The sequence below is a fragment of the Capricornis sumatraensis genome, chromosome 23 (assembly GCF_032405125.1).
Source record: "Capricornis sumatraensis isolate serow.1 chromosome 23, serow.2, whole genome shotgun sequence".
NCBI lineage: Eukaryota > Metazoa > Chordata > Mammalia > Artiodactyla > Bovidae > Capricornis > Capricornis sumatraensis.
The window spans coordinates 3,476,922-3,549,010 of record NC_091091.1 but is presented as its reverse complement, the minus strand read 5'-3'; positions in this window follow the sequence as shown (position 1 = coordinate 3,549,010).

The following is a 72,089-nucleotide window of genomic DNA, read 5'->3' as shown; positions in this document are numbered from 1 at the left end:
GAAATACCAATAACCTCAGATATGCAGATGACACCACCATAATGGCAGAAAGTGAAGAGGAACTAAAAAGCCCCTTGATGAAAGTAAAAGAGAAGAGTGAAAAAGATGACTTAAAGCTCAACATTCAGAAAATGAAGATAATGACATCTGGTTCCGTCACTCCATGGGAAATAGATGGGGAAACAGTGGAAACAGTGTCACACTTTATTTTCTAGGCTCCAAAATCACTGTAGATGGTGATTGCAGCCATGAAACTAAAAGACACTTACTCCTTGGAAGAAAAGTTATGACCAACCTAGATAGCATATTCAAAAGCAGAGACATTACTTTGCCGAATAAGGTCCGTCTAGTCAAGGCTATGATTTTTCCAGTGGTCATGTATGGATGTGAGAGTTGTACTGTGAAGGGTGAGCGTGGGAGAATTGATGCTTTTGAACTGTGGTGTTGGAGAAGACTCTTGAGAGTTCCTTGGACTGTAAAGAGATTCAACCAGTCCATTCTGAAGGAGATCAACCCTGGGATTTCTTTGGAAGGAATGATGCTAAAGCTGAAACTCCAATACTTTGGCCACCTCATGCGAAGAGTTGACTCATGGGAAAGACTTTGATGCTGGGAGGGATTGGAGGCAGGAGGAGAAGGGGACAACAGAGGATGAGATGGCTGGATGGCATCACTGACTCGATTGACACAGCTCTGAGTGAACTCTGGGAGTTGGTGATGGACAGGGAGGCCTGGTGTGCTGCGATTTATGGTGTCGCAAAGAGTCAGACACGACTGAGCGACTGAAATGAACTGATATTGCTATTTATTTTTCAGTTCAGTTCAGTTCAATTGCTCAGTCGTGTCAGACATTTGACAACCCCATGAATTGCAGCACGCCAGGCCTCCCTGTCCATCACCAACTCCCGGAGTTCACTCAGACTCACGTCCATCGAGTCAGTGATGCCATACAGCTATCTCATCCTCTGTCGTCCCTCTTCTCCTCCTGCACCCAATCCGTCCCAGCATCAGAGACTGTTCCAATGAGTCAACTCTTCGCATGAGGTGGCCAAAGTACTGGAGTTTCAGCTTTAGCATCATTCCTTCCAAAGAAATCCCAGGGCTGATCTCCTTCAGAATCGACTCGTTGGATCTCCTTGCAGTCCAAGGGACTCTCAAGAGTCTTCTCCAGCACCGCAGTTCGAAAGCATCAATTCGTCGGCACTCAGCCTTCTTCACAATCCAACTCTCACATCCATACATGACCACTGGAAAACCATAGCCTTGACTAGAAGGACCTTTGTTGGTAAAGTAATGTCTCTGCTTTTCATAACTCTATCTAGGTTAGTCATAACTTTTCTTCCAAGGAGTAAACGTCTTTAAATTTCATGAGTGCAGTCACCATATACAGTGATTTTGGAGCCCCAAAAAATAAAGTCTGACATTGTTTCCGCTGTTTCCCCATCTATTTCCCATGAAATTATGGGACCGGATGCCATGATCTTCATTTTCTGAATGTTGAGATTTAAGCCAAGTTTTTCACTCTCCTCTTTCATTTTCATCAAGAGGCTTTTTAGTTCCTCTTCACTTTCTGCCATAACGGTGGTGTCATCTGCATATCTGAGGTTATTGATATTTCTCCTGGCAATCTTTATTCCAGTTTGTGCTTCTTCCAGCCCAGTGTTTCTCATGATGTACTCTGCATATAAGTTAAATAAGTAGGGTGACAATAACAGCTTTGATGTACTCCTTTTCCTATTTGGAACCAGTCTGTTGTTCCATGTCCGGTTCTAACTGTTGCTTCCTGACCTACATATAGCTTTCTCAAGAGGCATATCAGGTCATCTGGTATTCCATCTCTTTCAGAATTTTCCACAGTTTATTGTGGTCCACACAGTCAAAGGCTTTGGCATAGTCAATAAAGCAGAAATAAATGTTTTTCTTGGAACTCTCTCACTTTTTCCACGATCCATTGGATGTTGGCAATTTGATCTCTGGTTCCTCTGCCTTCTCTAAAACCAGCTTGAATATCTGGAAGTTCATGGTTCATGTATTGCTGAAGCCCTGCTTGGAGAATTTTGAGCATTACTTTATTAGCGTGTGAGATGAGTGCAATTGTGGGGTGTTTGAGCATTTTTTGTCATTGCCTTTCTTTGGGATTAGAATGAAAACTGACCTTTTTCAGCCCTGTGGCCACTGCTGAGTTTTCCAAGTTTGCTGGCATATTGAGTGTAGCACTTTCACAGCATCATCTTTCAGCATATGAAATAGCTCAACTGGAATTCCATCACCTTTACTAGCTTTGTTCTGACAGATGTGGTCCACAGGAGAAGGGAATGACAAACCATTTCAGTATTCTTGCCTTGAGAACCTCATGAACAGTATGAAAAGGCGAAATGATAGGATACTGAAAGAGGAACTCCCCAGGTCGGTAGGTGCCCAATATGCTGCTGGAGATTAGTGGAGAAATAACTCTGGAAAGAATGAAGGGATGGAGCCAAAGCAAAAACAATACCCACTTGTGGATGTGACTGGTGATAGAAGCAACGTCCAAGGCTGTAAAGAGCAATATTGCATAGGAACCTGGAATGTCAGATCCATGAATCAAGTCAAACTGGAAGCGGTCAAACAAAAGATGGCAAGAGTGAACGTCAACATTCTAGGAATCAGTGAACTAAAGTGGACTGGAATGGGTGAATTTAACTCAGATGACCATTATATCTACTACTGCGGGCAGGAATCCCTTAGAGGAAATGGAGTAGCCATCATGGTCAACAAAAGAGTCTGAAATGCAGTACTTGGATGCTATCTCATAAATGACAGAATGATCTCTGCTTATTTCCAAGGCAAACCATTCAATATCACAGTAATCCAAGTCTATGACCCAACCAGTAATGCTGAAGAAGCTGAAGTTGAACGGTTCTATGAAGACCTACAAGACTTTTTAGAACTAACACCCCCAAAAGATGTCTTTTTCATTATAGGGGACTGGAATGCAAAAGTAGGAAATCAAGAAACACCTGGAGTAACAGACAAATTTGGCCTTGGAATATGGAATGAAGGAGAGCAAAAACTAATAGGGTTTTGCCAAGAAAATGCACTGGTCATAGCAAACACCCTCTTCCAACAACACAAGAGAAGACACATGGACATCACCAGATGGTCAACACTGAAATCAAATTGATTATATTCGTTGCAGCTAAAGATGGAGAAGCTCTACATAGTCAATAAAAACAAGACCAGGAGCTGACTGTGGCTCAAATCATGAACTCTTTAATGTGAAATTCAGACTTAAATTGAAGAAAGTAGGGTAAACCACTAGACCATTCAGGTATGACCTAAGTCAAATCCCTTATGATTATACAGTGGAAGTGAGAAATAGATCTAAGGGCCTAGGTCTGATAGAGTGCCCGATGAACTATGGAATGAAATTTGCAACATTGTACTGAGACAAGGATCAAGACCATCCCCATGGAAAAGAAATCCAAAAAAGCAAAATGGCTTTTTCAGGAGGCCTTAGAAATAGCTGTGAAAAGAAGAGAAGTGAAAAGCAAAGGAGAAAAGGAAAGATACAAGCATCTGAATGCAGAGTTTCAAAGAATAGCAAGAAAAGAAAAGAAAGCCTTCCTCAGCGATCAATGCAAAGAAATAAAGGGAAAGAGCAGAATAGGAAAGACTAGAGATCTCTTCAAGAAAATTAGAGATACCAAGGGAACATTTCATGCAAAGATGGGCTCGATAAAGGACAGAAATGATATGGACCTAACAGAAGCAGAAGATATTAAGAAGAGGTGGCAAGAATACACAGAAGAACTGCACAAAAAATATCTTCAAGATCAAGATAATCACGATGGTGTGATCACTCCCCTAGAGCCAGACATCCTGGAATGTGAAGTGGGCCTTAGAAAGCATCACTACGAACAAAGATTATATATATATATATAATTTAAGAATGATTTATTGTTAAAAATGTTAACTATCTTATGAGCCTTTAGGGAGTCATTACCTTTTTGCTGGTGGAGACTTGACTTCATGTTAGTGACTGCAGACTGATGAAGAGATTTGTTGCTGAATTTGGGGTGTCTGTGATAATTTCTTAAAATACAAAAGTAATAAAGTATGATGTCAGTTGATTCTTCCTTTCATGAACATTTTCTCTGTTAACGTGCAATGCTATTTGATAGCATTTTATTCACAGTAGAAATTCTTTCAAAATTGCAGTCACTCCCTCACACCCTGCCACTATTTCATCAATTAAGGTTGTGTACCATTTTAAATCCTTTGCTGCAATTTTTAACAATCGTTGCAGTACCTTTACCAGGAGTAGTTTCCATCTCAATAAACTACTTCCTTTGTTCACCTATAAGAAACAATTTTTCATCTGTTAAAGTTTCATCATGAAATTGCAGCAATTCAGTCACATCTTCAGGCTCCTCGTATAGGTTCTCTTGCTATTTCCACCACATCTGCAGTTACTTCCCACACTGAAGTCTTGAATCTATCAAATTCATCCATGAGGATTGGAAAATACCTTTTCCTGTTAATGCTGATATTTTGACATTTTCTTATGTATCACATGATGTTCTTAATCACCTTTAGAATGGTGAATCTTTTCTGGAAAGTGTTCAGTTTTTTTTGTGCAGATCTAATAGATGGGAAAAGAGAGACTTTATTTTGGGGAGTTCCAAATTCACTGCAGATGGTGACTGCAGCCATGAAATTAAAAGATGCTTGCTTCTTGGAAGAAAAGCTATGACCAACCTAGACAGCATATTAAAAAGCAGAGACATTACTGCTGGCGACGGAATGAAACACCAACACTGCAGAGTGGTTTGAATCTTTGTATTTTAACCCTCGCTTCTTACAGCTGCTTTATTTTATATCCCTGGCACAACAACCTACGGGGCAAATTGCCAAGCACTATGATTCAGAGACTATACAGTGCGCAGGCACAGGGCGAGATAACCTTTACCTTGACTTATTTACTGCAGCTAAGACTTTGTTTTGGGGAACTTTCTTATCAACTTAGAATCCGTTTTGTCCCTGGGGCTGCTCCTTTTGTGGAATCAGAGAAACATTCTTGTGTGCAAGAAATGTTCTTTTCCCATGGGAACAAACAGAGGGTCTTAGCTGAACATCTCGTTTGCAAGAATGTTCAGCCCTGGTTGAGAGTCTCGTTTGCAAGCGCTTCTCAACCTTCCTTATACCTTGTTCCCTACACATTACTTTACCAAAAAAGGTCTGTCTAGTCAAAGCTGTGGTTTTTCCAGTAATCATGTATGAATGTGAGAGTTGAACTATAAAGAAAGCTGAACACTGACGAATTGATACTTTTGAACTGTGGTGTTGAAGACTTTTGAGGGTCCCTTGGACTACAAGGAGATTACGTCAATCCTAAAGGAAATCAGTCCTGAATATTCATTGAAGGACTGATGCTGAAGTTGAAGCTCCAATACTTTGGCCACCTAATGCGAGGACTGGACTCATTGGAAAAGACCCTAATGCTGAGAAAGATTGAAGGCGGGAAGAGAAGGGCATGACAGAGGATGAGATGGTTGGATGGCATCGCTGAGATGATGGACATGAGTTTGAGTAGACTCCGGTAGTTGGTGATGGACAGGGAAGCCTGGCATACTGAAGTCCATGGTGTTGCAAAGAGTCGGACATGACTGAGCGACTGAACTCAACTGATCTGATGAATCACTAATCTAGCTGCATCCTGACAAATGTATTTTTTAAATAATAAGACTTGAAAGTAAAAATTACTCCTTAATCTATGAGCTGCAGAATTAACATTGTTGTCTGACAAGTTATGAAAACAACTTTATTCTCATTTTACACCTCCATCAGAGCTCTTGAGTGAACAGGTGCATTGAATAAACAGTACTATTTTGAAAGGATTTATTTTTCCTAAGCATTAAGCTAAACAGTGGACTTAAAATACTCATTGAACCATGTTGTCAATAGATGTACTGTCACCCAGGCCTTGTTGTTCCATTTCTAGATCACACACAGAATAGATTTAGCATAATTCTTAAGAGGCCTAGAATTTTCAGAATGGTAAGTAGGCATTGGCTTCAATTTAAAGTCACCAACTGCTTAAGTCCCTCACAATTTGTAAGTCAGCTTAACTTTTTCTTAAATTATTTTATTTATTTATTAATTATTATTATTATTATTATTTTTTACCTTACAATATTGTATTGGTTTTGCCATGCATCAACATGAATCTGCCACTGGTGTACACATGTTCCCAATCATGAACACACCTCCCACCTCCCCCCCCCCCCCACACACAGCTTAACTTTTGAAGATTTGAGATCAGCCACTGACTTCTCCTCTCTAGTTATGATAGTCCTGTATGACATCTTCTTCCAATAAAAGATTGTTTTATCTACATTGAAACACTTTGTTTCGTGTAGCTACCTTTGTTAATATCTTAGCAAAATCTTCTGGATAATTTGCTGCAACTTTTACATCAGCACTTGCTACTTCAGCTTGCACTTTGGTATTATGGAGATGCCTTAAACCTCATGAAATAATGTCTGCTAATTTCAAACTTCCCTTCTTCAGCTTCCTCACTTCTGTCAGCCTTCATATGATTAAAGGAAGGCGGGGTCTTGCTCTGGGCTAGGCTTCGGCTTAAGGATCTATAGTGGTTGGTTTGATCTTCGAACCAGACCACTAGAGCTTTCTCCATATCAGATACTGTTCAAATAGCACAATAATTTTTAAGGCTTCTAGATCATTATAAACTATGATTATAATAATCATCATAATTTACTTTGAATTTTTTTTAAACTTCATATTCAACTTCTAAGACCAAAAAGAATTAAAGGTGATTACACATGAATAATATCAGATGTTAATACTAATCAGTAAAATTATAGAAGAAGAAGAAAAAAAAAAACTCTCCTCTATTTTTGAGTCACTCCAATTCAGATGCTGAGGGATCCAGAACAGTTTCATGGCCCCTTCCAGTATGTAAATAATGAGAAATATACCAGGAATAAGAGAATAAGCCCAAGACAAGCTCGAGGACAAGCTATAGACTTGTAAGGAATTTATGCTTCAAAATCACTGAAGCAGTCACTATTCAGGCCCACTCAAAATCTATCTGCTCACTCTGGTTGTTGTGTACAGGACTCTCTCATCTACAAATTAGAGCTAATGATGTTGCCATGGAAAATACATTTGAATGATACTATGAAATGCAAAGCATCATTATGCTATTGCACATGGTTCACTGCTCTGTTTACTGGTCTATACAGTGTCAAAAACAGTTTTCTTCATTCTGCTGGTAAATGAAAAATAAATATGTTGGCATTATCATTCTCTATCACTTTTGTGGATGTCACATTTAACTGAGTCAACACTTTGTCATTTGATCTATTTAAATCATTTATCAAACATGTGACCAATGTTATAGAAACCGCTTGTATTTTGAGATTCTCTTACAAAAGAGACAATTAAATAGGCAAATACTGTTTTGCTTTTGCTCTTTTAATATTTGGTTTTGCTCTTACTTAAAAGAATGTATGTTTTGTTATTTTCTGAGTTTTATTAACATATAATATCTTTCATGTGTTTCTTTTGTTTGTTGTTGTTTAGTCACTAAGTTGTGTCCAATGGTGTTGTGACCTCATGAACTGTAGACCACCAGGCTCCTTTGTCCATGGGGTCTCCCAGGCAAGAACACTGGAGTGGGTTGCCATTTCCTTCTCCAGGGGTTCTTTCTGGCCCAGGGATTGAACCCACATCTCCTGCATTGACAGATTCTTTACCACTGAGTCACCAGGGAAACGCTTCTTTCAAGTTTATTGTTCAGTTGCTAAGTCATGTCTGACTCTTTGTGACCCCATGGACTGTAGTTGCCAGGCTTCCCTGTCCTTCACCATCTTCCTGAGTTTACTCAAACTTATATCCATTGAGCTGATCATGCCATCCAACCGTCTCATCCTCTGTTATCCCTTTCTCCTTCTGCCTTCAATCTTTTCCAGCATCAGGGTTTTTTCCAATGAGTCCATTCCTCGCATCAGGTGGCCAAAATATTGAAGCTTAGCTTCATCATCAGTCATTTCAATGAATATTCAGGGTTGACTTCCTTTTGGATTGACTGCTTTGATCTCCTTGCTGTCGAAGAGACTCTCAAGAGTCTTCTCCAGTACAGTAGTTTGAGCATCATTTTTTCAGTGCTCAGACTTCTTTATGGTCAAGTTTAGCTCATCATAAATGTGTAAGTTTGGGAAATGTGATTTATTCTTCTCCACACATGCCTCATTTCTTTTTTCTAAATCAAAACTTACCTTCAAATGTTTCCCTCCTTGATTGTGTACCTTAAACAAGTCAGGTCCATTGACATACATTGTTGGTGAGGTAACTACAATCAATATAAATTCATACAGAACCTCCATAAGTTACAAACAACCTACTCTTATGTTCAGTTCTTTTTCCTTACTTCTGACTTTTATTTTCTACTGTTCTTGAAGTTGGTCATCATACTTTTGTCTTCTTGAATTCTTTCGACTTATCAACTGACCTTGGTTTTCCCAGACTGACACTCAATATTCTCAAAAATATTTTTTTTCTCACTCTCTGCCTTTACTTAGCAAAATTTCCTCTCCTAAATTTAAATATAAGAACATAAACCATAGGATAACTCCCACAGCTTAGCACACTTCCCCATGCATTTAGAGGAAGATGGAAGAATTTAAACAACACTTAGCCTCAGATATCCTGTTTCCGTATATTTCCATACACGAACCTGTCACTTTATTCTCCTAAGTTTTTCCCTACTGATTTGTTCTATCAAGCCTCTGCTCCTCGGAGGAGGCCGTTTCCATACAATTGTCCTCTCTGGATTCTGATAACCATACTAGCCCATGTCCTAAGTCACTGTAAATAATTCCTACTGCTAGAACTTGTCCTGTACTATATCCTGTGGTTTCTCTAAATAAGCCTTTAGTGACTCTACTACAACTGCCTAAATTTAGGGTGCTATTTACTTTCAGGGTACTACAACTTTAAACATCTTCCATATCATGATAAAATAATTTCATAAGAGTGTAAACATAAGTGTAACATTTTTTCCAAAATAAATAAATTATTAAATAAATATTTAATAAGGGGCAATAGAGAATAGATGGTTTGATGGCATCACTGACTCAATGGACATGGTTTTGAGTAAAATCTGGGACATAGTGAAGGGTAGCATAGTCTGGCATGCTGCTGTCCAGGGGGTCTCAAAGAATTGGACATGACAGCTATTGAACAACAACAAAATGGATATAAACTTAGCATATGATTTTATATTACTAAATGAGCCTCTCATAAATGAAAAAGATAGCCAAATAATTTTAGTACTGTTTTTTGACATTATATTACAACCTTTAGAGACACCACAAATTCATAGGTATTATATCACTAGTGATATCTTGCTGTTTAAGAATTTAAAAAATATTTATATATATACATATATATATGTGTATATATATGTGTATATATATATATATATATATATAAACTTTAATAGTATGGTAAAAATCTAGTTAATAAAATATATAGTTTAAAAATGCTGTTCCTGAAAGTATGCATCTTTATACACAGTAGGAATAAGCAAAAAAGCCACACAAGGTAATTGTATTATATAAAGATAATATAATGATAATTTGTATTAAAACAGAAAAAATAGCAATTGAAATGACAACAAACTCAAGTCAACTGTCATAACTCAGTGAAAACAGAACACTGAAGCCAAAAATGTAGAGGCTGTAAATAAATTCATAAGTAGAGGTCTAACAACATGTTATAGCAACCAGATTTATTACTAAGCAAGTACCACTAGACTTCTAATCAGAAAGAAAATATCATTTATTCATGTCATATTTTAATTATCCTTACTAATTCACTTACTAACTTACCATAAATAGCTTTGAAATATGTTTCAGTGAAATTCTATACTGGAACATGTTATTCATTAAAAATTAGAGGTATGACCTAGTGTTATGCATTTTCATGAATTAGTTTCTTATACTAAACAGGTGATTTTCATATACCAACTTTTTAAAATCACTGAATCATTATTTTATTTCTAATTTGATGCATTTTATATTTAATATAGTGAGCTTTCATCATATGCATCACATTAATAATATTCATTAGTCTTATAAAAAGTTAGCTTTAAGGTCAATATAATGAGAACCAGTGTTTTTGATGCTAGTTAATTTAGTGAGAACCCTCAATAGTCTTAGCAAAACCCACTCATTTTTTAATTAAAATGGTGAAATTAGCCTGATTTTTTTTAGACAAAAATACACTCAACATGTTGTATTCAGTATACAGCCAAAGAGCATATCATGAAATCACTGCCATATGCAAATCATTGTGTCTTATATTACACTCAAACACAGAGAGAGAGAGAGAATTAGTGTCCCTGTGTGGACCTGAGGTAAACCAATTAAAACTAAGACAACTGGCAGACATAATTTTAGGAAATTATATAAAATATCCCTTTCAAGATAAACTCAGAGAGAGAAAGAGCATGAAAGGAATGAGGGGACAGCTTGAGGGTGAAGAGAGGAATAGAGAGAGAGAGAAACAAGAAGTTTGAAATCTAAACATTTATAATATCCTGTCTGTTTTTTCCTTTCTTAAGCTAACATAGTAACTAATTCATAAATGTGGAGGAGGCCTGTTAGAGGGGATCTTATTCGAGAAACACAATCCAAATGTAATATACAAATTTTTCAGTGAGACTCCTGATCCTGTTTTGTGCAACTAATAGATCTCATTATTTTATTCTCAAAGTGGATGAACACCAGATTCTCCAGTTGCCTAAATAAAACCTCAAAAGTTTAAATTCATATACCATATACTAAGCAGATGAGGATAAGGGTAGAGGTAGGAGTGGGAGACTAATTGTGCCAAGTCTCTTCAGTCATGTCTGACTCTTTGCAATCCTATAGACTGTAGCCCCTCAGGCTCCTCTGTCCATGGGATTCTCAAGGCAAGAATACTAGAGTGGTTTGCCATTTTCTACTCAAGGGATCTTCCTGACCCGGGGATTGAATTCATGACTCTTAAGTCTCCTGCACTGGCAGGCGGGTTCTTTACAACTAATGCCATCTTTAGTTTTTTTTAATTTCTGTATGTTCTAATTATTTACTGCTGTATAGTAATCCCCCACCAAAAAACTATGACTTTCAAATGATAGGCATTTTATCTGAACTTTATTTTTTCAAATATCCTTGACAGTCATTTTTTGTGAGGCTGCATTCAGCTAATAGGTGTATTAGGGGCTGAGCTCTGCTGAGTCTCTTAGATGGCTGAGCTCCCTCCTCTTTTCATTGTAGCCCTAGAACCTAATTTTCTCATGAAATCTCTCTTCATTTTGTATCTCCAGTAAGGTATCTGAGGGCAAAAATGTATGCTTTAGGCCTTATTTTCTCTTAAGCAAAACCTGGACAGTTGATTTCCCTATATCCTATGAGTTCAAACAATGCATAGACCCAGTCCAACTTCAATGGGAGGAGATAAATAGATCACGAGTGCTAAGATATATGATTCATTGGGAGCATCAGTGTAATATACTTCCAAACTAATTAGTTAGATACGAAATTTTACAAATAAGCTCCAAATGTGAAAATATTTTGGCTTAACATATGACTTAACATTTTAACACAGCCAACTCAAGATAAAAGAACACAATGTTATTAGGAAACCATATATGTATCCAATATCATCATCTGTTAATGAACTTAAGTAGTGATCAGAGGGAAGGTAGAAGATATTAACTTCAATGCCTGAATTCATTTCCAATTCAATTTTAAAATTAGGCATCTATATGACTATCAGTATTTAATAACACTTCAAACTTAACTTCATGCATCTGAATTGACACACTCTTCTTAATAGAAAAGTAACTAAATTTACTATGTATATTACTATAATAATATTCCTATACTCAAAATGCACATGGTAATTAAAATCATTACAGTACTGTAGTTCACTAACATAGCTATCAATGAAACAAAATAAAGGAATAGAAAACTTAGGCAGGAGGTCCTTTAATTTGTTTAACTCAGTGACAAATGTGGAATTTTGTCAGAAGTCAAATAGCAAAATCATATTTTTTCTTTACAGATATAAAATAATTAACTCATGCATTGCTGATATTCCTTTCCCTATAAAAGAAATGGTCATTTTCCTCTTAAATTGTTTTGATGTCAACTAGCTTTATATGTGGTGGACTTTACATTCTAACACATGAAACCTAAGGCAAGTCATGTGCATCAGTCAATTTCTCGAGAAAAATCATCTGGACTATGAAGCCTCAAGCTTCTTGGATAGATCTGACAAGAGTAATCTCTAAGAACAAAGTTAGAAACAGATTGAACAGGCCAGTGAAGTAATTCCTAACTAAATAGTGAGAGGGAGAGAAATATTGTTCTTAGTCAGAGGAATTTCACTTGGAATCCAGACAGCGGCATGGTCAGGTAAAGGGGCAAAAAAGAGGTCCATCAGTGCTGTTTGGGACCTGGTCTTGCATTATTCCAACACCTGTTGAAGAACTTCTGTTCCCTTTTAAGCTTGACACACTGCAATTCAAACCACCTATTGCCTAGCTCTCCATGCTTAACCTGACTTTCTACATTTAAAGAGCCAAACTCTCCTATGAGTTTTCCCTTTTAATATTTTTGGCTCTAACATTAATCCCAGCAAGTGACAAAACCTAGGAAGGCCACTGTATAGTCCTGTGTGCCCTGTGTGTCCTGCACATCCTGGTGACTTATGACAGAGAGTCCTCATTTCTACTAGAGATTTTTAAGATGAAATAATGCAGTATATAGTAAGATCAGGAAATTTCATTAGGGGAGAGAGTGAAAAATAAATCTCCTTTTATAAAATCTTCAGGGATCTCTGTGTATACAATTGCTTACTAGTCTGAGAGACTAGATTCCTGGCCTCTGATGATGATTGATGTCTCTTAATCAATCAATTGGGCTTCCCAGGTGGTGCTAGTGGTGAAGAACCCACCTGCCAATGTGAGAGACATGAGACCAGGGTTTGATCCCTGGTTTGGAAGATCTCCTGGAGGAGGGCATGATAATTCTTGCTTGGAGAATCCCATAAACAGAGAAGCCTGGTGGGCTACAGTCCTTAGGTTCACAGAGTTAGACACTACTGAAGTGACTTAGCATGTACAATCAATCAATCAATGCTGAATAATGGCAGAAGAAGTGAAAAAGAGCTGTTTGGTCCAAGTTTTATTCTCTGTTTATTTCCTTACCAAGCACCATAATCCCATTGCACATATAAATGGGTCTTATTGATGGATTACTTCTAAGAAAGACCAAAAAAGAAAAAAAAAAAAAAGACAAAGTAACTTAGTAACTTAAAGTCTGTTAGCTAAGGTTTTCAGTCTCAAATAGATCAATAAGCTCCCAAGCCTTAGGAATAACTGTAGTAATGAAAATGTACACAGTGTTCATCATCATATAATCAATACAGTAAATAAACTGTTTGGCACATTTGTTTCTGCCTGTTTCCCTTTTACCTACTCTAATTCCACCAAAGGTCCAATTTCAGCCAGCTCAATCACTGATCTTCTTTTCTTTCTCTCTCCTACTTCCCATGTTCTGAATCAGTCATTGAATAAATATGTTAAAGGTAAATATAGATATGTAACACTTGTAGATGATAAAAGAGAAATGTAGGCAGTCATCCCATTGTATCGTTGGGGACTGGTTTCAGGAGCCCCTTAGTATTAAAATAAACAGATACTCAAGTACCTAATATAAAGTGGCAGAGTACAATTGGCCTTCCTTATCCATTAATGCAGAACTCACAGTCAAGGGGCGACTCTCTCTCTCTCTCTCTCTCTCTCTCTATCTATCCATCTATATATATATACGCACACACACACAGATAGATAAAAATACATACATACAGAATTGTGATCTCCTATCTGAGATTTGTTACTCAAAGTAGTGTGGAAACAATTATAGTTTATACAAATCTTGTCTCTCTCCTCACCAAAATATTAAACATAGGAATTTTCTACCCTTTCATGCAAGGAAGTAATGAGATGAGAGATTTTGCTTCTCTCCACATTTGTTTTTGAATTCTTCCACAAGAGAGAAGGGATAATCTGTTTGGTTGATTCCTAATCAACATAAATGGATAGGTCACCATGCTGTGAATCAGAACTCATTTGGAGCACTTTCTCTTTTTTTCTGACTGCTCTTATACTTCCTGCTTCCTGCTGCCACCTAAGGCAGACTGTCTCTCTTCATGCTTCTAGTGAGATATGCGAAATGAATTGCCATTCTCTATTTACCTGGTCCTATTTCTCTCATTCTTTCTCATGCATATCCAAATATGTCTTCCCAAAGATTTAAGAACGGGAAAGAGAGAACAGGAAAAATTTAGTCTCAACTATAAAATGTGAATTTTAATTTAACCTTAAGAGTTATCATTGCAATATTAAACATTTGATCAACCAGCATTTCATTATGCTTTGCTTAGCTATGTTGAAGGAGTTTGGTTTCCTACAGTAAAGGTGAAGGAGTGAGAATTTAAGCCTTAACAATGATGACTTCAGTTAAATTTTGTTATCTTCAAGTCAAATAGAGTAAAATAACAATAGAATAATTAAAAGATGACAATAAAGAGATGGATGTGTGACTGATAGTCTAGGTTGCATTCCCAGCAAGCATTGCTCCACTTATAGATTTCCAGTTGCATCCAACTTATATTAGTTACCCATTTGATTCCATTCAAAACTTCAGAAGGAGAGGACACACCAGTTAGAGCACTCCAGTGTCCTGGCCAAGTGTGACATTTCCAGAGTAGTCATGAGTCTAAGCTGTTGTAAAAAGAATGAATAAGAGAACTTTTAGTGGGAATACTGATATGAAGGCATTTGTGTCTAAGAGCTTATAGTAATCATCTTGTAATCACAAGCAGAGCCCTCTTTTGAATCAAGCTGGATTGCAGAGGCTGAGGAGAGGGACATAAAGTAACTGAGCTCTTAGAAACATTATTAAATTGTTGGATTATACCAAATATACCTTTGGGTTTTTTGTATATGTTTCCTCTGTATTATTATATACATTGTTTAACCTGGTCTGGGTCAGTTTTTTCTATTATCTTAACCAATACTGTGGAATTGATATGTTTTCAGAGAAGAATGCTTATTGTTCTTCAGATAAGATGAAAACAATATCTCTGATATAGTTGAGTTAGAATCTTTGTCTTTTCTCCAGATATCACCCTCTACTCATTCAGATTTATATTGCTATATTGAGAACTGAAAATGTATTATGTTTTTACATAATCTGGCCACAGATAATTGGTCCTGGAGAGAGTTCCTGACCAAAGGCAAACTATTTGAGTCATTTTTTTTCTTCTTCCTAACCGGAAATTAAGAAAGTTAGTGGTAATGGAAGCCAAGAGTTATGCACCTCAAGAACTCTTTATTACTACTTTTCCTGCCATGTATATGAATGTGCTTAGTAGTACAACGAAGTGAAACTGATACAAAGATGAGTGCAAAGCTGAGAGTAGAATTAGAGTCCTGGCAGAATCAAGCCAATGTTTTCACTGATCCCTGGGGTCTGGTGACATCCTTACTCTTCCCAGTGATGGGAGTAAATGATCCTCACTATGGAACTAAGTTTCCATCATTTGAAACCACACATACATTGTAAATTATTTAAATGATAATTTTACTCATAGTTCTTCATTTCAAATCACAGAAGTGTGATATCTAAAATTTAGATTACAAACTCCTTTCCTTTTTAATACAAAAATTTAAATCACAATTTTATATATCTATATAGTATTTTAATCTTCACATTTGGGAAAACAAATATAAGTACTTAAAGTAAATATTCCACGAGAAACATTGGGCTGGAGGAAGTACAAGCTGCAATCAAGATTGCTGGGGGAAATATCAAGAATCTCAGATATGCAGATGACACCACCCTTATGGCAGAAAGTGAAAAAGAACTAAAGAGCCTCTTGATGAAAGTGAAAGAGGAGAGTGGAAAACTAAGATCATGGCATCTGGTCCCATCACTTCATGGCAAATAGATGGGGAAACAGTGGCTGACTTTATTTTTGGGGGCTCCAAAATCACTGTAGATGGTGACTGCAGCCATGAAATTAAAAGATACTTACTCCTTGGAAAGAAAGTTATGACCAACCTAGATAGCATATTCAAAAGCAGACACATTACTTTGCCGACTAAGGTCCATCTAGTCAAGGCTATGGTTTTTCAGTGGTCATGTATGGATGTGAGAGTTGGAGTATAAAGAAAGCTGAGGACAGAAGAATTGATGCTTTTGAACTGTGGCGTTGAAGACTCTTGAGAGTCCCTTGGACTGCAAGGAGATCCAACCAGTCCATCCTAAAGAAGATCAGTCCTGGGTGTTCATTCAAAGACATGATGTTTAAGCTGCAACTCCAATACTTTGGCTTCCTGATGCGAAGAGCTGTCTCATTTGAAAAGACCCTGATACTGGGAAAGATTGAGGGCAGGAGGAGAAGATGACAACAAAGGATGAGATGATAGGATGGCATCACCGACTCAATGGGCATGGGTTTGGACTCTGGGAGTTGCTGATGGACAGGGAGGTCTGGCGTGCTGCAGTTCATGGGGTCACAAAGAGTTGGACATGACTGAGTGACTAAACTGAACTGAACTGAAAGTGGATATTCCAGTGATCTAATTTTTTTTCAAGATTTTAAAACCAGTGATAAAGCACTCAAAAGATGTTATTTATAAAGTCTGCAGAAAACTCTGAAGTGAACTACAGAGTTTTGTGGGTACAGTTAAGACCTTCAATTACTATTCTATACATTAACATCAAGTACTTACCAAGCATCAGGTAAAGCCTTTTTCATAAAGCCATGTATATTTAAGAATGTTTTGCTGAAAGCATTACAACAAAAGCATGAATAGTTTGATCAAAATCACAGAGCACTAAGTTAACTACTTGGAAAAAAGGAAAGTTTGGAGAATGGATATTTATTTACCTAATTCAGTTTCAACTTCCTTTTCCAGACTAAAAATAAAATGTGAAAGTAACATCTAATGAACAGTGAACTATCAAGTGTGGCAAGTGATTCTTATTCTTTCTTTTTACTTGAATATAGTAGTTCATCACATATTATGGCTCCCCCCCCCCCCACCCCGGCCCCAGCCCAAAAGAAAAACTGCTGAGTGCTTTTTCTCAGAGATGGAAATGACAACCCACAGCATTCTTGCTTGGAGGATCCTGTGGATAGAGAAGCCTCCTGGGTTGCCGTCTATGGGGTCGCACAAAGTCGGACAAGACTGAAGCAACTTAGCATGGGTGCATGCATTGGAGAGGGAAATGGCAACCCATTCCAGTATTCTTTCCTGGAGAATCCTGTGGACAGAAGAGCCTGGTGGGCTGCCATCTATGGGGTCGCACAGAGTCGGACACGACTGAAGCAACTTCGCTGCAGCAGCAGCAGCAACAGCAGCAGCACGCTCGTTGGCCAAATATTTTTAACATAGCATGCACCTTCTTTACCTCTTGGTTTATTTGCTCACACTGAGTTGGTGTTTTAATAGAATGAATTTTCAATAAATAATTTACAATAAAAAGCATAAACAATGCAATAATAAAAATAATCCTAGGATTCGGTTCAGTTCAGTTCAGTTCAGTCGCTCAGTCGTGTCCAACTCTTTGCGACCCCATGAATCGCAGCATGCCAGGCTTCCCTGTCCATCACCATCTCCCGGAGTTCACTCAGACTCACGTCCTTCTAGTCCATGATCCCATCCAGCCATCTCATCCTCGGTCGTCCCCTTCTCCTCCTGCCCCCAATCCCTCCCAGCATCAGACTTTTTTCCAGTGAGACAACTCTTCGCATGAGGTGGCCAAAATACTGGAGCTTCAGCTTTAACATCGTTCCTTCCAAAGAAATCCCAGGGTTGATCTCCTTCAGAATGGACTGGTTGGATCTCCTTGCAGTTCAAGGGACTCTCAAGAGTCTTCTCCAACACCACAGTACAAAAACATCAATTCTTTGGCGCTCAGCCTTCTTCACAGTCCAACTCTCACATCCATACATGACCACAGGAAAAACCATAGCCTTGACGAGACGGACCTTAGTTGGCAAAGTAATGTGTCTGCTTTTGAATATACTATCTAGGTTGGTCATAACTTTTTTTCCAAGGAGTAAGCATCTTTTAATTTCATGGTTGCAGTAAATATATATAATGTATAGAAAGTTTATTTCTCACAGAAAATGCTTAATATTATAAGAATTTGTAGGATGAACAATCTGACCTTAAAATAAAAGTTTAATCCTAGTAACTATGCAATTTGAAAACTGAAGTCAACATAATTTCCTGTCTTTATGTTGGATAACACTCAGACTGGTCATGCTTTCCTGCTGCTGGTGCTAAGTCACTTCAGTCGTGTCTGACTCTGTGCAACCCCATAGACGACAGCCCACCAGGCTCCCCCCGTCCCTGGGACTCTCCAGGCAAGAATTCTGGAGTGGGTTACCGTTTCCTTCTCCAATGCATGAAAGTAAAAAGTGAAAGTGAAGTCGCTCAATTGTGTCCGACTTCAGGAACCCATGGACTGCAGACTACCAGGCTCCTCCATCTATGGTATTTTCCAGGCAAGAGTACTGAAGTGGGTTGCCATTGCCTTCTCCTATTTATATGTCAGATAATATTGAGAAAAAGCAAAATCACTTTTGTTACTTTACTCAGAAAATACTTGCTCCTGAAAGATAAGACAGTGAATCAACTGAAATAGCTTACTTATCCAGACTAATTGGTTGTTTATCAAGAATTGCTTCAAAATATTTGCTCACTATGCCAACTAATGCAAAGCTATTTGCTATAATTACACAATCCTAGCCAATTCTCTTTCTTGAAACACTTTCCTTAAAATCACTAAAGTCTGGCTCTGAAATTTTATAAATATCCTTCTTTGATGTTACCCTTCTAGGAGGCTACTAAGCTTCTATCCAGATAATATCACCCTACTGAAGTAATGCAATAAGACTAATACAGTTAATTTCAGTCATTCAATTGTGTGTTTTTTTTTTCTTCTTTTTTTTTTTTGGTAGTTGTAGAGTGGTGGTGTTTTTCTTTTGGTCTATCTGTCTTTCTTTGTGTCTGTCTGTATTTTTGTTGGACTTTTGAGGCATTGCAGGTTGACAAACATGGAGCTTTCACTGATATTCAATACAAAGTCCTTGTTGCCATGGTTTAAATTTTTCAAGACAATTTAAAAAATGTGTGTCCATATAAAAATGTAGCTTAGTAGTTCTTTGACTTCCTGCATTCTACTTTTGTCTTATGTAGAAGGAGAGAGGGGGTGTGTGGGAAAGGTTTTATTTAAAGTAGTAATTATTGTGAGAGGCTTCTCCAAAGAGGGCTTCCCTGGTTTGCTCAGTCATAAAGAATCTGCCTGCACTGCAAAAGACCCAGGTTTGATCCCTGGGTCAGCAAGATCCCCTGGAGAAGGGAATGGCAACCCACTCCAGGATTCTTGCCTGGAGAGTTCCATGGACAGAGGAGCTTGGAGGGATACGTTCTATGGGGTTGCAAAGAGTTGGACACGATTGAGCAACTAGCTCTGACTGACAGATCCCCAAGGAGGGATAGAAAAAAGGGGTTACAGAACTGTTGTTACTACTGTTCTTCCAGAAATTTAGATAAACTTGAATGCCTTTAGAATTGCTTCAAAAAGAAGAATATTTTTTTAACTTCTCAGATTTTGGATTTTATTAATAATTATTATTTATTTCCTTAATTCTATTGCATCAATAAAATGAAAATGGATATAGTTAAAAATCTTCTCCCTAAGTCTACTCTACAAGTTAACTTTCAGATATTGAAATAGTTATAGGGTTACTACATTAGAAGAATTCTTATCTATAAAAGGGTGGTTTCTAATTACCTTTCTATGGGCCAATTGACCTAACACAATACTGTATTTTGTTACAAAATATTTAGCAGTTTGAAAATTTTCTTAAAACATTAAAAGTCTTGGTTGTTTTAAATATTCTGCCTGTGCCTCAGCAGATGTGGTAGGCAAGTGCTCTAGCCCCTATAGCTCCATGAGGATTGACAGGCATGAAAAGTTCATACAGGAGATGCTCCTTGAATGCCAGATGTTTGTGACCAGGTCAGAAACAACTGGAGAGACAATTCAAGAGACAACAAAGTCAGGAGAAGAGTAAACAATAAGGTTTATCTCCTATACAAGGCCAATCTTTTGAGAGTGGGGGCAATAGCTATCTTATGCAATAAATAGAAACAAACACAGAGAGTCAAACCAAGTGAAGAAACTGAGGAGTATTTATTATGACAAAATATTATTTATGTGAAAATAAAAGAATAGCATAAAATCCCAGAAATGAAAATAAGTAATTAACCTGATAGAGGGTTAAAATTTATGGTCATAAAAAGGGTTGAACTTGGGAAAAGAATAGATCATCACAGAGACAACTTTATCAAAGAGATAGAAAATATAAGAATGCACAACAGAAGTCAAAGAGCTGAAGAATACAATAACTAAATTGAAGAATCCAGCGTAGGAGTTCAGTAGCAGACCAGATGAAGAAAAAAAGAACAGGTGGTTTGGAAGACAGGGCAGTTGAAATCATCCAAATAGAGCAGCAAAAAGAAAAAAAAATAAGTTAAGTGATGATTGCTTAAGGGACCCTATTTGAAAATAAACAGGATAACCTTCACATATAAGTGTCTCAAACGAGAAGAGTGAGAGAAAGGGGCAAAAACTTATTTGCAGAAATAAATGGCTGAAAACTTTTCTGAACTGAGGAAGAAAGCAGATATCCAGATCTAGGAAGCAATGAGAGTTCCAACCAAGATGAAACCAAAAAAACTCACATCAAAACAGATTATAATTAAAATAACAGAATTTGAAAATAAAGAGAGAATCTAAGAGCAGCAAGAATAAAGCAATTTGTTAAATAAAAGGGATACCTCATAAGACTCTCAGAATATTTCTCATCATAAACGTCACAGGCCATAAAGGGAGGGGTGCTAAAGCTGAAACTCCACTTCATGCAAAGAGTTGACTCATTGGAAAAGACTCTGATGCTGGGAGAGATTGCAGGCAGAAGGAGCAGGGGATGACAGAGGATGAGATGGCGGGATGGCATCACTGACTTGATGGACATGAGTCTGAGTGAACTCCGGGGGTTGGTGATGGACAGGGAGGCCTGGCATGCTGCAATTTTATGGGATCGTAAAGAGTCAGACACGACTGAACTGAACTGAATGGTATATTTTAAGTGCTGAAAGAAACAAATATATTGTAAGGAAGAATACTCTCCCTGGTAATGTTATAACTAAAAATTGAAGAAAAGATAAACAGCTTTCCAGTCAAACAAAAAATAAAACAGTTCATCACCACCAGACTAACATTATAAGCAATGTTAGAAAAATTTCTTTAACTTGAAAAGAAAATGCACCAATTTAAAACAAGAAAACATATAAAAGTAAAAATCTCATTGGTAAAAGCAAATATATGGTAAAGGTAGTGAATTGATCACTTACAAAGCTAGTATAAAGCTTAAGCCACAAAAAGTAATTAAGAGAACTAAACCACAAGAATTAGTTCAAGGGACACACACACAAAGATGTAAAATTTTATAAAGAAAACAAAATATGTGTTTGTTGAGGGAGAGGGCAAAAATGCGGAGTTTTAAAATGCACTCAAGCATAACTTGCCATCAACTGAAGATAGATTGTTATGTGAAAACTTCATGGGAACTAGGAAGCAGACACTTATAGTGGATACACAAAAGATAAAGAGAAAAGAATAAAACTTATCCAAGAGTAAAACTACAGTATTTTCATCAAACTACAAGTGGAGATAGCAAAATAAAGTAACAGAGAAAATGCAAAGTAGCCAGAAAATAATTAGCAAAGTAGCAATAAATTCAAACCTATCAACAATAATTTAAATGCAAATGGAATAAATTATTCAATCAGAAGACAGAGAGTGGCTAAATATGTACAAAATAAAGCCCACATATATGTTGCTATGAGTCTTACTTCACTTCAAATCAAAAAACGTGCACAGACTGAAAATGTTGAGTGGGGAAAAGATATTCATTGAAAATGAAAAAGAAAAACAAAAAAGTATGGTGCAAATACTTGCATAAAACAAACAGATTTTAAAACGAAGACTGCAACAAGAGACAAAGAAGGACACTACATAATGATAATGGCAATCAATTCAACAAAAAGAAGCAACATTTGGAAATATATATATATATATATATATATCCCCCCCAAATAGACTTGCCAAAGTATATAAAGCAAATATTAGCAAACATAAAGGGAGATGTTGACAAAAACACAAAAGTAGTTAAGTATACTAATACCCACTTGCATCAGTGAACAAATGATCCAGACAGAAAGTCAAGAAGGAAACATCAGTCTTTAACCAGATGGACTAAATAGAAATATATAGAGCATTCCATCCCAAAGCAGCACAATGAGCATTCTTCTCAAGTGTACAAGGAACATTCTCCAAGATAGAACTCATTGTAAATCAAGTATCAATAAATTTAAAGAGATTGAAATATCAGTCATATTTTCTGACCACAATGGTATGAAACTAGAAATCAGTTACAAGAAGAAAACTGTAAAAATGACAAATATGTGGAGGTTAAACAACATACACCTGAACAACCAATGAGTCACCAAAGAACAAAAGTAAACATCCATTTATGATAAAAACTCTCCAGAAAGCAAGACTAGAAGGAACATACTTCAACATAATAAAAGCTATATATGATAAACCCAGAGCAAACATTATCCTCAATGGTGAAAAATTGCAAGCATCTTCCCTAAAGTCAGGAATAGGACAAGGGTGCCCACTTTCACCACTACTATTCAACATAGTTTTGGGAGTTTTGGCCACAGCAGTCAGAGGAGGAAAAGAAATAAAAGGAATCCATTTTGGAAAAGAAGCAGTAAAACTCTCACTGTCACTCTCAGATGACATGATCCTCAGGATGGGGAACACATGTATGCCTGTGGCTAATTCATGTTGATGTATGGCAAACCAATACAATATTGTGAAGTAATTAGCCTTCAATTAAAATAAATAAATTTATATTTAAAAAAAGAAAACCCTAATGACTCCACCAGAAAATTACTAGAGCTAATCAATGAATATAGTAAAATTTCATATAAAATCAACTCACAGAAATCCCTTGCATTTCTATACACTAATAATGAGAAAATAGAAATTAAGGAAACAATTCCATTCACCATTGCAATAAAAATAATAAAATAATTAGGAATATATCTACCTAAAGAAACAAAAGACCAATATATAAAAAACTATAAAACACTGGTGAAAGAAATCAAAGAGGACACTAATGGGTGGAGAAATATACCGTGTTCATGGATCGGAAGAAACAACACAGTGAAAATAAATATACTACCCAAAGCAATCTATAGATTCAATGCAATCCCTATCAAACTACCAATGGTATTTTCCCCAGAACTAGAACAAATACTTCCACAATTTATATGGAAATAAAAAAACCCTCAAAGAGCCAAAGCAATCTTGAGAAAGAAGAATGGAACTGGAGGAATCAACCTGCCTGACTTCAGGCTCTACTACAAACCCAGTCATCAAGACAGTATGGTTCTGGCACAAAGATAGAAATATAGATCAATGGAACAAAATAGAAAGCCCAGAGATAAATCCACGCACCTATGGACACCTTATCTTTGACAAAGAGGCAAGAATATATAATGGAGAAAAGACAATCTCTTTAACAAGTGGTGCTGGGAAAACTGGTCAACCACTTGTAAAAGAATGAAACTAGAACACTTTCTAACACCATACACAAAATAAACTCAAAATGGATTAAAGATCTAAATGGAAGGCCAGAAACTATAAAACTCCTAGAGAAGAATATAGGCAAAACACTCTCCGACATAAATCACAGCAGGATCCTCTATGACCTACCTCCCAGATTATTGGAAATAAAAGCAAAAATAAACAAGTGGGACTTAATTAATATGAAAAGCTTCTGCACAACAAAGGAAACTATAAACAAGGTGAAAAGACAGCCTTCTGAATGGGAGAAAATAATAGCAAATGAAGAAGCTGACAAAGAATTAATCTCAAAAATATACAAGCAATCCCTGCAGCTCAATCCCAGAAAAATAAGCGACCCAATCAAAAAATGGGCCACAGAACTAAACAGACATTTCTCCAAAGAAGATATACAGATGGCTAACAAACACATGAAAGATGTTCAACATCACTCATTATCAGAGAAATGCAAATCAAAACCACAATGAGGTTCCATCTCATGCCAGTTAGAATGGCTGCAATCCAAAAGTCTACAAGCAATAAATGCTGGAGAGGGTGTGGAGAAAAGGGAACCCTCTTACACTGTTGGTGGGAATGCAAACTAGTACAGCCACTATGGAGAACAGTGTGGAGATTCTTTAAAAAACTGGAAATAGAACTGCCATACTACCCAGCAGTCCCACTGCTGGGCATACACACCAAGGAAACCAGAATCGAAAGAGACCCGTGTTCCCCAATGTTCACTGCAGCACTGTTTATAATAGCCAGGACATGGAAGCAACCTAGATGTCCATCAGCAGACGAATGGATAAGAAAGCTGTGGTACATACACACAATGGAGTATTACTCAACCATTAAAAAGAATACATTTGAATCAGTTCTAATGAGGTGGATGAAACTAGAACCGATTTTACAGAGTGAAGTAAGCCAGAAAGGGAAACACCAATACAGTATACTAACACATATATATGAAATTTAGAAAGATGGTAACAATAACCCTGTATGTGAGACAGCAAAAGAGATACAGATGTATAGAAGAGTCTTTTGGACTCTGTGGGAGAGGGAGAGGGTGGGATGATTTAGGAGAATGGCATTGAAACATGTATAATATCATATGTGAAATGAATTGCCAGTCCAGGTTCGATGCGTGATACTGGATGCTCGGGGCTGGTGCAATGGGATGACCCAGAGGGATGGTATGGGGAGGGATGTGGGAGGGGGGTTCAGGATGGGGAACGCATGTATACCCATGGTGGATTCATGTCAATGTATGGCAAAACCAATACAATATTGTAAAGTAATTAGCCTCCAATTAAAATAAATAAATTTATATTAAAAAATAAAAATAAATAAATAAAATTGTGATAAAGCACACATACCAGAAAAAAATACCTTAAGAAACATGAAAATTAAAATACAACATAATAAAATCCATGAGAGCCAGCCAAAGCATTTCTAAGAGGAAATTTTACAGGCCTACATCAAGAAAGAAGAAAAATCTTAAATAAGAAATCTAGTATTACTCCAAAGGGAACTAGAAAAATATCAAAGCCCAGAGATAATAGAAAGAAGGTGATAGTAAAGATCAGAATGTAAATAAGTGAGATGGAGACTATAAAGACAATAGAAAACATCAATGAAACTAAGGTTAGTTCTTTGAAATATCAACAAAATTGACAAACCTTTATTTAGCTAGACTCACTAAGAAAAAAAGAGAGAGGGTTGTAAGTAAAATCAGAAATGGAAGAGGAGAAATTACAACTGGTACTAAGGAAACATAAAGTAGTATAAGAGACTACTATAAATAATTATACACCAACCAATTAGACAACCTAGAGGAAATAGATAAATTCCTAGAAATAAAGAATCTTCTAAGACTGAATCATGAAGAAATTGAAAATCATTTTTCAGTAATCATTCAGTAATCATCTGAACAGATGATTACTAGTAAGAGATTGAGTCGGCTCCTGACAAACAAAGCCCAGGACCAGAAGACTTCAGTGGCAAATCCTACAAAACAAAATATGATAACTATTCTGCTCAAAATTTCCCAAAAACTTGAAGAGACATGAATGCTTGCAAACATATTTTGCAAGATCAGCATTACACCAACACTGAAACCAGACAGGGACACAGCAAAAAAGAGAAACTATGGGCTAATTTCACTGATAAACATAAATACAAATTCAACAAAATATTAACAAACCAAATTCAACAATACATTAAAAAGATCATACACCATGATCAAGTGAGGCTTATCCCATAAATGCAAGGATGGTTTAATTACTACAAATCAATCAATGTGATAGAACACATTAATAAAATGAAAGATAAAAATCAAATTGTTCTCAATAGAGGCAGGAAAAACATTTGACAAAATTCAACATTCATTTTTGATGAAAGCCCTGAACAAAGAGGATATAGATGGAACATACATCAGCATAATATAGGTGATATATAACAAGCCCATAGCTAACATCATACACAAGAAGCTGAAAATTTCTTCATTAAGAAGCAAGACAAGGAGGCCCACCCTCATCACTTTTATTCAACAAAGTATTGGAACACCTCGTCACAGAAATCATACAAAAGAAAAAAAATAAAAGGACTCTAAATTGGAAAGGAAGAAGTAAAACTTCATCAAGGATGATTTGTTACTCTACAGAAAACCCTAATGACTACATTTTAAAAAAATCTTAGAACTGATAAGTCAATTCAGTAAAGTTGCAACATACAAAATCAATATACAAATATTGGTTGTGTTTTTTATTTATATTTGCACCAAAAGTAATAAAATACTTAGAATAAATTTAACCAAGGAAGTTAAATATCTGTACACTGAGTATCATAAGATACTGATTAAAGAAATTGAGCAAGACACAGATAAATAGAAAGATGCATTTTGTTCACAAATTTCAATAATTAAATTATAAACATACCCATATTACTCAAAGTAACTTACAGATTCAATATAATCTCTATGAAAGTTTCAATAACATTTTTCACAGAACTTGAACAATAATCCTGAAATTTTATGGACCCCATAAAGATCCCCAAAAGCCCAAGCAATTTGAACCTCAGATTTCAAACTATTACAAAGCTATAGCAATCCAAATAGTATGGTATGCACAGTAAAATCAGACACTTAAGTTAATGGAACAGAATAGAGAGCCCAGAAATAAATCCACATATATATTTCCAATTAACTACAACAAAGGAGGCAAGAATACATAATGGGATAAGTATAGTCCTTTAATAAATGGTTGGGAGAACTGGACAGTTTAAATACATAAGAATAAACCTTGATCACCATCTTACACCATATACAAATTAACTCAAAATGGATAAAAGACTTGAATGTATGATGAGAAATCATAATATAGGCAGTAAGCTCCTTGAAATTGCACTTTGTTTTATATATATATATACACACATGTATTATACATATATTTATATATAGTATTTGGATTTGAAACCAATTGCAAAGGCAACAAAAACAAAAATAAACAAATGGGACTAAATAAAACTAAAGAGTTCTTCACAGTGAGGAAATCTTTAAAAAAATCTTAAAAGCAAAAGAAAAGGCAGCCTACTGAATGGGAGAATATATTTGCCAGCCATATATCTAATAAAGGGTTAATACCCAAAATATATAAAAAAACTCATACAACTTAATAACAGAAAAAAGGTATCAGATTGAAACATGGGCAAGAGATCTGAACACATTTTGTTCAAAGAAGATATATACATGGCCAACAAGCACATGAAAAGATGCTCACCATCACTAATTATCGGGGAACTGCAAATCAATACCACAATGAGATATCACCTTATACTGCCAGAATGGTTATTATCTAAAGAACGAGAAACAACAAGTGTTGACAAAGATGCGCAGAAAAGGAAACCACCATGAACTGCTGATGGGAATGCTGAATGTGCAGCCACTTTGGAAAACAGTATGGAGGCTCCTCAAAGAATTAAAAATGGAACTACTGTATGATCTAGCATTTTCACTTCAGAGTATATATCAAGAGAAAATAAAAACACAAATTTGAAAGATATATGTATCTGTATGTTCACTATAGCTTTCATTCCAGTAGGAAACAACCTACATGCCACCAATGGATAAATGGATAAAGATATGGTATAAACAAAGTATGACTCAGCAATTAAAAAAAAAAAAAAAGGTTTGTCATTCATGACAACACGAGTGGACCTTGAGTGTATTATTCTAAGTGAATAAATCAGACAGAGAGAGACAAATATGTATGATTTTACTTATTTGTGGTATCTAAAAAACAAAACAAACATATAAATGAACTCATATATACAGATAAACAGATTGGTGATTGCCAGAGAAGAAGGGTGAAGTTAAGAGGTAGATGACATTGGTGAAAATAATCAATAGGTACAAATTTCAGTTATAAAATAAATGTTATGGAGATAAACAGAATGGTGACTATAATCAATAATATGGTACTGCATATTTGAAAGCTCTTCTCACTATGAAAAAAAATATGTATCTTTACACGATGACAAATGATAATTAGATGTGTGGTGATCATTTCTCCATGTATAAAAATATGAAGTCATTATGTTGTACACCTGTAACTAATGGATTACTGTATGTCAATTAATACCTCAATTTTAAAAAGAGGTGAAAAAAAGAGACAAAAAAATGTTGGTGATTTTGCATACTAGATTTGCAGCCCCATTCATAAATAGTCAGCTAATATGTGGTAGGTATATATTATTCTATATTCATTGGAAGGACTGGTGTTGAAGCTGAAACTCAATACTCTGGCCACCTGATGTGAAGAGACAACTCATTGGACATCAGTTTGAGTAAAACATCACTGACTCTATGGACATGAGTGAGCAAACTCCAGCAGATAGTGTAACCAGGAAGCCTGGCATGCTGCATTCCTTGGGGTCACAAAGTTGGACATGACTGAGTAGCTGAACAACAATATACTAGGTCAGGCACAAATTTTACATAGAATTTAATTTTTATAATTTTGTGAAATTAATATCATAGTAACCTCAATTGACAGATTGGGAAACTAACACATAGAATAGGTCATGCCAGAAACTTGTCCAATCAAATTTCAGGATTAAACTGAGTCAATCTGACTGTAGATTTCATCTTATAAATCACAAGTTATCTATAGTCTTGATTTATCTTTTAGATTCCACATGTAAGTATGACAGAGGAAAAAAACCAAACCAAACAAAACAAAACACTTCATTGAATCTTACCTCTCCCTAACTGTCTATTCTTCTTGAAGTAATGGGCTTAGAAAATAACGATATTTAATGCAATGATGGGCTTCCCTGGTGGCTCAGAGGGTAAAGTATCTGCCTACAATGTGGGAGACTGGGTTCGATCCCTGGGTCAGGAAGATCCCCTGGAGAAGGAAATGGCAATCCACTCCAGTACTCTTGCCTGGAAAATCCAATGGACTGAGAAGCCTGGTAGGCTACTGTCCATGGGGTAACAAAGAGTCCGATAAGACTTCATTTTCACTTTCACTTTCAGTGCAATGATTGACAGACTTATTCACTGATGCTTTCGCATGGTACAGTGTTCTCTATGTTCCTAGAATCTTCTAGTTTCCTCCATCTCAGATAACATCTGTTCCTGTTACTTTCTGTTCCCATCCTCTGCCCTCATATTTCTACATTTCTGAAATTGCATTCATTCAGTCCAACTGAGAATCCAAACACTGTAAAAGTATTCCCCGAAACCACCCGCAGTCTGAGATTCACTATGCAAACTTGCAGAAATCAGAAAAACTATTATATTCGTGATTATAGTTTCTTAGAACGAAAGGGTACTGATTAAAATAAGCCCAGGAAAATGGCACATAGTATAGGGCTTCCCTGGTGGCTCAGAGATTAATGCGTCTGCCCCCAATGCAGGAGACCTGGGTTCGATCCCTGGGTCCGGAAGGTCCCCTGGAAAAGAAAATGGCAAGAAACTCCAATATTCTTGCCTGGAGACCATGGAGCCTGGTGGGCTACAGACGGAGGTCGCAGAGTCAGACAAGTCTGAGTGACTTCACTTTCACTTTTATAGGGTCCAGGATAAGAAAAATATTTGTTTCTATTTACTCTCTCCCAGTGGATTCATATAGATAGCACCATATTCTCTCAGCGGTGATGCTGACAGCATACTGTCATGAGCATATAATATTCCCAGGGCATATAATATTCCCAACCAGAGAAGTTTACCAAGTCTTGGTGTCCAGTGGGACTAGTCATTTAGGCATGTAGTGCTCACGGGGTTGATCTATTTACTCAATTGCCAGCCTCTCCTGAGGTCAGACTAACACTGTGTGGCTCAAGACCTTCACCATAAACCACAATTTTAGCATAAAGCTGGTTAACAGTCTGGCATAACTCAAATTCCCAGATAAACAACAGCTCTTAGCAGGCAGGATATCCCAGGGATTCAACCGTTCTTTGGAATGTGCAAACCCTTCTTTGGAATGTGCAAAATTCTAACAACCCAAGACTGCTGAGTTAGTCCTTTGCTGCACAGATGTAATTTACTGCATGAGCCACCAACCCCATTATCTCTACCTAAAATAAATTACTTCACTTCTGAAATCTCATAGCCTTTTATTTCTTATTGCATATGTGTGCCTTGATAAACTAAAGCCATTATGTGTCACACTTGTGGAATCAGAGAAAGTAACTTACTAATTGCAGAGATTTTGATTTTCTGAGCGAGTCTGCAGGCTGAGAAAAATTGCTATAGTTTAGATTATGAAAAGCAGGAAGTTGGAATGACTATGGGAGAAAGAAATAGATGTTAAGCCTTAACTGTGTAATTGAAGGGAGAAACTTGGAGAGAGGATAAATGGCTGATTGGGATATTTACGCTTTCTTGCTTCCCATGTAAATTTTAACAAAATTCATTTAAATTACAAGTCCTTGGAGAGGAAGAAGAAAGAGGTAAAGGAACATTCTGAGAAAGATGGGATTCAGGCAAAACTCTAACACAGCCAACCATGTTGATGCTACATATAATGGTTCAAGTAAACTTATGATTTTTCTTTGAACTCTTAATATTTGAGAGACAATCCCAGTGGTAAAGAATCTGCAATGCAGGAGCTGCAGTAAATGCAGGTCCCATCTCTGGATCAGGAAGATCTCCTGGAGAAGGGCATGGCAACCCACTCCAGTATTCTTGCCTGGAGAATCCCCATGGACAGAGGAGCCTGGTGGACTATAGTTCATGGGTTACCAAAGAGTTGGACATGACTGAGCAAAAACGCATACCTAGTATGCTTTTTAGTATACAACTTAATAGCTTTCATCTTATAATTAGGACATATCAGAAACTATCCTAAATGTTATATGCAGTGTATAATTTAATACTGTGAGGTCAGAATTTTTACATTGTAAAAAACTGAGGCAACTTAATAAGTACTCAAAATCCAAAACTGGATTTAAACTTGGGATTGGCACAGTGTCAATAACTTTAAATACTAAATAATACTGAGCCTTATAGTATATCACTAGTTGCTAGGTTGTTACATTGAATTAATATTTTGTGTTTATAAAAAACCTGCTTAAAAGTTGATATTTAAATTAATTCCTATTTCAGGTCAGATCATAAGGGAAATTTAGACCTTCATATCAGAACATTTTCTTGTTAAAAACAGAATATTGGGTTAGAATGGGTGACAGGTTTGACTCAGAATATATATTGTCTTTATTAAAATTTTAACTTCGGCTTCAACAAAGAAAACATATTCACCCTCATATTGTCATCAATAAGAAGACATAGTAAGTAGTGAAAACTAAGTCATAATTTACTGTTCAGCACAAATAAGAGACCTTCAGCAAGACCATCATTTTCCTGAAAACTGACTGTCAATACTCAGAGAAGTCATAATGAATAATTTGACTGTTTAATGCAGTGAGAGAACAGTTGGTGGTAAACTCTGAAACAGGAAATAGGTATACATTATCTTCTTCCTTTTATAGTTGTCACACACTTAACTATTTCTGAGAAATAAAAGATCAGAGAAGAATATACCCACAGACAAAAGAAATCAATTCAAGAATGCAATGAAGCAAATAGAAAGAAAGCAAAACAATTGATAGGAACTAAACAGACTGTTTTGGTCTCCAGGACCAAAGTAATCAAAAAGAAAATAGCTCAGCTGAGAACAGGGACCCCACAAGAAACTGAGCCAGAACTGCCTTTCAGTGTTTGAGTGTCTCATGTGGAGGTATGGGTCAACAGTGGTCTGCCACAGGGACAGGGGCTCTGGATGCAGCAGACCTGGGAGGCACAGTATGTGGCATAAACCCTCTTGGAGGAGGTTGCCATTAACCCCACCAGGGAGCCACTGAGCAGAAGACCCCAAAACTGGAGAACAATTATAACAAAGAAGTTCTTGCACTATTACTAAAGTTCAAGGACCCACAAAAGAATTCCCAACATGAGGATCTGGCAAAGGGACTGAGAACCTTTAGAGAATTTGACTTTGGAGGCCAGTCGGATTTGATTACAGGGCATCTATAGGACTGGGGAAACAGACTCTTGGAGGGCACAAACAAAACCTTGTGCATACCAGGACCTAAGAGAATGGAACACTGATCCCCACAAGAGATTGACTCAAACTTGCCTGTGAGTGTCGAGGAACCTCTGGCATAGGTGTGGGTTGACAGTGCCTACCACAGGGTCAGGAGCACTGAATACACCTGTGCTGGCATTCCCACCATTACCCCTACCACAGTTTGGCCTCAGGACAAACAACAGGGAGGGAACAGTCCCACCCATAAACAGAAAATTGGATTAAAGATTTACTGAGCTTGGTCTTGCAAATCAGAACAAGACCCAGATTCACCCATAGCAAGTCCCGCCTACCAGGAAGTTTTCACAAGCCTCTGGCTCTTATCCATTAGTTCAGTTCATTTCAGTCACTCAGTCATGTCTGACTTTTGACCACATGAACTGCAGCCTTCCACGCCTCCCTGACCATCACCAACTTCTGGAGCTTACTCAAATTCATGTCCATTGAGTCAGTGATGCCATACAACAATCTCACCTCTGTCGACCCCTTTCCCTTCCACCTTCAATCTCTCCCAGCATCAGGGTCTTTTCAAATGAGTCTGTTCTCATCAGGTAGCCAAAGTATTGGAGTTTCAGCTTTAGCATCAGTCCTTTCAATGAATATTTAGGACTGATCTCCTTTAGGATGGACTGGTTGGATGTCTTTGCAGTCCAAAGGACTCTCAAGAGTCTTCTCCAACACTACAGTTCAAACGCATCAATTCTTTGGTGCTTAGATTTCTTTATAGTCCAACTCTCAAATCCATACATGACTACTGGTAAAACATAGTTGGAGTAGATGGACCTTTGCTGTCAAAAGTAATGGCTGCTTTTTAATATGCTGTCTAGGTTGGTCATAGCTTTTCCTCCAAGGAGCAACCATCTTTTAATTTCATGGCTTCAGTCACCATCTGCAGGGTTTTTGAGCCCACAAAATAAAGTCTGTCACTGTTTCCACTGTTTCCCAATCTATTTGCCATGAAATTATGGGACCAAATACCATGATCTTAGTTTTCTGAATGTTGAGTTTTAAGCCAACTATTTCACTCTTTTTTTTTTTTTTCCAGTTTCTTCAAAAAGCTCTTTAGTTCTTCTTCACTTTCATACATAAAGGTGGTGTCATCTGCCTATCTGAGGTTGTTGATATTTCTCCTGGCAATCTTGATTCCAGCTTGTGCTGCATCCGGTCTGGCATTTCTTATGATGTACTCTGCATATAAATTAAAGAAGCAGGGTGACAATATAGAGCCTGGACATACTCCTTTCTCAATTTGGAAACAGTCTGTTGTTCCATATACAGTTCTAAAAGTTGTTTCTTGACCTGCATACAGATTTCTCAAGAGGCAAGTCAGGTGATCTGGTATTCCGTTCTCTTTCAGAATTTTCCACAGTTTGTAGTGATCCACATAGTCAAAGGCTTTGGTGGAGTCAATAAAGCAGAAGTAGATGTTTTTCAGGAATTCTGTTACATTTCTGATGATCCAATGGATGTTAACAATTTGATCTCTGGTTCCTCTGCCTTTTCTATATCCAGCTTGAATATCTGGAAACTTATGGTTCACATACTATTGAAGCCTGGCTAGGAGAATTTTGAGCATTTCTTTGCTAGCATGTCAGATGAGTGCAGTTGCGTGGTAGTTTGAACATTCTTTGGCATTGCCCTTCTTTGGGATTGAAATGAAAACTTTCCAGTCCCATTGCCACTGCTGAGTTCCAAATTTGATGGCATATTGAGTGCAGCATTTACATAGCATCATCTTTTAGGAATTGAAATAACTCAATTGGAATTTCATCACCTCCACTGGCTTTGTTCCTAATGATGTTTCATAAGGCCCACTTGACTTCACATTCCATGATGTCTGGCTCTAGGTGAGGGATCACACCATGATGGTTATCTGGGTCATAAAAAAAAAATTTTTTTTTTTCGTAGTTCTTCTGTGTATTCTTGCCACTTCTTTAAATATCTTCTGCTTCTGTGAGTTCCATATCATTTCTGTTCTTTATTGTGCCCAATTTGCATGAAATGTTCCCTTGGTATCTCTAATTTTTTTGAAGAGATCTCTAGTCTTTCTCATCCTATTATTTTCTTCCATTTCTTTGCATTGATCACTGAAGAAAGCTTTCTTACCTCCTCTTGCTATACTTTGGAACTCTGCATTCGAATGGGTATATCTGTCCTTTTCTCCTTTGGCTTTCACTTCTCTTCTTTTCTCAGCTATTTGTAAGGCCTCCGCAGGCCTTTTTGCATTTATTTTTCTTTGGGATGGTCTTGATCACTGCCTCTTGTACAATGTCTCAAACTTCTGTCCGTAGTTCTTCAATCACTCTATCATACCTAATCCTGGGACTCTATTTTTCACTTCCATTGTATAATCGTAAGGGATTCAATTTAGGTCATACATTAATGGTCTAGTGGTTTTCCTTACTTTCTTCAATTTAAGTCTAAATTTGTCAATAAGGAGTTCATGATTTGAGCCACAGTCAGCTCCTGGCCTTGTTTTTGCTGACTATATAGAGCTTCTCCATCTTTGGTTGCAAAGAGTATAATCAATCTGATTTTGGTGTCGACCATCTGGTGATGTCCATGTGTAGAGTCTTCTCGTGTTGTTGGAAAAGGGTGTTTGCTATGGCCAGTGAGCTCTCTTGGCAAAACTCTGTTAGCCTTTACCCTGCTTTGTTTTGTACTCCAAGGCCAAATTTGCCTGTTACTCCAGGTATCTCTTGACTTCCTACTTTTGCATTCTAGTCCCCTATAATGAAAAGGATATTTTGGGGGGTGTTAGTTCTAGCAGATCTTGTAGTTCTTGATAGAACCATTCAACTTTAGCTTCTTTAGCATTACTGTTCGTAGCATAAACTAGGATTACTGTGATACTGCATGGAAACAGAGATCATTCTGTCGTTCTTGAGATTGCATTCAAGTACTTGGACTCTTTTGTTCATTATGATGGCTACTCCATTTCATCTAAGGGATTCTTGCCCACAGTAGTAGATATAATGGTCATCTGATTTAAATTCACCCATTCTAGTTCATTTTAGTTCACTGATTTCTAAAATGTTGACGTCCACTCCTGCCATCTCCTTTTTCACCACTTCCAATTTGCCTTGATTCATGGACATAACATTCCAGGTTCCTATGCAATGTTGCTCTTTACATGATCAGACTTTACTTCTGTCACCAGTGGCATCCACACCTGGATGTTGTTTTTGTTTTGGCTCTGTCTCTTCATTCTTTCTGGAGTTATTTGTGCACTGATCTTCAGTATTATATTGGGCACCTACAGACCTGGGTAGATCATCTTTCAGAGTCCTATCTTTTTTGCCTTTTCATGCTGTTCATGGGGTCCTGAAGGCAAGAATACTGAAGTAATTTTATATTCCCTTCTTTAGTGGACCATGTTTTGTCACAACACTCCACTATAACCTGTCTGTCTTGGGTAGCCCTACAGGGCATGGCTTGTATTTTGATTGGGTTAAATGATGCTGTGGTCCATGTGATCAGTTTGGTTAGGTTTCTGTGATTGTGGTTTTCATTCTGTCTGCCCTTTGATATATAAGGATAAGAGGCTTATGGAAGTTTACTGATGGGAAGGACTGACTGAGGGGGAAACTGGGTCCTCTTCTGATCAGTGGGACCATGGTTAGTAATTCTTTAATCCAATTTCTGTTTATGGGTGAGATTGTGTTACTTCCCTGTTGTTTGACCTGAGGCCAAACTATCATGGAAGTAATGAAGATAATGGACCGTCTTCAAAAGGTCCTGTGCATGCACTGCTGCACTCAGTGCCCCAAACCTGCAGCAGGCCACCATTGACCTGCACCTCTGCCAGAAACTCCTGGACACTCACAGACAAGTCTAAGTCGGTCTCTTGTGGGGTCATTGCTGCTTTCTCCTGGGTCCTGTTGCACACAAGGTTCTATTTGTGCCCTCCAAGAGTCTGTTTCCTTAGTCCTGTGTACATTCTGGTGGCTCTATGGTGGGGTTAATTGTGACCTCCTCCAAGAGGGCTTATGCCATACCCAGGTCTGCTGTACCCAGAACCCCTGCCCCTGTGGCAGGCCACTGCTGACCCATACTTTCACAGGAGACACTCAAACACAGTTATGGCTCAGACTCTGTGAGGTCTCTGGGTCCTGGTACACACAAGGTTTGCTTGAACCCTCTGAGTGTCTCTGCTGGGTAAGGGGTTTGATTCTAAATGTGATTTTGCTTCTCCTACCATCTTGCTTGGGTTTTTCCTTTGCCCTTGGACGTGGAGTATCTATTTTTGGTGAGATCCAACATTCTCCAGTTGACAGTTGTTCAGCAGCAAGTTATAGTTTTGGAGTTCTTGCAGAAGATGAGCACACGTTCTTCTACTCCACCATCTGAGGGCAGACAAAATGAAAACAACAAGCACAGAAAACTAACTATTTACATGGATCACAACCTTGTCTACCTCAATGAAACTGTGAGCCACTCCAAGTAGGGCACCCAAGACAGATGGTCACGGTGGATAGATCTGACAAAACGTGTTACACTGGAGAAGGGAATGGCAAGCCACTTCAGTGTTCTTACCTTGAACAGTTAGAAAAGGCAAAAAGATATGACACTGAAAGATGAACTCCCCAGGTCGGTAAGTGCCTAATATGCTACTGAAGAAGAGTGGAGAAATAACTCTAGAAAAAATGAAGAGATGGAACCAAATCAAAAACAATGCCCAGTTGTGGATGTAACTGGTGATGTAAGTCCAATGCTTTAAAGAACAATATTGCATAGGAACCCAGAATGTTAGGTCCATGAGTTCAGTTTAGTTGCTCAGTCGTGTCAGACTCTTTGCAACCCCATGGACTGCAGCATGACAGGCTTCACTGTCTGTAGCTTGCTCAAGCTCATCTCCATCGAGTCGATGATGCCATCCAATATCTCATCCTCTGTCCTCCCATTCTCCTCCTGCATTCAGTCTTTCCCAGCCTCGGGGTCTTTTCCAATGAGTCCATTCTTTGCATCAAGTGAAAAAGGTATTGGAGCTTCAGCTTCAGCATCAGTCCTTCCAATGAATATTCAGGACTGAAAAGATGGGGAAAAGATGAAAACAGTGAGAGACTTTATTTTCTTGGGCTCAAAAATCACTGCAGATGGTGACTGTAGCCATGAAATTACAAGATGCTTGTTCCTTGGAAGAAAAGCTATGACTAACCTAGATAGCATATTAAAAAGCAGAGACATTACTTTGCCAACAAAAGTTTGTATAGTCAAAGATATGGTTTTTCTAGTAGTCATGTAGGGATGTGAGAGTTGGAACATAAAGAAAGCTGAGTCCTGAAGAATTGATGCTTTTGAACTGTGGTGTTGAAGAAGACTCTTGAGAATCCCTTGAACTGCAAAGAGACCAAATCAATCAGATCCATGAATCAAGGTAAATTGGAAGTGGTCAAACAGGAGAGGACAAGGGTGAACACTGACAGTTTAGGAATCAGTGAACTAAAATGGACTGGAATGGGCAAATTTAATTCAAATGACTATTATATCTACTACTGCAGGCAAGAATCCCTTAGAAGAAACAGAGTAGCCCTCATAGTTAACAAAAGAGTCCAAAATGGCAATACCCGGGTACAATCTCAAAAACAGAATGAACTCTGTTCGTTTCCAAGGCAAACCATTCAATATCACAGTAATACAACTCTATACCCTAACTGCTAATGCTGAAGAAGCTGAAGTTGAATTTTTTTATGATGACCTACAAGTCTTTTAGAACTAACACCCAAAAAGATGTTCTTTTCATCATAGGTGACTGGAATGCAAAAGTAGGAAGCCAAGAGATACCTGGAATAACAGGCAAGTTTGGCCTTGGAGTACAAATTGAAGCAGGGCAAAGGCTAACAGAGTTTTGCCAAGAGAAGGCATTGGTTGTAGCAAACACCCACATCCAACAATACAAGAGACAACTCCACACATGGACATCAACTCCACACATGGTCAATACTGAAATCAGATTGATTATATTTTTTGTAGCTGAAGATGGAGAAGCTCTATACAGTCAGCAAAAATAAGACTGGACCTGACTTGGCTCAGTTCATGAACTCCTTACTGTAAATTTGAGACTTATATTGAAGAAAGTAGGGAAAACCATTAGACCATTCAGGTATGACCTGAATCAAATCTCTTAGAATTACACAGTGGAAATAACAAATACATTCAAGGGATTAGATCTGATAGAGTGCCTGAAGAACAATGGACAGAGGTCCATGACATTGTACAGGAGGCAGTGATCAAGACCATCCACAAGAAAAAGAAATACAAAAAGGCAAAATGGTTGTCTGAGGAAGTGTTACAAATAGCTGAGAAAAGAAGAGAAGCAAAAGGCAATGGGAAAAGGAAAGATATATACATCTGGATGCAGAGGTCCAGCGAACAGAAAGAAGAGATTTAAAAAAGACTTCTTCAATGATTAATGTAAATAAATCGAGGAAAATAATAGAATAGGAAAGACTAGAGATCTCTTTAAGAAAATTAGAGATACCAAGGGAACATTTCATGCAAAGATGGGCACAATAAAGAATAGAAACAATGTGGACCTAATAGAAGCAGAATATATTAAGAAGAGGTGTCGTGTCTGACTCTTTGCGACCCCATGGACTGTAGCCCACAAGGCTCCTCCGTCCATGGGGTTCTCCAGGCAAGAATACTGGAGTGGGTTGCCATTTCCTTCTCCAGGGGATCTTCCCTACCCAGGAATCGAACCCACATCTCCCACATTGCAGGCAGATGCTTTAACCTCTGAAGCAGGGAAGCCCTAATAGAAGCAGAAGATATTAAGAAGAGGTGTCAAGAATACACATAAGAGCTATACAGAAAAGATCTTCATGACCCAGAAAACTACGATAGTGTAATCACTCACCTGAAGCCAAACATCCTGGAATGGGAAGTCAAGTGTGCCTTAGGAAGCTTCACTACAAACAAAGCTAGTGAAGGTGATGGAATTCCAGTTTCGTTATTTCAAAACCTAAAAGATGAAGATGCTGCATTCAATATGCCATCAGATTTGGAAAACCTACCAGTGGCCACAAGACAGAAAAAAGGTCAGTTTTCATTTCAGTCCCAAAGAAGAGCAATGCAAAAGAATGTTCAAACTACTGCATAATTGCACTTATCTCACATGCTAGCAAAGTAATGCTCAAAATTTTCCAAGCAAGGCCTCAATATTACATGAATTGAGAATTCCAGATGTTTAAGCTGGATTTAGAAAGGCAGAGGAACCAAAAGTCAAATTGCCAAAATCCGTTGGATCATCGAAAAAGTAAGAGTTCCAGAAAAACATCTACTTCTACTTTATTGACTATTTCAAAGCCTGTAAGTATGTGGATCACAACAAACTCTGGACAATTCTTAAAGAGAAGGGAACACCAGACCACCTGACTTGCATCCTGAGAAATCTGTATGCAGGTCAATAAGGAGCAATTAGAACAACACATGGAGCAATTAGAACAACACATGGAGCAACAGACTGGTTTCAAATTGGAAAAGGAGTAAGTCAAACCTGTAGACTGTCACTGTGTTTATTTAGTTTATATGTAAAGTACCTCATGTGAAATGCTGCGCTGGATGAAGCACAAACTGGAATTAAGATTGCTGGGAGAAATATCAATAATATCATATATGCAGATGACACCATCCTTATGCAGAAAGTAAAGAAGAACTAAAGAACCTCTTGATAAAAGTGAAAGAGGAGAGTGAAAAAGAACTCAACATTCAAAAAAAAAAAAAAGATCATGTTATCCAGTCCTATCATTTCATAGCAAATAGATGAGGAAACAATGGAAACAGTGACAGATCTCACCTCTTAGGCTCCAAAATCATTGCAGACCATGACTGCAGTCACAAAATTAAAAGACTCTTAATCCTTGGAAGAAAAGCTATGATAAACCTAGAGAGCATATTAAGAAGGAAAGACATCACTTTGCTGACAAAAGTTTGTCTATTCAAAGCTATGTTTTTTCAAATAGTTATATAGGTATGTTAGATTTGGACCATTAAGAAAGCTGAGAGCTGAAGATTTGATGCTTTTAAACTGTGGTGCTGGAGAAGACTATTGAGAGCCCCTTGCACAGCAAGATGATCAAATCAGTCAGTAGTAATAGATATCAACCCTGAATATTCATTGGAAAGACTGATGCTGAAGCTGAGGCTCCAATACTGTGGCCACCTCTTGGGAAGAACTGACTCATTGGAAAAGACCCTAATATTGGGAAAGACTGAGGGAGAGGAGAAGGGGGCAACAGAAGATGGGGTGGTTGGATGGCATCATTGACTCAGTAGACATTAATGTGAGCACTCTGGGAGATAGTGAAGTACAGGGAAGCCTGGCATGCTGCAGTCCATGTTGTCACAAAGAGTCACCCATTACTGAGTAACTGAGCAAGAAAACAGATTTAAGTATGTGAAGAAAACAATTTATTCCTAAATCTCAAAATCTTAGAATATTGAACTCAAAGATAACTAAAACTAATCCATTTCAGGCTCTTATGGCAGCTCTCAGTCTTCTGGTCAAATGTTTTCTCACACTTCCACCTTTATTAATGATTTTATTTCAATAAATTATTTTTGTTTTATGGTTTGATGTAATTATCCATATAATGGATATATGTCTGATGTGTTCAGAGACGAGGATAACTTAAGAGAATTATTTCTATGTCATATAGAAGAAGAGCTCATAGGAGATATTATGCCTTATTGACTAGGCATTATATTATTGCTCTGCTTCCTAAAAATGAGACTTTTCAGCTAAACACTGGCCTGTACAAAATTTAAACTATGGAGAGTTTATGAATAGACCTGGATATTTGGAGAAAATCACAAATCATCTGCCTTAACTCTGAGCATCTGCCAGTAAAAGTAGACATGCATGACAATTCTCTATTTGCAGAGATCCTTACTTTATTGGAGAGAATAGAGCAAGTTAGGGAGTTCATGATCTGAGCCACAGTCAGCTCCTGGTCTTGCTTTTGCTGACTGCATAGAGCTTCTCCATCTTTGGCTACAAAGAATATAATCAATCTGATTTTGGTGTTGACCATCTGGTGATGTCCATGTGTAGAGTCTTCTCTTGTGTTGTTGGAAAAGGGTGTTTGCTATGACCAGTGTGTTCTCTTGGCAAAACACTATTAGCCTTTGCCTTGCTTCATTCTGTACTCCAAGGCCAAATTTGCCTGTTACTCCAGGTGTTTCTTGACTTCCTACTTTTGCATTCCAGTCCCCTATAATGAAAAGGACATCTTTTTTTGGGTGTTTGTTCTAAACGGTCTTGTAGGTCTTCATAGAACCGTTCAACTTCAGCTTCAGTATTACTGGTTGGGGCATAGTTATGGATTACTGTGATATTGAATGGTTTGCCTTGGAAATGAGCAGAGATCATTCTGTCGTTTTTGAGACTGCATCCAAGTACTGCATTTCGGACTCTTTTGTTGACCATGATGGCTACTCCATTTCTTCTGAGGGATTCCTGCCCACAGTAGCAGATATAATGGTCATCTGAGTTAAATTCACCCATTTCAGTCCATTTTAGTTCGCTGAGTCCTAGAATGTTGACGTTCACTCTTGCCATCTCTTGTTTGACCACTTCCAATTTGCATTGATTCATGGACCTACATTCCAGGCTCCTATGGAATATTTCTCTTTACAGCATTGGACCTTGCTTATATCACCAGTCACATTCACAAGTGGGTATTGTTTTTGCTTTTGCTCCATCCTTTCATTCTTTCTGGAGCTATTTCTCTACTGACTTCCAGTAGCATATTGGGGACCTACCGACCTGGAGAGCTCCTCTCTCAGTATCCTATCATTTTGCCTTTTCATACTGTTCATGGGGTTCTCAAGGCAAGAATACTGAAGTGGTTTGCCATTCCCTTCTTCAGTGGACCACATTCTGTCATATCTCTCCACCATGACCCACCTGTCCTGGGTGGGCCCACAGGGCATGTCTTAGTTTCATTGAGTTAGAGAAGGCTGTGGTCTGTGTGATTAGATGATTGACTAGTTTTCTCTGATTATGGTTTCAGTGTATCTGTCCTCTGATGCCCTCTCGCAACACCTACCATCTTACTTGGGTTTCTCTTACCTTGGACGTGGGGTATCTCTTCACAGCTGATCCAGCAAAGTGCAGCCACTGCTCCTTATCTTGGACAAGGAGTATCTCCTTACCGCCGTCCCTCCTGACCTTGAATGTGGAGTAGCTCCTCTCGGCCCTCCTGCCCCCCGGCAGCCACGGCTCCTTGGACATGGGGTTGTTCCTCCCAGCCGAACCCCTGGCCTCTGGTGGGGGGTAGCTCCCACTTAAATTGAAGAAAGTAGGGAAAACCACCAGATCATTCAGATATGACCTAAATCAAATCCATTATGATTATACAGTGGAAGTGAGAAATAGATTTAAGGGACTAGAACTGATAGATAGAGTGCCTGATGAACTATGGATGAAGGTCCATGACATTGTACAGGAGACAGGGATCAAGACCATCCCCATGGAAAAGAAATGCAAAAAAGCAAAATGGCTGTCTTGGGAGGCCTTACAAGTAGTTGTGAAAAAAAGAGAAGTGAAAAGCCAAGGAGAAAAGGAAAGATAAAAGCATCTGAATGCAGAGTTCCAAAGAATAGCAACAAGAGAAAGAAAGCCTTCCTCAGCAATCAATGCAAAGAAATAGAAGAAAACAACAGAATGGAAAAGACTAGAGAACTCTTCAAGAAAATTAGAAATACCAAGGGAACATTTCATGCATAGATGGGCTCTATAATGGACAGAAATGGTATGGACCTAACAGAAGCAGAAGATAATAAGAGGAGGTGGCAGAATACAAAGAAGAACTGTACAAAAAAGATCATCATGATCAAGATAATCATGATGGTGTGATCACTCACCTAGAGCCAGACATCCTGGAATGGGAAAGCTAGTGCGCCTTAGAAAGCATCACTATGAACAAAGCTAGTGGGGGTGATGGAATTCCAATTGACCTATTTCAAATCCTGAAAGATGATGCTGTGAAAGAGCTACAGTCAATGTGCCAGCACATTTAGAAAACTCAGCAGTGGCCACAGGACTGGAAAAGATCAGTTTTCATTCCAATTCCAAAGAAAAGACAATGCCAAAGAATGCTCAAACTACCACACAATTTCACTCATCTCACTTGCTAGTAAAGTAATGATCAAAATTCTCCAAGCCAGGCTCCAGCAATACGTGAACCATGTACTTCCAGATGTTCAAGCTGGTTTTAGAAAAGGCAGAGGAGCCAGAGATCAAATTGCCAACATCCACTGGATCATGGAAAAAGCAAGAGAGTTCCAGGAAAACATCTATTTCTGCTTTATTGACTATGCCATAGTCTTTGACTGTGTGTTTCACAATAAACTGTGGAAAATTCTGAAAGATATGGGAATACCAGACCACCTGACCTGCCTCTAGAGAAACCTATGTGCAGGTCAGGAAGCAACAGTTAGAACTGGACGTGGAACAACAGACTGGTTCCAAATATGGAAAGGAGTACGTCAAGGCTGTATATTGTCACCCTGTTTATTTAACTTATATAAAGAGTACATCATGAGAAACATTGGCCTGAAACAAACACAAGCTACAATTAAGATTGCAGGGAGAAATATCCACAACCTCTGATATGCAGATGACACCACCCTTATGGCAGAAAGTGAAGAGGACCTGAAAAGTCTCTTGATGAAAGTGATAGAGAAGAGTGAAAAAAAATGGCTTAAATCTCAACATTCAGAAAACTAAGATCATGGCATCTGGTCCCATCACTTCATGGGAAATAGATGGGGAAACAATGGAAACAGTGTCAGATTTTATTTTTTGGGTCTCCAAAATCACTGCACTTGGTGATTACAGCCATGAAATTAAAAGACACTTCCTCCTTTAAAGGAACGTTATGACCAACCTAGACAGCATATTCAAAAGCAGAGACATTACTTTTCCAACAAAGGTTCGTCTAGTCAAGGCTATGGTTTTTCCAGTAGTCTTGCATGGATGCAACAGTTGGACTGTGAAGAAAACTGAGCGCTGAAGAATTGATTCTTTTGAACTGTGGTGTTGGAGAAGACTCTTGAGAGTCCCTTGGACTGCAAGGAGATCAAATCAGTCTGTCCTAAAGGAGATCAGTCCTGGGTGTTGTTTGGAATGAATGATGCTAAAGCTGAAACTCTAGTACTTTGGCCACCTGATGCAAAGAGTTGAGTCAATGGAAAAGTCTCTGGTGCTGGAAGGGATTGGGGGCAGGAGGAGAAGGGGACAACAGAGGATGAGATGGCTGGATGGAATCACCGACTCGATGGACGTGAGTTTGAGTGAACTCCGGGAGCTGGTGATGGACAGGGAGGCCTGGCATGCTGCAATTCAGGTGGTCGCAGAGAGTCGGACACGACTGAGCGACTGAACTGAACTGAGAGCAAGTTAATAAGGTCTTCTCCAGCCTCATGTTATGTTTGCTTAAAGCCTAAAAGAAGATAGGCAGTCTTTGTTCCAGGATAGAAAGTCACCTATTAGTTTTAATACTCAGTGAATCAGTTGCCCGTTCCCAGTCTTAAATAATCTTTCCCTCATTTCATCTGACTACAAAACTAGTTGGGCCTGTGCAACTGAAACCGGCTTCCTTTGTGGCTTGAATTTCTGGATATTTAATACTAGAACGTAACTATGCTTGTGTGCATGGTAAGTCACTTCAGTAGCATCTGATTCTTTCCAACACTATGAACTACCACGTTCTTCTATCCATGGGATTCTCCAGGCAAGAATACTGGAATTGACTTCCATGCCCTCCTCCAGGGGACCTTCCCAAGCCAAGAACTGAACCAGCATCTCCTATGTCTCCTGCATCGGCAAGCAGTTTCTTTATCAGTAGTGTCACCTGGTAGCCCAGAATGTAACTATAACTTTTCTCTATTCATGATTCTGGCTCAGTGTGAATAGTAGATACATGAATACAAAATCAGCTCGCCAGTAGGACTGCAAAATTTGCCCTTGTCTGAAATTTTGGTCTAAAAACCTTACCATTCTTAACCTTAGAATACTCACTCATAACTGAAGCAACTCATAACCTACTTCTCACATGGTTTATGAGCAAATGGAATACTTTTCCCTTAGTAGTAGTGATGATTAGGTAATTCAGTAAATGATAGCAGCAGTTCAGAACCCAAGTTCTGGAAGCCAGCAGATTTTTGAGGTACCAAGAGTAACCATTATTATGCACAATACTTATTTAAATACAGATTCCCTGGTGTCTCAGCAGCAAAGAATCTGCCTACAGTGCTGGAGAGTTAAGAGACTCAGGTTCCATCCCTGAGTAGGGAAGATCCCCTTGAGAAAGGCATGGCAACCCACTCCAGAATTCTTGCCTGGAGAATCCTGTGGACAGAGGAGTTTGACCTGCTGCATTCCATAGGGTCACAAATAGTAGACATGACTGGAGCAACTTAGCATGCATGCATATGGACCCTGGACTGGATTTACTGAATCCAATTTTTCATAGTTGTCTTTGGGAATTCACTTTCATATTAAGCAATTTACTTTTTAAAATTATCACTGTAAGCAGGATATAGCAAGTTGTGGAATGATTTAATCAAAAAATACTGACTGATGAGTTCAACTAATTAAATCAATTAGCTATGTGTGAGAATGGTTATATCTCAGTCTATGATACTCATTAATCTAAAGAAAGAATATATGCACTAAAGGAGTTCAGCAACTTAGAAAAGACATCAGTGATTAGGGATGGATATTGCATAAGATGCATATGATCAAATTGCCCACAAATTTGCTAACAAGTGTATGGTGTTTATTATTTGTTTAGGCTTCTCTGTGACCTGAGTTAAGTATCTCTCCAGCTCCCTATTTTGCTGTTGTCACTCCAGTCACATCGATTAATTCTTTACTCAGCACCACCTGGGAAGCCCAAATCTTTTAGGCATACCTCTAAGTATGCCTAAAAATAAAAATATATAGAAGGAAAGTGACAAATTTGATTAAAAGACCAATTTAGGTTTTTAATTCTAAAATAGAGACAGGTAGTGAGAGCCAATGTTTTAGAGGTAAGCCCGAGAGGAAAAAGTTTAGAAACTGATTTAAGCCAATAAATAATTAGAGGGAATTATTAAATAGTATTATAGAAATGTGTGGCCGATTTCATGCAATTTAGCCCCCGTTATATATTGTTTAAGCACTTCCTGGCTAGCTCAGCTGGTAAAGAATCTGTCTGCAATGTGAGAGACCTGGGTTCAATCCCTGGGTTGGATATATCTCCTGGAGAAGGGCATGGCAACCCATTTCAGTATTCTTGCCTGTAGATTCCCCATGGACAGGAGTCTGGCGGACTACAGTCTATGGGGTTGCAAAGAGTAGGACTTGACTGAGAGACTAAGAACAACACGGCATATATAATTTAAAGAGAGAAGAGCCAGCCAGATGAACAAAACCCTGTTAAAATATGACTTTCAAAAGTTAAAGAACACAATTCTCTTAAAAAATATAAGCCTGTATCAAAGATTTACTTAAATCATTAATGAGGTAGCCAGCTAGAAAGAAATGCTTGTTTATTTATAGATACTGGAACAAGATTGATGCTTAGATTCAAAGCTGGCTACTGTTTGACCGTAATAAAACTATAACTTTGGAATTATCTCTTCATTGGGCATAAATAATTTACATGTCTATGGGACAAAATCCATTTGATGTCCTATTATATGAAGATCATTTGCATTACTATACTTTTTATGAAAGTGAAAGTGAAGTCATTCAGTCGTGTCTGACCCTTTGTGACCCTGCGGACAGTAGCCTACCAGGCTCCTCCGTCCATGGGCTTTTCCATGGCAAGAGTACTGGAGTGGGTTGTCATTTCCTTCTCCAATTTTTATGAAAGTTAATATCAACTTTTAAAGAGTTGTAAAACATCCTATCCAGTAGTAAACAGTAAGTCAAAGAAAAGTACATACTCCTAAAGAGATAAATAATCTTCAAATGAGACAATTAGACCCATGTAGCAAGTGCCAGTTAAACACTGTAAGGGCACAAACTCATCCTTTTGCTTTATTTCCAAATTTTTGAAATTTTTGTTTTCTTAACATGTTGACAATGCCAAGCATGAATAAATAATCACTAAATGTTCAAACGCTGCCTAATATAAAATATTCCTTTTCTTCTACACAAGTTATGAGGTATTTTCAAGAAGCATCTCTTTAATCTATTTAAATTTTCAGATAGTAACACTTTAGTCATTACATTTGGGTATTTGAAAGTAAAAGTAAAAGTGGCTCGCTCAGTCGTGTCTGACTCTTTGCGACCCCATGGACTGTCCATGGAATTCTCCAAGCCAGAATATTGGAGTGGGTAGCCTTTTGGGTATTTAGGCCCCTCCAAAAAATTTTCCTTTTACAGGATAATTTAAAATTGTGACAATAGATAAGTCATTTAAAAGAGATATTTTCACATCTTTAGCATTTACAACTTTCAATTTTATACTAAGAACACGTATTTTTTTTAAATTGCCTTCTTCAGAAGATCATTAAAAAAAACTGTAATAGCATTTTAGAAAAAAATACAAAGCAGACCAAAGTCACAGTGAAGGATTTATTGCCTTTAATGAAAACATTAACTACACTAAGTGAAGTGAAGTCGCTCAGTCATGTCCGACTCTTTGTGACCCCATGGACACCAGGCTCCTCTGTCCATGGGATTTTCTAGGCAAGAGTACTGGAGTGGGTTGCCTTTTCCTTCTCCAGGGTAACTACACTAATAGAATTGTATTATCACTGACTTAATGCATCTCTTTTGAGTACCACACTCATACAGTACACTCAGTGTAATGTTTAAGTGCTTTAAGCTCAGGCAAGATATTCAAAATTGCAACAGCTTTTATGAGTCAACTTACAATGATGGAGAAGTGTTATGGTTTTATTTATGCTATAATTTAGAATTTTCAACTTTCCCTAAGGACATGATGGTAAAAAAGACATAGTGATTTTTTAACAAATATATGGAAGACTGACAAAATATTCTGTAGCCCTTATGAGCCAAGAAGCAAGAGAATTAAGATTTAATTGTGACTACTATAACTGTTCATTGAGTCAAAATCCTAGATAAAAGAATGAATACATATTACTGTTGTGTTAAAATTGATTTGCCAAGCAAAATTTAAAACAACAAAGATGACCAAGTCTAAAATATTCTTATATTTCACAGCATCTGAAGAGGCAAGGAATAGTATCAAACTATTGAAAGTGGATCTTTGATCAGAGGAAGGATATAAATAATTGTTTGTAAGCAAAATATTTTTCTTTTCCTTAGAGACCTGTCTTTTCAAGTATCTTAAAAACAACATCTCACCTTTAAAATAAAATTATCTCCAGGTCAAGATCAGAGAATAGGCCTTTGGGCAAAGGAGTACTGCTTTTTTTCCCTATAACTTAAGTGAGAGAAGCAAAAGGTGTTCCTATGCCTCCGTGTCATACTTTTCAGACCACAAAGATGAGGGCTTTTCACACAGAAACTTACAGCCCAGACCTTATAGTAATAAATGCAATTTTAGCACTCTGAGTTTGCATGTAGAAAGGATGGTTCATTCCATCATTAACAATGTTATTATTGACTAAAGGAGTACACACACACACACACAGAGTTTAGGAAAATGTGCAAAATTGGTTTTCGTGGTAAGTTTGTGCATATTTTCAAAAACCATACGAAATTCATATTGGACTGAGGGTTTAGTAGTAGAATATCTATTCCATTCATCTCCTTCCTCAGCCTTTCAGTGAATGAATTGTCAGCCCTTTATTTTTATTAGGTTTTAGTATGCAGGTGTGATATTATATATATATATATATATATATATATATATACACACACACACATATATAAGACCCTAATGATGGGAAGGATTGGGAGCAGGAGAAGGGGACGACAGAGGATGAGATGGCTGGATGGCATCACTGACTCGATGGATATGAGTTTGGGTAAACTCTGGGAGTTGGTGATGGACAGGGAGGCCTGGCATGCTGCGATTCATGGTGTCAGAGAGAGTCGGACACAACTGAGCGACTGAACTGATATATATATATGTATATACACACACACATGTATATACACATGTGTGGTTGTGTGTGGGAATGTGGGTGGTTTCGGGGAGTAGATGCATGTAGAGTATGGTATATCTTATAGAAGTTCCACTATAGGTTGATACTTCATTTGGAATGCTTCCTTTGCTTCTCTTTACTAGAAACATTTAGTAGTCAAGTAACCAAAAATGTGGATATTAGGATATTCACTAAAACTTTTCCTATGCCATCAAAATCAGCAAATAGCTGCTTTTGTGTTGGAATATATTTATGTATTTCAAGAAATTCAGCTATTTTCCCAGTAGTTGGACCTTATTCTACTATTCCTGTCCTACCCAGTCTTTATAATATCTACCTCCAGCTCTCAGAATCTGTACTATTTTCTAACATCTTATGGAAAAACTTGAATGAATATTTTGGCCAACCCAATAGAATCATTTTCACTTTACCCTCAAGTTTTCTTAATAAATATGCTAGTTAGTTTTGGTCATTTATCAGCAGGCCTACAGAGTAAACAAGGAACAGCAAATGTAAGATTGTATGATGATCTCTCTGCAGGGATGGATTTTGACTATGTTTTAAAACTCATCCCAAAGTACCCCACTAGGTGAGCCAATGTTTCCCAGGTGTCTCAATGGTAAAGAATCTGCCTGCCAATGCAGGAGACATGCGTTTGATTCCTGGGTCAGGAAGATCCCATGGAGGAGGGCATGGAAACACACCTTAGTATTCTTGCCTGGAGAATCCCATTAACAGAGGAACCTGGTGGTCTATGATCCATAGAGTCATAGAGTCAGACACAAGTGAAGTGATTTAGCATGCATGCATGCAAGGAGAATGAATATTTACATCATAAATAGTGTGACCTTAATGACATGGTGACCAAAGGAGACTAGTTTGTCTGAAGTTAACTTACCATTTCTAGATGTAGTTGCCATTTCCCTGAAGAAGGAAATGGCAGCCCACTTCAGTAGTATTGCCTGGAAAATCCCATAAAAAGAGAAGCCTGGTGGGCCACAGTCCATGGGATTGCAAAGAGTCAGACACAACTTAGTGACCAAACAAAAACGAGGTGAACCAGTGTAGCCTGTTATCCTTTCCATATGAGTCAGGGGCGGGAGTTACGGGGGGCAGGAATTGGATTTAGACCACTGATATGAACTTTAGTTCAAGCTGACTGATTTTAAAATATTTTAGAGCTTATGTCCTAAAGATTTGGAAAAAGTGAGCAGAGTGCCTGGCTTAGAAAATGGATCAAATAGAAATTGGAAAAAGGAGAATATGTTTCCTCTCCCTGCAGTTGCTTTTCCCTTTCTAGATGGCTTTGCCTATGAAGACTTTATCTTTCTTTTATCTACCTTTTATGGAGTAAATCTATATAGTAACATGAACTGAGATGTTAGAAAATCTCAATGTCAAGCATAAAATGAACAGTAGAATTTTGGTGCTTGCATTTATGCTATTTTTGATATTCATACATACATATCATATTTGCTGTGTATGAGGTTGCCAACCTATAAGGTTCATTTTAAAAATTATAATATCTGCATCCCTGTGGCATAGGAGGATAAACTTATTTTGAATTTAATTTTCATATGAAAAATTTGGAACATCTCAAATAGAATTTTTTTTTTTTTTGGATCTTGTTCAAAAGTCTGTTTGTATTTGAATCTAGCTCCTTCACCTGCCATTTCTGTTACCTTAGGCACAAAGTCATTTAACAAGTTGTTTAAACTTTCTGTTCCTCAGTTTTTTTTTCAATGCAAAATGAAAATAATAGTAACTCCTATGACATAGAGTTATGAGAATTAAACAGAGATAACATTTGCAAAGAGGCTTAAACAATGCCAAGTACATACTTAAAGACATGCAAAGGGTTGATGGATAAAATTTTCAAATTTGGAGACGTTAGTAAAATTGTCAGAAGCTTTCATTAAATCTTTATCATACAAATATTAACTTCTTAATATAAAACTGAAGGAAATTGATTATAACCTGAGAGACAGTCTTTTAGAAAACTCTGAGGACTGTTCCATTCATTAGAGGTCAAAGCACAGTTTTATTGATATAAATTTTTGAGAGAAGGTGTTGTAAGTCAAACAATGTATTGTCAGTTTGTACAATTCAGATTTGTATGCACAAAGTGAGCAATAGGTCATTGTGACTCCTTGCAAGATTAAGAAAGAAAGTTTTCTCTTAAAGAGATGTAGTTAACACAGATGTGCAACATATACTAAAGGGGAAGGAGGTGGTCCAAAGAGACAGAAAAAAATTTTGTTTAAATTTCTCTTATCTTGCCATATGAATTTTATTTCATCAATACAGTGATTTGCCTGAGGAAGACTCATTTCCTAACATATATTCAAGGAAAAGAATTTTAAAATATTTAACTGGAAGAGGGTTTGCAAGATGGAAATAAAAATGGGTTGCTGCTTGTATACCTAAAAAAAAAAAAAAAGCATTCTGGGATTATAGCATGAAATTAGATTAGCAAGATTTACATTTAAATGAAGGTAGCAGGGTTTTTCTCACATGACCTCATTATTTTCTCACCAGCTTAATAAATAATACAGAAACAAACTGCTGGATAGTAAGGAATTGCTGTAGAATAAAATTGCCTGCAATCAAGTTAAAGCAGTTGGTACATAAACAGGTGCTTTCAACAAATGGAAATGTAAAACACTACCTTATGTGTATATAACATAGATGAACTGTTTTTTAAAAATATAATTTTTTCAAACTGTTCATAGAAAAAAAAATACAACAAAGGAGCAGAGTTTCAGTTTTATTCAGGGACTTTACTGAGAAAAACTTGGAAAATAGCCTCTTAGTAGCTCCAAGGGTGTGCGCCAAAGAAATAAGGAAAGAACCAGTATACATGTACGAGTTTTTTGGCTGAAGGATATACCTAGTCAATCATATATATTGGTAAAAATTACTGCTAGTTACAAAAAACTAGCTATCTCAAGTATTAATGTTTTTCTATGTATGAGAAGATGAAAGAATCTAGGATCATTGAAGTTCTTCCTTAGTTGTGCCTCAATTATTGAAAGGTCCATGATTCCCAAACACAGAATGCTTCATCCTAGTTTCCCCCATCCTGAATTCCCCTCAGGGCACACTGTCAGTGGGTGACTGCACTTGGTTGGAATTAATCCTTTGCTTAACTGGATGATGAAGCAGACTTTTCTCTTCTTGTTTACAATGCAATAAATAAATATATTTTAAGAATATTTATTTATTTCACTGCACTGGATCTTAGTTGTGGCATATGGGATCTAGTTCCCTGACCAGGGATTGAAGCTGTGGCTCCCCTGCACTGGAAGTGCAGAGCTCCATCCACTGGACAAACAAAGAAGTCCCAAATAAATGCATTTTTAAAGTATATGATCAAGGTAATGAAAGATAGAACAAAAAAGAAAAATTGTGAGAAATCTACTCTAACTAAATTTCATTAAAATAAGCTAAACTTAATTTAGGCTTTTAGTCTTTTAATTTCAGATTTCACTGTAGTTAAAAATTGTAAGCTTGCTTAAAACATTGCTTTTATCTTTGATAATTTGGTCAAGACATCTTGAGGAAGAATAAGTTGATGTAACACATTTAGGTTAAACAAGAAGACTATAGAGTCAGGCAACCCTTGTTTCAAATTCTGCTTTCAAAACTTACTATAATAGTTCTATGCCCTTGAATAAGTCACTTGTCCTATTTTTGTCACAATTTTCTTGTATAAAAATGGGAATAATTTCTAAAATATTAAAAGAGATAATGCAGGCATATGAAGAACCTAGGATGTACCAAGTATGTTTGGCACTAATGAATATAATAAAATTTTTATATATACATTAGAATTTTGTCACAGAAAAATGCCAGTACTTCCAAGAAAATTAGAACATAACCATTCATTTTAAATTGTGCCCTAGATTACTATAAATTTTCTTTTCTAAAAGTTTATGAATTTGCTTCTTTTGTTGTTAGGTCCAGATATTTGTTATTCAGATTCCAAAATCTGATTCATGGCCAGTCTGCTTATAATTACCATGTTGACAGATGAATACAGTGTCGAGAATATTTTTTTTTTCCTATTTAACTGTGGAATGAATTAAATACCTATTCGTCATATCTATTCATATACTTTCTGGATAGTAATTCACCTATCATTCAGGTGTCTCTCATCCTCGGAGCACATACTTCTGACAGTGTCAGGGGTTCTTGGAGATGCAGTCCAGAATCCCTAGTCTTTTAATGAGCTAGTGGATGAAGGGGTAAAGGGAAGAAAATCGTTGCAGGTGTGAAGTGTTGAGGTCATTGGCTTTGCCATCACATGCAGAAACCAATATGTCTCATCCTGGTATCAATGGGATCATGAATCAAGTAAATGATCTGAAATAATCATATAATTTTGAAATACCACCTCACCCACAACCATCAACCTGGGCACTTGTGTATATGCATGTCCATGTGAGCACACACACACATACACTCACACACTTGAGTGTAACTCTCTGTCATGAAGAACTAAGGGAAATTAAAATTTTCTACTTGAACACACTAAGTCAGGAAAGATTACAACAATTTTAAGATATTAAAGAGTCAAAATATTCTCTTTCCCTTCATTACTTTAACTGGAGTGATCACACTGTAGCCATATTACCTGATACACTGGCAGAGCTAGAATATGACTTTTAAGCAAAAGTCGATCCTAAATGCAATAGGATAGAAAGCTAGGTACGTGGTGTAACTTGAAAGACACAGTGAGAAACTGCTCTCCCAATCTGTTCAATATTTTAACTGAAATTTCATCATCTAAGCTTCATTCTCTGAATTTCTAGGGATAATAAAAATGCATGGAGTTCTTTAAATGTTAAAATAAAACAGCATTCATCATGTTTTTTGTGTGGTCAAGAATAAGAAAACATTTTACAACAATGAGATCAAGCTCTGTAATGATATACAAGATAGAAACTTTTGAAAAATAAATGTACCACCAAACTCAAAGTTAGTCACATTTAGGTTATTTATTATTTGCATAGGAGTCATAGTGAGACCTATTAAGAATCTAGAAGGCATGAAGAGGGAATCATAAGAAGAAGGGAATTTCTGAAAAGGGAGGGAGAACAATGTCTGTAGCCCAACTTTGCCATCTATATAATTTTGCCTGTAGGACCTGGCAGGCTATAGTCCATGGGGTAATAAAGAGTCGGAAACAACTGAGTGACTAAGCACACACATACATAAGCTACTGCCTTTATGTATAAATTTTATATATAAGTAGAGCATATAGGCATGGTGAATATATTGTCCCCATTCTTCCAGCAAACATATGATCAAAAGTGTGATGGTGGTGGTTTGGTTGCTAAGTCATGACTGACTCTTGAGACCCTGTGGACTCTAGCCTGCCAGGCTCCTCTATCCATGAAATTTCCCAGGCAAGAATGCTGGAGTGGGTTGTCATTTCCTTCTCCAGGGTATCTTCTCAACCCCAGGACTGAACTCGTGTCCCCTGCATTGTAAGTAATCTGCATTGCAGGCAGATTCTTTACTGCTGAGCCACCAGGGATTCCTAGTTAAATGTATAGGTTCTGATAAAACTCTAGTACAAATGTAGAGTAGAATTACCTTTACCATAACAATAAACTATTATTACTACATTCACCCTGAAAGCAAAACAGCTTTAGCAGCCTATGTTATATCTTCTTAAAGGATTATTTCAAATACTCTTGGAACATTTACAATGTAAATAAAGGAAAAAAAAATGGCTGTGTCGGGAACTGAGAAGACTTAGAAATCTATTCTTTCTAGAAATGTTAATGTATCTTCTTAATAAGATCCATGTTTCATTGGTCTTAGGCACATCACTGAGACTTTAGAAAACATTGACATGTGCACTAAAAATGGATGATTTTAGCTTAATTGTTTGCAGCTTCTTTTCACTTTCCTAGTGCCACTCCACTCATACTAGTAATTAAAACTTGAGTTCTGAAGGCTTTTTTCCTGAGACCAGGCTGAGAAAAGTAAAAAGGAAATGAAACTGAAGGCTTACAAACAAGGAAAAAGCCCTGGCTATTTTCCCACCTGTGTTTTTGAAGAAAAAAACAAGTTTAAAACTTTTCTGATTTATTTTCAAAAAGAAAACATCCTTTAAATATAGAACACATTCATTTGTTTTATAAAGACCAATCTGGGTTTTCAAACTACAAATCTGACTAAATGAGAACCCCAGCACGAGTTCCCTCTTGATCATATGACATTGCCTAGAGTTGGGTTTATGGTGAGAGTGTGTCTCAGCCTTTCTTATGCATTTCAGCGTGGGTATTTTCTTGTGTGCCTGATGTGTAGGAATTATACAGCTAGTGTCTGGATTCCTTTAAACGAAAACTTCTCTGGGTGCAGCTGTAGGTTTGATGTGTCCATGGGAGGTGGTAACTTCAGGTTCCTATGTTGCCATCATGGAACATAATCTCTCACATAGCCTGGAAAAGTTAGGAGGACCACCTCCTGTATAGCAGGAAGACATGCTAACTATTAAGATCCTCTGCCACAGAACAAACTTAAATCATGTTTAGTAGAGGCCACTGCTTCCCATCTCCTGAGATTATGGTTCATCTTGGGGAGCTCATCAGCTCAAGATTCTTGAAAGATACTATCAAGCCTTGCATCTAAATATTTTCACTGACTTTAACATTTAACTGTATTTGGTAGCCATACCTTGGAAGCCAATCACATCTTTATTGTATTATTACTGTGACTTGTCAAAATATTTCTGGGTAGCTTGAAATGTATGGCAGCAACCTGTGAGTGATCTTGGATTTGCATACTGTCCCTTCAAAAATTAATCAATAGTTAATCTAAGAAAGAAATGGAAAAAAAAATTTTTTTGAGATAACTTGAATACAGCTTGGGAGACAGTCTTTCAGAAAACTCTGAAAACTGTTCTGCCTGTTAGAGGTCAATGTATAATTATATGTTTTTTGAGACAAAAGATGATACATCAAATGAATTATTGACAGTTTACAGAATCCAGATCTGCATATACAAAGCAAGTACTGGGTCATCATGACCTCTTACAGCAGCAGCAGTCCCCAGCCATTCTGGCCTCAGGGCCTGGTTTATGGAAGATGATTTTTCCATGGACTGGGGTAGGGGGTAGTGGTTCAGGTGGTAATGCAAGTGATGGGGAATGGCAGATGAAACTTAGCTAGCTTGCCCATCATTCACCTCCTGCTGTTTACCTGGTGTTTAAGGTGGTGCAGGAGATGGGGACCCCTGACTTACAGGATTAAGATGGAAGCTTATTTCCTTGGGAGGTCTGATTAATGCAGATGCACAACATACACTAATGGGGAAGGAGGAAGCTCAAACAGAAAAAGCATTATGTTTAATTTTTCATGTCTTGCTATAAAATATGAATTTTATTTTATCAATAATTTTGCCAGCATTGGGAAGAAATCAAGTAAATTCCACAAGAGAAGCATCCTGTAAAATATCTGTCTCAATACTGAAAGAGGAGTCAAATAATCTGTTAGAAAAGGTAAAGTTGTGACTTACTTGGAATCACAATTGACAGGGACTAATACTGAGGAAGGGATTTGATTATGTCTTTGAAGAGGGAACAAGGAAGTGTGTGGAAAAGAAGAGATGGAAATAAGAAGATATGGGCAGAAATGAAAGATTGCAACCATCAAATATTAAACATAAACTAATTTATTGTCTATCTAGATAGACAATATCTTGCCAGGAGCCAGCACGAGGAATCCCGCCCATGACAAAGGTCATGAGGAAGAGGCTTGACAGGCAAAGGCAAGTCAGGTCTCAAGGGGTCTTCTGCCTGAGCATCTACCCCGAAACCAAAATCTGTCTGTTTACTGTTTGCTATACTGTACTCTTCTGACATTTATGGGGGGCTATCCCTGACCATCTTTCTCTAAAGAAAATTAACTTAGAGCTCTTGTTAATAAGTCTCCTGGGTGTAAAAGGAGTGTCTCAGCTCAAACCCCTCTGATAGCTTTCTAACTTGCCTGACAGGTCTGTCCTGATTTTTGCAACTGCACGTGTGTGATTGTTTACAGCCTCCCAAACGTGAGAGACACAGAAAGCTTAAAAAATTCTAGGAAAAATCATTAGAATAGAACTGATTAAGGGTTTCATTGTGGAGCCGATACTTGCTGTCAAGTTTTCATATCCTTTATTTGTTGTGAACCCTGGAGTGCGTTAATTAATATAGTTGGTATATAGGAAAAACAAGTAGCAACATAGATCTTTGAGTTAAGTACTTTCTTTGTTATAACCCGCTGCACCTTTGTTCTATAGGGATGTAACTTTAGTGCTTTAAGGGTGATGCCTATTAAAGAAAAACACTTCAGGGGAAATGAGATTAACATTCATTAAGGAAGAGAGCCATAAAGTGTTAACAGGCTTCTTGGCCAGAAGATAATATAAATCACCTGAGAACTTTTGTGTATGGAAAGATATGCAGAAAGAAAGCCTGGTATCGATAAGGGTCAGGACTGCTGCCCCTGCATGACTCTGCATCTTCCATTATGTAAAACTTAGGGTGTATAAGCACCTTTTCAAAATAAAGTTATGGGGTTTTTTGCACAAGCTTGGCTCCCCCTGTGTCGACTCTCTCTCTCTCTTTCTCCCTCTCCCTCTCTCTCTTTTTCAGGCTGATCCCTTTGAACACAGAGGCTTGCTGTGTCTACTTATTTTCCCAGGCTTCTAAGACCCATGCGAGACGGAGCCCAAGGCAGGCTCCTGTGGCCTACATAGACGGTGCAAGTTTCTTGTCTTGAGACTTAATTAGCTTTCCGTGTAAACCAAGGAATATCAGCCTCTTTTCTCCTCTTATTTATTCACTATATTATTCTTCCTCAATCTCTCTTTAAATTTCTAATTAATCTCTCTTTAATCGCTGACTCCATCCCCGCTTCAAACTTTCTGGATCCTTCGGGGCTGGGCCCCGGCAATATCTAGATAGATATCTAGATAGATAGTTTCATCTAGGGTTCCACCTCTCTATTCTTTACTGTTTTGGTTGAAGAAGCTTTTCCTAGGGACCCAAAATGTGTAATGATGATAAATGGAGGTAGATTATGATCATCACAATAGATAAAAAGGAGAACCTCTCTAACACTTATTTTGTGAGTGAAGATTTGTATCTGAATTTGTGTTTAACAGAAAAGTAATAGTCTACATGTGAAATTTTTATGCTCCACAAATTTTCAAAGAATATAACTTATATAACCAAATAAATTTTGTTGTTTTAAAGAAGTTTACATGGGTGACTCCACTCACAAATTATTAACCACTTTATATGAGTTTTAGATTTTTAAAATTTTATTTTAATGTAAAACTAAAAAATCTTGTGAATATTCTTTCTATATTTCAGAATCCTACTGTTACTTTAAAGTGCAGCTCCTCCATAGATCCAGCATTGATAGAGGTTTCCTCTCTGGTTTTCAGTTCTCTCTCTCTCTCACACACACACACATCAGGTATATCTGTAGCACCCTCACACTACTTAAAATGAAATTACTCTATGGTAGTGTTAGTCGCTCAGTTGCGTCCAACTCTTTGTGGCCGCATGGACTGTAGCCTGACAGGCTCCTCTATTCATGGAATTCTCCTGGCAAGAATACTGTAGTGAGTAACGATTCCCTTCCCCAAGGGCTCTTCCTAACCCAGGGACTGAACCTAGGTCTCCTGCATTGCAGGCAGATTCTTTACTGCCTGAGCAACAAGGGTAGCCCCCAAATGACACTTTTATGCACTGTTATCTTGAAACAAGACTGCCTGGGCCCAAATCCTGAATCTACTATATATTATCTCTGCGGCATTTATTATGCGACTTCAATTTTTTGTGCCTCAGGCTATTCCTTTGTAAACTGTGAGCTGTAATAGTATAACTTCCATAAAATATAGTAGTGAAAAATCAAACTAATACATAAAATGTACTGAAAATCATATCTAAAATGCTATAAACAATAAACGTTAATCATTATGATTACTATATTATTAGGTATAGTACCATTGTTAATGTCTCTACTTACATGCACTGAAAAGGATGAAAACTAATACTGACCAAATGTTAGTTGAGTAAAAGATTCTGTTTTATGTGCTCTCATTCTTTATTCACGTTCTCTTGTAAATAGTCACTAAGAAATAAAGTTTGTCTATATTTCAAGTTATATGTGATGATCACAGATGTACTTCCACATACATAAATATTCAAATAATGGAACAGAGCTATTATCTAGTAGGAATATGAACAATAAGAAAATTTTGATATGTTTAAAAAATTTCACTCTCATATTACACAGAATTCTAAAAGCTACTAATTTTATTTCTCTTAATTTTTATCCATTTCTATCTATAGATCTCTCTTAATGATATATAAAAATATATAGCAAGAGAAATGGGAAATATGGTAATATCAGTAATAAGCACTTCCCGCATGCTCAGCACTCTATTCAGTTATTTTCACTATTGTGTTATTTAATGTTATTTTATTTTAGTTAACACTATCTAGACTATTACTGATCACTTATTGGTGTTAAAAGACAAGGAAACTGAGGCTTAGAGAATAAGTCATTTATATAATGATACAGAAAAAGTGCCGAAGCCATGATTATAATCCAGGCTCTTTAACATCAAAGGCCAAATTCTTAAGCATAAGACAAATCTAAATGTTTACATTCTAAGATAGTAAATAGTACAACCCCTAAATTCTCCATCTCTGAATTGTACTGTGAAATCAGACAATAGCTCTAAGGAGTCAACTGAAAGCTTCATAGAAAAATTGCCCTATTTTGAATGCAACCTCTCTTCTAAATAATCTCAAAAAGGACAAGCAGTTGTTCAGTCTACACTTTATTAGTCCTTTAAAAAAAATTGTCATGCCTGGATTCAGTGGTGCTGCAATTGCATTAATAAGTACAGGATATAAAAACTGTTTTAAAATTCTTATTGCTCTTTAAAAACAAACATATTTTAATAGGATGGAACTTGTCACTTACAAGGGAAAATATCCAGCATATATTTTTTCTTGTCATGATGTAGCTGTCTCTTTTGTTTCAGTATTTCAGAAAACTATCTATAGGCAAATGAGAACTGGGAGACCAGAGCAGGGTTGTTATTAAGAGGGAGGCTGTCAAATCCCATTCCAATCTCTTCATTTCAGTCAGCACTTTGCTTCAAAGTATGACTGAGATCATTGAAATATGATTATTGCAATGCTAGACTCATCTGCAGCAAGATCAGCTTTATTAAGGAAACCAAATTCTTCACAGGAAAAGAGACATATTAATGATGTTGAACCCTTGATATCAAAGGAATTAGGTGATAACTCAAGTGACTTGAAAATTCAGTGATTAATGTATATAAGTGCTGTAAGTACTATCTTCATTTTTACGGCTTTTGTGAATTATACCACTTCAGAGCCAAGGAGGAAGTGGACACTTTTTCTCTTTGCCAAAGATTAACCTCAGTTTGTCTTCATCTCCTTCATGCAAAAGAGGTATTGCTCATATCATTAATGGTAATTTCTGAATATCAGACACTGTGGCAAATTTTAATCATTACTCAGATAAAATGTCCCTTTCTACTCTGCTGTGACCATAAATAAATGTTAATATTAACCCTTAGAAATTTAAGAAAAACAGGGAATTTCTAGTATTTGAATCTTCTCAGTGAAATACTCTTTATACCATAGCTTTTGGTTCCTAGAGTAAAATGCACATTACCATCTGATCTCATAACTATATTTCCATGAAGAGCAGTCACAAAGCAGTGTTGTGTGATTAAACCAATGTTTTCAGACCACCAACAAAAATTTTAGTTTATAATATGAACATATTTTGTCTCAAACATTGGACATATTGCTGTTTTATTTATCTCCGTCTCTCCAAAACACTTGCTGCTTCATTAAGGTTGATAATAAAAACAAAAAAATAAATATATATTTTTAGCTATTATCTCCTCACATTTCTCCTTGACCATCTACTTTGCCAATTCCTCAGGGAATAAGATTAAGTCATCTAGATTTTACCGGTTGCATTTATCCCATTATTTGCCTCAGAGACGTCACTACCTCAAGCTGGCTCTAAAGCATCAACTTCTGTTCATACCCTACTATCATTAGCTTTACTCCATCACCACTAAATGCAGATATCTGAGTACCTCCATATACATAATGTGGCATCATTGAAATTACACACTTTAGTTTGAAGCTCATATATGCATAGTGATCTGTAATATACAATCAACAGTCTGAAAGCCAAGTCCTTATTTCCTATAAGAACAATAGAAATGTTACACAAAACTAATTCAAAATGTTTTTTTTTTAATTTAATTCCATGTTTTGTGCATATTTTACCAACCTTTTGTTTACTGAGCAATCAGAAAAGACTGAAAAAAGAAAAAAAAAAAGAAAAAAAAAAGAAGTGTAGGTTGGTCCACCTCTCTCTTTCCTTCTATATTATTAATTTCAACATAAGTTGGTTAATGAAGGAAAGTAATAAGAGACAGTGTCATATATTTTTTACCTTTTCATACTGTTCATGGGTTTCTCAAGGCAAGAATACTGAGGTGTTTTGTCATTCCCTTCTCCAGTGGACCACATTTTGTCAGAACTCTCCACCATGACCCATCCATCTTGGGTGGCCCTGCATGGCATGGCACATAGTTTCATTGAGTTAGACAAGCTTTGGGCCATGTGATCAGTTTGATCAGTTTTCTGTGATTATGGTTTTCATTCTATCTGCCCTCTGCCAGATAAGAGTAAGAGGCTTATTGAAACTTCCTGGTGGGAGAGACTGACTGGAGGAACTTGGTCTTGTTCTGATGGGTGGGGCCATGCTCAGTTCAGTTCAGTTCAGTTTGGAGAAGGAAATGGGAACCCACTCCAGTACCTTTGCCTGGAAAATCCCATGGACAGAGCAGCCGATAGGCTACAGTCCATGGGGTCACAAAGAGTCGGACATGACTGAGCGACTTCACTTTCACTCAGCTGCTCAGTCATGTCTGACTCTTTGTGACCCCATGGACTGCAGCCCCCCAGGCCTCCCTGTCAATCAACTCCCAGAGTTTACTCGAACTCATGTCCATTGAGTCGATGATGCCATCCAATCATCTCATCCTCTGTTGTCTCCCTCTCCTCCTGCCTTCAATCTTTCCCAACATCAGGGTCTTTTCAAAAGAGTCAGCTCTTTGCATCAGGTGGCCAAAGTACTGGAGTTTCAGCTTCAACATCAGTCCTTCTAATGAACATTCAGGACTCATTTCCTTTAGGATGGACTGGTTGGATCTCCTTGCAGTCCAAAGGACTTTCAAGAGTTTTCTCCAACATCACAGTTAAAAAGCATCAATTCTTCGGTGCTCAGCTTTCTTTGCTGGGCCAGGCTAAGTAAATCTTGAATCCAATTTTCTGTTGATGGGCAGGGCTGTGTTCCCTCCCTGTTGTTTGACTTGAGACCAAACTGTGGTAGAGATAATGAAGAAAATGGCCAACTCCTTCAAAAGGTCCTGTGTGTGCACTGCCGCACTCAGTGCCCTGACCCTGTAGCAGGCCACCACCAAACCAAGCCTCCAACAAAGACTCACAGACACTCACAGACACTCACAGGCAAGTCTGGGTCAGTCTTTTGTGGGGTCAAATAGCTGAAAAAAGAAGAGAAGTGAAAGCCAAAGGAGAAAAGGAAAGATACACATTTGAATGCAGACTTCCAAAGAATGGCAGGGAGAGATAAGAAAGCCTTCTTCAGTGATCAAAGAAAAGAATAGAATGGGAAAGACTAGAGATCTCTTCAAAAAAATTAGAGATACCAAGGGAACATTTCATGTAGAGATGGGCACAATGAAGGACAGAAATTGTATGGACCTAACAGAAGCAGACAATATTAAGAAAATGTGCCAACAAGACACGGAAGAACTATACAAAAAAGATCTTCATGACCCAGATAACCACCATGGTATTATCACCCACCTAGAGCCAGACATCCTGGAATGGGAAGTCAAGTGGGCCTTAGGGAGCATCTCTATGAACAAAGCTAGTGGAGGTGATGGAATTCCAGTTGAAGTATTTCAAATCTTGAGAGATGATGCTATGAAAGTGCTGCACTCAATATACCAGCAAATTTGGAAAACTCAGCAGTGACCATAGGACTGGAAGAGGTCAGTTTTCCTTCCAATTCCAAAGAAAGGCAATGCCAAAGAATGCTCAAACTATTGCACAAGTGCACTCATCTCACACGCTAGTAAAGTAATGCTCAAAATTCTGCAAGCTAGGCTTCAGCAGTACATGAACTGTGAGCTTCCAAATGTTCAAGCTGGATTTAGAAAAGGCAGAGGAACCAGAGATGAAATGACCAACATCCTTTGGATCATCAAAAAAGCAGGAGAATTCCAAAAAAACATCTTCTGTTTATTGACTATGCTAAAGCCTTTGACTGTGTGGATCACAATAAACTGAGGAAAATTCTGAAAGAGATGGGAATACCAGGCCATCTGACCTGCCCCTGAGAAATTTGTATTCAGCTCAAGAAACAATAGGATTGAACATGGAGCAACATACTGGTTCCAAGTCGGGAACAGAGTACATCAAGGCTCTATATTGTCACCCTGCTTATTTAATTTTTATGCAGAGTGTATCATATGAAATCCTGAGCTGGATGAAGCACAAGCTGGAATCAAGATTTCCAGGATAAATATCAATAACCTTAGGTGTGCAGATGACACCACTCATATGGCAGAAAGTGAAGAAGAACTAAAGGGCTTATTGATGAAAGTGAAAGAGGAGAGTGAAAAAGTTGGCTTAAAACTCAACTAAGAGCATGACATCTTGTCCCATCACTTCATGCAAATAGATGGGAAACATTGGAAACAGTGGCAGACTTTATTTTGGGGTGCTCAAAAATCCCTGCAGATGATGACTGTTGCCATGAAATTAAAAAATGATTGCTCCTTGGAGGAAAAGCTATGACCAATCTGGACAGCATATTAAAAAGCAGAGATATTATTTTCCAACAAAGGTCCATTTAGTAAAAGCTATGGTTTTTCCAATAGTCATGTATGGATGTGAGAATTGGAGTATAAAGAAAGCTGAGGGCTGAAGAATTAATGCTTTTGAACTGTGATGTTGGAGAAGACTCTTGAGAGTCCCTTGGACTGCAAGGAGATCCAACCAGTCAATCCTAAAGGAAATCAGTCCTGAATATTCATTGGAAAGATCGATACTGAAGCTGAAACTCTAATACTTTTGCCACGTTTTGGGAAGAACTGACTCATTGGAAAAGACCCTGATGCTGGGAAAAAAATGAAGATGGGAGAAGAAAGGAATGACAGAAGATGAGATGATTGGATGGCATCACCGACTTGAATGACATTAGTCTGAGCAAGCTCTGGGAGTTGGTGATGGATACGGAAGCTTGGCCTACTGCAGTCCATGGTTTGCCAAGAGTCAGAGATGATTGAAGAACAGAACTGATTGAATTGAGCATAAGTCAAAAAGACATAATAGTCTTCTTTGGTCATTCATGTTTCTTTGAATATGATGAACATTTTTTCATTCAAAAGAAGTGAGTGCTGGTTTGAATTGAAAGCAGGACTTATTAGGGCTTTCTGTTGGACCATAAAGAATGATGCTAAAGAATTGATGCTTTCAAATTGTGGTGCTGGAGATGACTCTTGAGAGTCCCTTTGGTGGTAAGGAGATCAAATCTATCAATACTAAAGGAAATCAACCCTTTCAAGTGATGGAAGGACTTATGCTAAAGCTGAAGCTCCAATACTTTGACCACCAGATGTGAAAAGCCAATTCATTAGAAAAGATCTGATGCTGGGAAAGATTGAAGGCAAAAGGAGAAAGGGGAAGCAGAGAATGAATTGTTAGATAACATCATTGAAATGGATATGAAGTTGAGCAAACTTTGGAAGATAATGAAGAACAGTGAAGCCAGGGTGCTGCAGTAGATGGACTTGTAAAGAGTCGGACACGACTTAACGACTAGAACAGTAACAATCAGGGTTGTCCACACCCTCATTTAGTCAGTTATGTATGTAACATGGGCTTCCCAGGTGCTCAGTGGTAAAGAATTCTCCTGCCAATGCAGGAGACACAGGAAATTCGAGTTTGATCCCTGGGTCAGGAAGATCCCCTGAAGTAGGAAATGGCAACCCACTCCAGTGTTCTTGCCTGGGAAATTCCATGGACAGTGTAGCCTGGCCATCTGCAGTCCATGGGGTAAGAAAGAGAAGGACACGACTAAGTGACTGAGCATGCATGAACATATATGTAACATATTGTATCTGGTATAAGCTTTAATCTCCAATAAGATGGTATTTGGAGATGCAGCCTTTGGGGAACAGAGTGAAATGTATCATGAAGATGTGATTCTTATGATGTGACTAGTACCTTTACAAGAAAAGGAAAAGGCGAAGCACTGTGTGTTTTTCTGCTACAGAAGGACACAGTTAGAAGGCAAAAATCTGTAAGTCAGAGTCCTCTCTAGAACCTGATCCTGCTGGCTTCCTGATTCCATGACTATAGCCAGCAGAACTGTTAGATAATTTTTTTTCTGTTGTTTAAGCAGGGCTTCCCTGGTGCCCCCACCCCCATCTCAGTCCACAGTATTTTGTTATAATAGCCTTAATGGAATAAGACACATTCCTTATTTTGTTATAATAGCCTTAATGGAATAAGTACACATTACCTTGTACTCAGTTGTTGTTCAATTGTTCAGTAGTGTCTGAATCTTTGCGACCACACGGACTGCAGTAGCCAAGCTTCCCTGTCCATCACCATTTCCCGGAGCTTGCTCAAATTCATGTTCATTGAGTCGGTGATGAAATGAAACCATCTCATCCTCTGTTGTCACCTTCTGCTCCTGCCTTCAATCTTTCCCAGCATCAGGATCTTTTCTAATGAGTTGGCTTTTCACATAAGGTGGCCAAATTATTGGAGGTTCAGGTTCAGCATCAGTCCTTACAATGAATAGCCAGGTTGATTTCCTTTAGGATTGACTGGTTTGATCTCTTTGCAACTAAGGGACTCTCAAGAATCTCCTTCAAAACCACAGTTGAAAAGCATCATTTCTTTGATACTCAGACTTCTTTATGGTCCAACTCTTACATTCATACATGGCTAGTGGAGAAATCATAGCTTTTACTATAGGGACCTTTGTCAGCAAAGTGATGCCTCTGCTTTTTAGTACACTGTCTAGGTTTGGCATAGCTTTTTTTCTGAGGAGTAAGAGTTTTTTTTTAATTTTATAGCTGCAGTCACCATCTGCAGTGATTTTGGAGCCCAAGAAAATAAAATCTGTTCTGTTTCCACTGTTTCCCCATCTGTTTGCCATGAAGTGATGGGACCAGATGCCATGATCCTAGTTTTTTGAATGTTGAGTTTTAAGCCAACTTTTTCACTCTCCTCTTTGACTTTCATCAAGAGGCTCTTTAGTTCCTCTTCACTTTCTGCCATAAGGGTGGTTTCATCTCCATATCTGAGGTTACTCAGTTGGGTGCTGCTAAACTCCCAGGTGTTTTGATACAATGGAGCTGTAAGCTCATGGGACATTGTAAACACTATATGCATATGGAACAGTAGGGATCAGGGGGTACACATATTGCATACATCTAGTACGTTCATACAATGATCCCTTGTCCCATCAACTTTACTTAAAAAACATAAACTTAAAAGAAAATTATTAAGAATTTCAAGGAGCATTAACCAAATTTAGATCCCTAAGAGTGGGGCCCTATGTGACTGCACAGGTTGCACACTCATGAAGTTGGCCCTGAGTGTTTTCACTGTATATGGAACTGAAGAATATCAAGAACTATCTTGAAGGAAACACTGATATTAACCTAGAATATAAATGTTACGTGTCAGGATAAAAACTATCCCAAAATAAATAATGGTAAAAATTAGGGTCATTTTAAGAGGAAGTATTTTTGAATCACATTTTAACAGAGAAGTGTATTAGATAATTCTACCAAAGGTAGAAACATATAGTATCTAAGAAAGTCATTTAAAAATATTTTGTATATTAAAAGTACTTATAAGAAATACTGTGTATTTATTTCTAACAACTATTCCTATTATACATTTTTCACCCAAGCATCTTCTATAATTCTTTGTCATTAACTGATTTCACCCAATATTTAGGTGATCTGAAAATAATGTATTTTGGGGAAGAGATATACAATATAAACATATAGGTCTTAGTATTTTTCTAAAGCTTTAGTTCAGATACATGTTTTATGAATCCATGTAATGTATATTATGCAGCCATTTAAGCCACACTTTAATCTTTTTCTGTTCCTCTAGTAACAGTCTGAACTCTTTACTCTTAGAAGGTAAATTATTTAGTTCTGTGGTTAGTTCTGCATGCCTTATCATGTCCTTAGTTTAATTTAGGTTCTAAATAAATGCCTGATTCAATTAATTATTTTTACTTTATATCATTTGAAGCCTAATCATATGACCTTTAACCATTACTTTAAGATAATGATCTTTTATTCATTAAATTAATTTTTTGCAATTTTATTTGCATGTGTTAATCATTGTACACTGTTTTATTTATGAAGTTATATTTTCTGTTTATAAAATCATAATGACAACAATATCAAAAACAATAACCCCAGCATTAAGCAGATGACAAATTTTTTTTTTTTTCCTGATCATTTGACATATTTGGGATTGGTTACAGTCAACTTACCTAATTAAAAAACTGAGCAAACTTTAATATAAAATAATAGATGTTGTTTTCATTGTTGTAGCCACGCATTCCGGGAAACAAACTCACTCAGAAGGACAATGCAGATGGTGGAGAGCAGCTTATTACACCAGTGGGCCCAAGGCAGAGTCTCTTCTTAGCCAAGGTCCCTGACCAGTTTTTGTGAAAATCTTATATACCCTAAGTGTACTTGCTCAAACCCACCTCCCCAAATTTCTTGAAACTAGTCTGAACAAAGGAAGAGAAAGATACAATCAAAGTTAACCCATGATTCATATGCCTTAAGCCTAGGTAGTTAACAGTGGACAATTATCAATAGGCCTGTGGTCACACCCCACTAAGCATAATAGAATTTATGATTCTATTTGGTTACACAGATAATTAGGATATTGCTTTAGGCAAAGAGAATCTAGGTATGGGCCCTGGGGCTCTTCCATCTGGGGGGCTTGGTTTTCCAGTTGGTATGTTGTTTCCATAGATACTGGGCATATAGCTCAAAGTCCAGTCAGGCCCAAGATGCAGTCCTGCTTTCAAAATGGAGTCTGTTATGTCTGTTTCCTCCTTCAGCGTGAGCAACAGTTTCTAGGAATTGGTATTTCTCAAAGACCAGATGAAACTTGTTGCTAATCGTTGTTATAACAAAACTAAGTATCTTTGCTTTGTCCACAGAAAGTTTCAAAGAAATATTCATCAAAAAAGGGAGAAGGGAGAAAGAAATTTAAAAAATCATGTATAGTCCCAAACAAAGCTAAAAAAACAGGAAAAATAAAAGTCAGAGCTAGAAAGATTAAATAACTGGAGATTGACAATTGAGATATAAATCTGGAGAAAAAAATAACTTCACAGCTCTTATGCCTTGATGAGAAGGGAAGTATTCATATCATATGCCTTTGAAATTTTAATCAGTCTTTTGAAAATGAGCTTATAAGTGGAAAAGCAATAACGAAGGCAACCTAAAAATGAAATAATATAATTCATGCAAAACTGGTTTTGGAAATGCACTCAAAACTCACTTTTCTATTCATGTTCTGTGATACTAGAAATATTTTAGCTCATATTTCCCAGTTTCAAAATATTTTTGCTCATTTGTACTTACTACACAGTTAGTAATCATGATTGTTCATTCCATGTCACTTACTATAGGAGTAAGAATATTTGTTTTTAAGGGCCCTCTTCAATAGAGTACTGAGTCAGTTTTGAACGGAGCTAATCTACCAGGATGCCAAGGGAATATCTGAAAAGAAACTTTTGTTACTTCCAAATGATTTGGCATCAATAACATAATTTAGACATCACTCAAAATGTATTCTTGAACCATCTGAATTTCTGTTATCTGTCTGCTTTAATTCCCATCCCTAGCCTCCCTCCTAGGCAGCTTTTGTCTACATTGAAGTCGTTACTATTCAATGGTTCTCATTATTCAATATTCAGCTTGTTTCTTACCCCAACTCATGCTTGATTCTGCTGGTCTAGCCTACCTTTTGCTTCCTCATTAGAACTCTAATGTCATTTGTTAACAATTGATCAACAGGATCCAACAACAAACAGTACCAGAACTCATCCAGTACCTCTCTTGTGGATCAAGAAACTTGACCATTAGAGTGCCATTGATATTTATAAATGTACTACCATGGCACACAATTTTGATTTCCAAGTAAATCGTCCAGTGACAGAAATGTATGTCTTGAGAGTAGTAAAAAAACAGAAAATGCTCTGCTTCTACTTTTAGTGTCTAGGAGTTTATTTACAATTGTGGTTAAGGTTATCTCTTAAAACCTAAAGCCACTTTTTCACTCCTCACATTTTTACATCTCACTTAGAGTTTTATTAAAGTTTAAATTCTTATTATGATTCATAAGATTCTGTATTATCTTGTCTTCTATCACCAATCTGAAACTATTTCCCACTGCTCTTCTTCAGTCTAGCTAAAAAAGATTCTTTTATGTCCTTTGTACACATAATACACACTCTTATATTAAGACCTTTATATTTAATATTTTCTTTGTCTCAAATGCTTCTCCCACAGTTGCCCTACAGATGGCTACCAGTCTCAAGTCTTTCAGGACTTCCATCAAATAACATCTCTAGATGGCTTTCTGTGATTCTCTAAACTCTGGTCTGCAATAATTTTTATCTCTCCTTCCTTTATTTGTTCATACTATTTATAACCAAATATTACCTTATATATTTTATTTACCTGTCTTTTCCTCCCATATACACTATGTTTTAAGAATTCAATTATAATTGCTTTACAATGTAGTGTTAATTTTTGCTGTAAAACCAAGTGAATCAACTATATGCATACATATATCCCCTTCCTCTTGGATCTCCCTTCCCCCATCTCACATATCTAGATCACCACAGAGCACCGAAGTGAGCTCCCTGCATTATACATCAGGTTCCCACTAGGTGTTTTACACATAGCAGTGCACATGTCAATCCCAATCTCTGAATTAATTTCAACACTCTTCCTCCCCACCCATGTCCACCAGTCCATTCTCTATATCTGCATCTCTATTCCTGCCTCCAAACAGGTTAATTTGTACCATTTTTCCAAATAGAAAAAGGAGTATGTCAAGGCTGTATATTGTCACCCTGCTTATTTAACTTATATGAAGAGTATATTATGAGAAATGCTGGGGTGGATGAAGCACAAGCTGGAATCAAGATTGCTGGAAAAAATATCAACAATCTCAGATATGCAGATGACACCACCCTTATGGCAGAAAGTGAAGAAAAACTAAAGAGCTTCTTGATGAAAGTGAAAGAGGAGTGTGAAAAAGTTGGCTTAAAGCTCAACATTCAGAAAACTAAGATCATGGCATCTGGTCCCATCACTTTATGGAAAATAGATGGGGAAACAGTGGAAACAGTGTCAGACTTTATTTTGGGGGGCTCCAAAATCACTGCAGATGGTGACTGTGGCTATGAAATTAAAAGATGCTTATTCTTTGGAAGGAAAGTTATGACCAACCCAGACAGCATATTAAAAAGCAGAGACAATACTTTGTCAACAAAGGTCCATCTAGTCAAGGCTATGATTTTTCCAGTAGTCGTGTATGGATGTGAAAGCTGGACTATAAAGAAAGCTGAGCGCCAAAGAATTGATGCTTTTGAACTGTGGTGTTGGAGAAGACTCTTGAGAGTCCCTTGGACTGCAAGGAGATCCAACCAGTCCATCCTAAAGGAGATCAGTCCTGGGTGTTCATTGAAAGACATGATGTTGAAGCTTCAACTCCAATACTTTGGCCACCTGATGTGAAGAGCTGACTCTTTTGAAAAGACCCTGATGCTGGGAAAGATTTAGGGCAGGAGGAGAAACGGATGACAGAGGATTTGATGGTTGGATAGCATCACTGACTCAATGAACATTAGTTTGGGTAAACTCCAGGAATTGGTGATGGACAGGGAGGCCTGGTGTGCTGCAGTTCATGGGGTCACAAAGAGTTGGACACGACTGAGTGACTGAACTGAACCAAATAGATGAACATCTAATTTAAAAAGTTGAATGTCCATCTACTATTTGTACACAAAGCTCCTGGAAATATTTCAGTAATAGACAATGTGGTCTGGCTTATAATTTAGTAATGCCTGTTTTGAAGAAATTTCACACAAATAATGTCACAACCTTTGTCACCAGAGCATAGCTGGATATATGCAGCATTGTTTCCAATAATAGACTTGCCTGTTTATTAATTTAGCTGAAGTAAAGAAAGATATTAAAGTTCAATTTCCAAAACATTCTTCCTATTAGTTTTTTTCCTCCCCATGATGAGTCCTATAGAAACCACTGGATTCACTGGGGTTAAAGGTTAACCCTTCAGAAAAAAATACCTCTAATTCATGAATCAATAAGG